This window comes from Xyrauchen texanus, chromosome 11 (assembly GCF_025860055.1).
Source record: "Xyrauchen texanus isolate HMW12.3.18 chromosome 11, RBS_HiC_50CHRs, whole genome shotgun sequence".
In the NCBI taxonomy this organism is placed as follows: Eukaryota; Metazoa; Chordata; class Actinopteri; order Cypriniformes; family Catostomidae; genus Xyrauchen; species Xyrauchen texanus.
In genome coordinates, this window is record NC_068286.1 from 31868438 (window position 1) to 31923079 (window position 54642).

The 54642-nt window shown below is 39.0% G+C and overlaps 1 protein-coding gene, 1 long non-coding RNA gene and 1 pseudogene across 2 annotated transcripts in view; 2 read left to right on the forward strand and 1 right to left on the reverse strand.

Annotated features, from left to right (window-relative positions):
• Positions 1-3543: 3543 nt before the first annotated feature.
• LOC127651219 (reticulophagy regulator 2-like) lies at positions 3544-20067 on the forward strand. The gene is made up of 9 exons (XM_052136953.1): positions 3544-3849; positions 5449-5552; positions 5641-5671; positions 7567-7696; positions 10450-10534; positions 14062-14199; positions 15263-15351; positions 15502-15637; positions 16599-20067. Exons 1-9 carry the CDS (start codon positions 3608-3610, stop codon positions 17330-17332), a joined length of 1689 nt encoding a protein of 562 aa, XP_051992913.1. The 5' UTR covers positions 3544-3607; the 3' UTR covers positions 17333-20067.
• A 4243-nt stretch (positions 20068-24310) lies between these two features.
• LOC127651347 (putative malate dehydrogenase 1B) lies at positions 24311-28438 on the reverse strand (annotated as a pseudogene).
• A 24518-nt stretch (positions 28439-52956) lies between these two features.
• The window catches only part of LOC127651221 (uncharacterized), a 5044-nt gene continuing 3358 nt past the window's right edge, over positions 52957-54642 (forward strand). The window contains exons 1-3 of the long non-coding RNA XR_007971538.1: positions 52957-53122; positions 53612-53713; positions 54398-54606. This is a non-coding gene — a long non-coding RNA (uncharacterized LOC127651221). The remainder of the gene's footprint in view (positions 53123-53611; positions 53714-54397; positions 54607-54642) is intronic.

Sequence of the window (54642 nt, forward strand, 5' to 3'; positions counted from 1 at the left end):
GGATGTGACCCTGTGTGCCTTTGTTATGGTTATTTAGCACTAGAAAACACAGAGCAATACTGGTACTTACTGTATTTCTTCGTATTTGTATTGTGTTTACACTGGTGAATCAAGGCTTGAGATGGGATTAAAAAGCTTTTATATCAGCTCAACACTGTGTCTAGTAATACTGTATGTGTAGGCATTTTTGTGTAATGTATATCCTTGTTAATCTTACAAAGCCATACTAGCTTTATAGCATTTTACAGTTGTGCTAACAGGTGGTAATTAAAACCCACATGGTTATTTATTAAAAGATCTTTTGGAGCAGTAAGTGTGCAAGCTCTCTTTCTTGGATTTGAGACATTGTTTAGACTCAGTACCTTACAAACATCACTCTTGTGTGTGTGTGTTTGATATAACAGGTAATACCATGGTAGTTTAATGTGTACAATAGCATAGAACAGTTTAGTATAATGTTGTAACTGGCTGAAGTTTGCAAAAACAAACATCAAGTCTCCCAAAAGCACGTTGGAAAATGTGGTCTGCTGAAACCAAGGTTTAACTTTTTGGCCATAATTCCAAAATGTATGTTTGGCGCAAAAACAACACTGCACATCACCCAAAGAACACCATACCCACAGTAAAGCATGGTGGTGGCAGCATCATGCTTTGGGGCTGTTTTTCTTCAGCTGGAACTGGGGCCTTAGTCAGGGTGGAGGGAATTATGAACAGTTCCAAATACCAGGCAATTTTGGCACAAAACCTTCAGGCGTCCATTAGAAAGCTGAAGATGAAGAGGAAGTTCACCTTTCAGCATGACAACGACCCAAAGCACATATCCAAATCCACAAAAGCATGGCTTCACCAGAAGAAGATTAATGTTTTGGAATGGCCCAGCCAGAGCCCAGACCTGAATCCAATTGAACATCTGTTGGTTGATATGAAGAGGGCTGTGCACAGGAGATGTCCTTGCAATCTGACAGATTTGGAGCGCTTTTGCAAAGAAGAGTGGGCAAATATTGCCACGCCAAGATGTGCCATGCTAATAGACTCCTACCCAAAAAGACTGAGTGCTGTTCTAAAATCAAAAGACGCTTCAACAAAGTATTAGTTTAAGGGTGTGCACACTTATGCAACCAGGTTATTGTGAGTTTTTTTATTTTTCCCCCTCAAAGATTTCAGTTTGTTTTTCAATTGAATTGTTCACATTATAGGTCACATTAAAGGTGGAATAAGTTCTGACATGATTTATCTTTGTCTCATTATTTTACATCACAAGAACCTGGCATTTTAACAAGGGTGTGTAGACTTTGTACACTCACCTAAAGGATTATTAGGAACACCTGTTCAATTTCTCATTAATGCAATTATCTAATCAACCAATCACATGGCAGTTGCTTCAATGCATTTAGGGGTGTGGTCCTGGTCAAGACAATCTCCTGAACTCCAAACTGAATGTCAGAATGGGAAAGAAAGGTGATTTAAGCACTTTTGAGCGTGGCATGGTTGTTGGTGCCAGACGGGCCGGTCTGAGTATTTCACAATCTCCTCAGATACTGGGATTTTCACGCACAACCATTTCTAGGGTTTACAAAGAATGGTGTGAAAAGGGAAAAACATCCAGTATGCGGCAGTCCTGTGGGCGAAAATGCCTTGTTGATGCTAGAGGTCAGAGGAGAATGGGCCGACTGATTCAAGCTGATAGAAGAGCAACTTTGCCTGAAATAACCACTCGTTACAACCGAGTTATGCAGCAAAGCATTTGTGAAGCCACAACACGCACAACCTTGAGGCGGATGGGCTACAACAGCAGAAGACCCCACCGGTACCACTCATCTCCACTACAAATAGGAAAAAGAGGCTACAATTTGCAAAAGCTCACCAAAATTGGACAGTTGAAGACTGGAAAAATGTTGCCTGGTCTGATGAGTCTCGATTTCTGTTGAGACATTCAGACGGTAGAGTCAGAATTTGGCATAAACAGAATGAGAACATGGATCCATCATGCCTTGTTACCACTGTGCAGGCTGCTGGTGGTGGTGTAATGGTGTGGGGGATGTTTTCTTGGCACACTTTAGGCCCCTTAGTGCCAATTGGGCATCGTTTAAATGCCACGGCCTACCTGAGCATTGTTTCTGACCATGTCCATCCCTTTATGGCCACCATGTACCCATCCTCTGATGGCTACTTCCAGCAGGATAATGCACCATGTCACAAAGCTCGAATCATTTCAAATTGGTTTCTTGAACATGACAATGAGTTCACTGTACTAAAATGGCCCCCACAGTCACCAGATCTCAACCCAATAGAGCATCTTTGGGATGTGGTGGAACGGGAGCTTCGTGCCCTGGATGTGCATCCCACAAATCTCCATCAACTGCAAGATGCTATCCTATCAATATGGGCCAACATTTCTAAAGAATGCTTTCAGCACCTTGTTGAATCAATGCCACATAGAATAAAGGCAGTTCTGAAGGCGAAAGGGGGTCAAACACAGTATTAGTATGGTGTTCCTAATAATCCTTTAGGTGAGTGTATATCCACTGTACATATAAATGATGCAATCCAAAGTACATTTGAACAGCAGTGAAACATTTTCTTATTGTACTGAGAGTTTTTATAGTCAAAACAATTGAAAACATCTAGCAGTGCTGAAGAAGTAATCCAACGTATTTAGAATACGTAACTGACCTTGAGTAATCTAATGGAATACGTTACAAATTACATTTTACAGCATGTATTCTGTAATCTGTATTGGAATCACTGATCTATATTTTGGAATACATTTTTAAAATAACCATCCCAACCCTGCATATATTATGTATTTCTATGCTAATTAAAATGCATTTATTACACATTTGTCTATTGTGTACAATTGTAAATAATACGTCATCTTTAATATAAAATAAAATTACACAATTTTATTAAATTTCTATGGATGTGTTGCAAGTCACGTTTCATACTAATTGTTATTCAATCTACTTATTCTAAATCTATGCAAATAAAAATAATTTAGAAAATTCAAATATATTATATTCCTAAACTAAATAACGAAGTACATTTCTGTTTCAATTCAAGTTAAATCATTTTAAAGAAATATTTTAATAAGAATATTTTTCTAATAAAACACAAAAGAACCAAATACATTAAAAAATATATATATAAATTTAAATGTCTATTTCTATGCATGTCATGCAGCCCATGTTTCAGGCTATATGCCGTTCAGTCTACTTATTCTATTTCTATGCAAAATTACTAAAAGAAAGAAAAAAAAATATATATATATATATATATATATATATATATATATATATATATATATATATATATTACTATTTATATATACTATTTTTATGCTATAATTTAACTTCAAGATAAATATTTTTAATATGTTTTAACAGTATTGTAATACTTTTCCTAATAAAACACAACAGAATAAAATAAATTTCATCAGCCAGCAGATGTCCCTCATGGGCGAAGTAAACACTGAACATGTGACACTGTTTGAGCCTGTAGGATAAACTCAGTGTTTCTGTTTTTTCTAATAATCCATGACGAGACTCTCCTAAAGCAAACACCGTGATCAACACAATCACGCACAACAAACAAAAGTGGATAAGTGAAAATGGCGAGCGGCGAGGAGGCTGGCAGACAGCCCTCTGCGTGCTCTTCATCTGTGGGTCTCGAGGCCTGGTTCCCCGCTCCCGTCAGCGGGGAGGATGAGCCCGAGCTGCGGCGGCTGCGGGAGCGTCTGCGTGGATGGCTGTCGCAGTACGAGCCCGCGGTGATCTCGGCGCAGCGTTTGCTGGTGTGGGAGAGGCCGCTGCACAGCATCATCGCGGCGCTCTTGCTCAACACGGTGTTCTGGTGAGAGTCGCCTCGGGTTCAGCGAGAGTAAAGCCTGTTCACCTTTAAGTGACACTCTTAATCCCGATGTATAGTTAGTAATTATGTTAATCTGACGGTAGATAGTTCAGGTCGAAGTTCTCCAGCGTTGGTTTATGCCAGCAACGCTACACTTATTAAAAAGTAGTATGATATTACTATGTTTTTGGCCACTACAACGATGTAATTAATACGTGGTAGTCTTTCAACTACTTTGGAGTACCTTATAAATACCATATGAATATGTTAATCATACAGTACCATGGTATATTGCAAAGGATTCTATTACCATGTTTCTTTTTTACTTGGTACTCTGATAATGCCACTATGTCTATAATACAATTGTATTATTTGAAGTACCTTGGATTACATATAATATTGTATATTATGAATATGACAGTCATGCAGTCAGAGCTGTTGCAGGGAATTCTGGGCCCCCCGACTATATATTGCTCTGGGCCCCTTTCCTATTAATATAATTCAGTTTTGAATTTGTTGTGGGGCCCCCTGTTCCTTTGCGACCCTATAATCTTTACCACCTTTCACCCCACAAGCTACAGCCCTGCATGCAGTACCATGGTAGATATCAAAATACTAGTGTATTACTATGCTTTTAGAGAATTCCACAGAGCATGAATATAGTATTCTTTTACTAGGCTACCATGGTAAACTGTTTATTAAAATACTTTTTGGTGGGCTAATTTATATCAGTTAAAAAATATTATTGTTTAGAACATGGGAATGTTTGTTATTATAAGACTGTAGCCTTTATCAGTTCAAAATTATCTTATGTTATAAATAATATAGTTTAAGTTATAAATAATTAGGGGGGGTCTGTTTCCATTAATTATTATTTAAAGTAAAGTATTTTAATGTGTTTAGGCTACTGTTTATCATAGTAAATAATATAGTTTTGTTTTATAGAAACCAAAGTTGCATTGCTTTAATGAAGAGTCACCCATACACAATTAAAGGAATAGTTCACCCATAAAATAAATCATTTACTCACCCTTGTGCCATCCCAGATGTGTATGACTTTCTTTTTTCTGCAGAACACATTTTAAGTTTTTTGTAGAATATCTCTGCTCTCTGGGTCCATTCAGTTCAAAAAGCACATAATGGCAGCATAAAAGTAATCCATATGGCTCCAGTGGTTAATCCATGTCTTTATTTTTTAACGTAAATCTCCACTTTCACTTTCACATCATTCTTCTTTTGTTTTTGTCGATTCACATTATTTGTGCATATCGCCACCTGCTTGTCAATGGTGGAGATTTAAGTAGAAAAGGACTTCAATATGAATCTTCTTCTCACCCACACCTATCATATTGCTTCTGAAGACATAGATTTAATCACTGGAGTCGTATGGATTAGTTTTATGCTGCCTTTAAGTCCTTTTTGGAGCTTAAAAGTTCATTTGCATTGTATGGATCAATAGAGCTGAAATATTCTTCTAAAAATCTTCATTTGTGTTCTGCAGAAGAAAGTAAGTCCTACATATCTGTGCTGGCATAAGTGTTAGTAAATTATGAGGGAATTAAAATTTTTGGGTGTACCATTCTTTTAATGGTTGTGTTTCAGGCTCCTGTCGTCCACGCCTTTAAGACCATTGTTCCTCCTAAGTGTGTCTCTCATTGGACTGACTCTGCTGGAGAGGTGGAAAGACAAATTGCCTCAGATCACTGGTAATGCATGGACACTCTACTTAAATGAATAGTTCACACAAAATTACTATTTTTGTATACTCAGCGTTTGCCCCTTTATTTTCTACAGTGTGGCATCCTGAGGCAGCTGTGATTGAACGGTATGTATTTATGTGAATTATATGTCCCAACAGCACTAGTCCATAATGTCTGTCTGTTCTTCTACTGTAGAATACAGTACATTCTTACAAATTAATATTTGTTTGGGATGTGTAAATGCTTTCCATTGCCTATGTTGACAGAAAACTGTCTCAACTGTTTTCATTCATGTTAGAAATATAATCTGTAGTAGTAATACAGCTTAATCCTCCTATTGTTTTAAGGAACTGCACCCTCCTTTTGTACTTTGGGTAATTTTTGACCCGTAATTTGAGAAAATGTGTAATATTTTTAGGTCAGATTTGATTCATAGATATACAAAACATATTTAAAGCTGTGTAACATACAAAAAGTCCAAAGGTGGAAGGTCATAACTGGTTCTTCCCATATGGGTCAAATTTGACCTATTAAGACCATGGAAAGAAATGTTTATTTTAAGTTGTTAATTTTCAATTATAGATGAATTTTAATTTTTTATTTTGTTTGTTTTGTTGGTCTTGACAAAGTCACAGCGTTTGGTTCTAGTACCAAGGACTATTTGGTATTTGTAATGTATTCTTTACCTGTCCTGGATCAAAAATGACCGTTAGACAATGCAAACAATAGCAAAGGAATTATAACACTACTGGCCTTGGAGCACTTTCGGTATCATTACCGGATCCTTTAAATAAGGCTCTGAGTTAACATGTTTTCTAAAGAATATCAAACGTCTGAGTGTCTACATGAGAGGCGATGAAATTGTATTGTAGTTTAGATGTTCACAATTATTTCCTTAGTGGAAAGATTATAAATATTGAATTGCTCCTATTATAATCAATGAAACCGTTCAATGAATCTTCGGACAAGGTACGGACAACTTGTTTTGGATAAATTATGTTGTTACTGGAAAAATCAAGTTGTCTTAATTAAACATTACTTGTAATTTCAACTTTTGGACTCATATCATTTCCTTGAACTTATTTTTCTTAAAAATTCATAAACTTAAGATTTTAAGTGTTAATTACTCAAATGATTGAGGCTATTGGGAATACCCACAATGACATGAGCTTGAATTACTTCTGTTTGCTTGGCCAAAGATTTGACCAAAGAAGGGAATTTTAATAGTTGTTATTAAGAATTCATAGAGATTTGAGCTCTTTTGCAGTGTTATTTATGCTGTTTTGTTGAAAATAGTTGTTTCGTGTGAAGCCACCATTTTGGGTGATCTGCATCCCCTTTGGTCAAGCTCCTTGCAGATTTGCAACTGAATTAAAGGTATATATGCATTTCTGTGGGGAAATAAGTTTAATTAATGAATGACCTAGAATCAGTTATAATCTTTATTTAAGCTGTGTTATTGTATGACCTTCATTTCATACCATTAAATATAAATTAATTTGAAGCAACAAGATCTGGCCTGAAAATCTGAGGCGGGCCTGGGTAGCTCAAAAAGCAAAGACGCTGACTACCACACCTGGAGTTGAAAGTTCGAATCCATATTCCAGGGCGTGCTGAGTGTGTCATAACTCTAACAAGTATCCACTTTGCACAAAAACACATAAAATAACACTTAATTTTAACATTTTCTCTCTATCAAGTCCCATGCAAAACATGCTGGTAACTAGAAATCACCTGCCCAGTTTTAGAAAACCAAACAAATAAATATTAATGTTGTCCCAACACAAATCGATTAAAATAAACTTTTTCATTGAAACAACTATGTTAAATTAAGTTTACTTGGCTATACACATTTTTTGAGTAATATGAACAAGGGAAGATTCAGAAAATAATGGGAACAACAATAGGAATTTTTTTTTTTTTTATTTTGTTTGGAAAAAAACCCAATCACAATAGGTTAACCATAATACACTTACTTCTTGGTGATCTAATTGTGAAAAGGAATGTTTATCCTTTACAGAGAAACCATAACAGAGCAGCCGCATCTGCTAAGCATCGATGAGCTCAGCCAACATCTTGCAGAAAGTTATCTCACCTTCATCCTCTGTATCCAGGAAATGATTCAATACAAACTGCAGAATCATGGAAAGGTATGAGATCTGTTCTCGAACCAAAACCATTTAAAATGGGATACATTTTTTAGAAATGTTGGCTGTACTTTGATTCGCCTACAAAAGAGTACTGAGGTGGTACCATGGTACTGTGATGTATCAGATGGTAATACCATTTTACTTTGATATATGCCATGGTACTGAATTAATACCATATTCATAATCACTTATAATTTTGCTAATAAGTTTGAAATATAATAAGTTCAAAGACATTAAAACAAACGTTTGTCAAACAAACTGTCACATCGATAGTCAGATAAACTCAGATAAAAAATCTGGTAGATAGAGCGAAAGAGAAAGAAAAAAAAATTAAGCATATCAAAGCCCTTACATGGTTTTGTTTACATTCAAATTTTGACAGTTGGAGTTTGAATTAATGAACATTCCGTTTTACTCTTTCAAAATTTCTTCAATGTACGTAAGTCTATGGTGATTATTGATTGTCCGCTGTGTGAAAATCTTAAGTCTGATCAGTTAGAAAAGACATTGCCCGCTATTCCAGAACAGTCTGAAGGTCTGTGCAAAGTCTGGTGGATGTAGTTTGTAGGGATGTGCAAAACTACCCATTTTCATAATTGACTCGGTCGGTTGTTTGAACGACAAGTTGACTAGTCAGTGTTAAGGATAATAATGCATAATTAGGCTCCATTATGTTCGTGTGACCCAGGGGCGCCTGTAGGATTTAATCTGAGGGTACACAGAAATCTCCCAAGTAAACCTTAGAGAGAGGGGTTCTGGTGGCATTCTCACCCATGAGATGTGTTGTTGTAGCAAAAAAACACACCAAAGCATTCAATTCTGGTGACTTTGAGATAAGCATTTGTGTTATTTTCTCGAGTATGAGTAGCATTCATATAACTGTTGGCTAAAGCATTTCTTCCAGTAACCGTTCAAACAGATGCGTTTTTGTTTTTGCTAAAAAAATCCTGGAGAGGAAATAAGCTATAACCATCTGTGGCCCCGGGCTGTGGACCACCTTAAATTTGAAGGGCTGAAGTGGCAAGTACCAACGAGTGATCCAAGCCTTTGTATCCGTCATGCGGTGGACCCACTGAAGCGGGGCGTGATCTGAGTGGAGGATGAAGGTCCACACCAGCAAGTAGTAGCGGAGGGTTAGGACCGCTTACTTGATGGCAAGACACTCTTTCTCGATGGTGCTGTACTTGGACTCTCTCAAAGAGAGCTTACGACTAATGTACAGCAGGGGGCACCCCACCCCCTCTACCTCCTGTGAGATCATGGCCTCTAGCCCCCTCTCTGATGCATCCATCTGTAAAATAAAGGGGAGAGAGAAGTTAGGAGCATGTAAAAGCAGCCCGCCACAGAGTGCAGATTTCACTCTCGTGAAAGCCTGTTGGCACGCCTCTGTCCACTTGACCAGATCTGGTGCCCCCTTTTTAGTGAGATCAGTCAAGGGGCTGGTGACATAAAAAAAAATTTGGTAAAAACCTTCGAACCACTAGAGGGAGTCTGCGAACCACTAGAGGGAGTCTGCACACCACTAGAGGGAGTCTGTGTACCACTAGAGGGAGTCTGTGTACCACTAGAGGGAGTCTGCACACCACTTGAGGGAGTCTGTGTACCACTAGAGGGAGTCTGCGTACCACTAGAGGGAGTCTGCGTACCACTAGAGGGAGTCTGCGTACCACTAGAGGGAGTCTGCGTACCACTAGAGGGAGTCTAATTTAATAATACCGGTGTCTAATTTCAGTAAGCATGGGGAGAGCGGCATAAAAAGGCAGCAGCCACAGAGCTGAGAAATTGACACACGTCAGTCTAGTGTTGGCGCATAGAAGAATTGAGAAACTTTATAAAATTGATTGTAAACATTGCTGTGGCCATTAAAAGCCTTACCTGGAACGTCAAGTGCCCTGCTGAAAACTGTCACACTGGTGCCCGTGTGACAGTTTTCCCAAGAAGGACACGTGAAGCAGGGCACTTGAAATTAGACACCGGTGTTAGACATAATTTAGCGCAGGTGTAAGCGCCCTTACAGCTTTTCTCTCCCGGACGGGCGCTTGACCACGCCCCCGCTGCCACACACAGCTTGTAATAAAACATTTGCAGTAAACAGTAGCCTACCAAGAAAGTCATTGGTCACTATCTTCCTCGTCCTGTGCACTGAAACCACTGAAGTCATCTCCTTCGGTGTCGGAGTTGAATAGCCTCAGATTTAGTTGTCTTTTTGCACTGAGTCAATTCCTCATGCTGCTGTTTCCAACGTCTTATCATCGACTCATTAAGACCAAGCTCCCGTGCAGCAGCTCTATTTCCTTTTCAACAGCCAGATCAATCGCCTTCAACTTGAAAGCAGCATCATATGCGTTTCTCCATGTCTTTGCCATGGTGAGGGTGACAAAATTACTACCGTAATCAGAATGATGGGAAGTTTGAGCGCTTCGATTTAATCTAAACAGTAAACAAAAAAGTTGTTTTGACCTTAACCCGTTCGGCAATTTCATTGGTCTAATGAAAGCTTCACGCCGGCAAAAAACTGAGCACGTCACAGAATGTTTTTTTTTTTTTTTTTTTTATAAAATTTGAAAGCGGGAAAAATCCATATATTAGCCGCGTCATTGTATAAGCCGCGAGGTTCAAAGCGTGGAAAAAAGTTGCGGCTTATAGTCCGGAAATTACGGTATATCTTTTTTTTTTTGGAAGAAAAGAAGCATTTGACAAAATATATGCCCAGAAATTCTTGTTAATAATCTTTCTCCCTTTCTCCTCTTCAGTTCTGCATTATGATGTGTTCAGGATGTTTCATTTTGGCTGTGGTTGGACATTACATTCCTGGGATTATGATCTCCTACATTATATGTGAGAAATATTAACATTTCCCTGCTTGTGTTTGTTTATTTTCATATATGCGCACACACTGCTTTTTAGAGTAGTTATTTGAATTATGCAGCACACAATTTATCATGTCTGCACTTACGCCAAACTTTGTTTATATTGCACTGCTATATTAAATAAGCAAAATGGCTTGATTCATTTTTCATATTAACTCTTGAGAGATGTTCTCAGCGTGGCTGTTCGGATGGGTTAAACATTTTTTTTTAGGTATATATAGAAATACACAAAAAGACTATATATATATATATATATATATATATATATATATATATATACAGGTGAAACTCGAAAAATTAGAATATCGTGCAAAAGTTCATTAATTTGTAACCCGCACAAGAAGAGACAGTCACAATTTAAGTCAAAAACTGCGTTTTATTGCAGGCAGGCAAAAGTACAGAAAAAGGGCAAATCCAGTGAAGAGTCGTCAAAGGGAGCGTGAGGTCGAAAGCCGGGGAATCAAGAGGAAAATGACGAGACTAGTGGGAGCAAAAGACAGGGGAACAAGGGGAGCTGGCAAGCTAAGAGGTGAACGAGAGGAGGTCAAAACTAGACGAGACTAGCGGGGGGCAAAGACACGGGAAACTAAATACAATAACCAACCGGTGTGAAATGAATGTGCTGTGATATAAATAGGGGAACTAACGAGCGGTGCAGGTGTAACGAATAAAGGGGTGATTGAGACGAGTGCAGGTGTACATAATGTTCTGGCGATTGGGAGCGGGCATGTGAGCCCGAGGGGGGAGATAGTGTACGAGCATGTGAGCTCGTAGGAGCAAAAACGAGTGTGCAAGCTCGAGCGAGCAAAACGGGCGTGGAAGCCCGAGGGAGCAAAACGAGCGAGGAAGCTCGAGGGGGCGGAGCGAGGGAGCGGGGTTCGTGACAGTACTCCCCCCTCTATAACGGACGGCTCCTGACGGCCGCTTCGGTTGCGAGGCGCGACCTCTGGGAAGTGGTGCTGGACGATCCCAACAAACAAAAAACCCTGAACAGACAACCCACAAAACACACAAACAAAATTGAGGGCAGTCCAAGGGGCACAGAGGGAAATGGGACAGTCCATGGGGTCAATGGCCAGTTTCAAGGCAAGGTCAGGGGGAACATAGCGGACAGGCGGGTGGTCGGGAGATCTAGGGGGCAGCCATAGGGCAGAGACTGGGTCAGGGGGTCTGGAAGGCGACTGGAGGACAGGGACTGGGTCCGGGGGTCTGGAAGGTGACCACCGGACAGGAATAGGGTCCGGAGGCCAGGGAAGAGGCCACAGGACAGGAAGAGGGTCAGGAGGCCAGGGAAAAGGCCACAGGGCAGGAAGAGGGTCAGGAGGCCACCGGACAGGGTCAGGAGGACAGGGAAGAGGCCACAGGACAGGGAGAGTGTCAGGAGGCCACCGGACGGGGTCAGGGGCCCAGGGAAGAGCCGTGATAGGCGGAGCCGTGGAGGACTTGGGAGACGGAGCCGTGAGAGATTCGGCAGGCGGGGCACTGAGAGGCTGAGGAGGTGGCGCCATAGGGAGCCCAAGAGACAGGGCAGAGGGAGGTGGTGCCATAGGAGGCTCTAGAGGCGGAGGCCTGGATGGCTCAGGAGGTGGAGCCAATGACGGTGGCGCCGTGGGAGGCTCTAGCGAGGTAGGCCTGGAAGGCTCTGGAGGTGGAGCCAAGGGAGGTGGCGCCGTGGGAGGTCCCCGAGGCGATGACCTGGCAGGCTCTGTAGTCTCGGGGGGTAGAGCCGTAGGAGGCCCGAGAGGCGGAGCCATAGAAAGCGCTGGAGTCTTTGGGAGCAGAGCCGTGAGGGGCTCGGGAGGTGGAGCCGTGGGAGGCTCTGGAGGGGGAGCCGTAGGAGGCTCGGGAGGCGGAGCCGTAGGAGGCTCGAGAGGCGGAGCCCTTGGAAGCTCTGGAGTCTCTGGGAGTAGAGCCGTGGGAGGCTCGGGGAAAAAGGTCGTGGAAGACTCGAGAGGCTCTAGAGGTGGGGCCTTGGAAGGCTCGAGAGGCTCGAGGGGGGGAGCCATGAAAGACTCGAGAGACGGAGCCCCGAGAGGCCGGAGGGGAGGAGGAGCCCTGAGAGACTCGAGGGACGGAGGAGCCCTGAAAGACTCGAGAGGAGAAGCCCTGAGAGGCTTGGAAGGAGGTGGAGCCCTGAAAGACTCGAGAGGAGAAGCCCTGAGAGGCTTGAGGGGAGGAGGAGCCCTGAGAGACTCGAGAGGGGAAGCCCTGAGAGGCTTGAGAGGGGGAGGAGCCCTGAGAGACTCGAGAGGGGAAGCCCTGAGAGGCTCGAGGGGAGGAGGAGCCCTGAAAGACTCGAGAGGGGAAGCCCTGAGAGGCTTGAGGGGGGGAGGAGCCCTGAGAGACTCGAGAGGCGAAGCCGTGAGAGGCTTGAGGGGTGGAGCCCTGAAAGACTCGAGAGGAGAAGCCCTGAGAGGCTTGGGAGGGGGAGCCCTGAAAGACTCGAGAGGAGAAGCCCTGAGAGGCTTGGAAGGAGGGGGAGCCCTGAGGGGCTCGAGGGGTAGAGCTCTGGGAGGCTCGAGAGACTTGAAAGGCAGAGCCCTGGGGGGCTTGGGAGGTAGAGCTCTGGGAGGCTCGAGAAACGGAGCCCTGGGAGGCTCGAGAGGAGGAGCCATAATAAATGGTATTACTGTGCTTGATTGGCCAGCAAACTCGCCTGACCTGAACCCCATAGAGAATCTATGGGGCATTGCCAAGAGAAAGATGAGAGACATGAGACCAAACAATGCAGAAGAGCTGAAGGCCGCTATTGAAGCATCTTGGTCTTCCATAACACCTCAGCAGTGCCACAGGCTGATAGCATCCATGCCACGCCGCATTGAGGCAGTAATTAATGCAAAAGGGGCCCGAACCAAGTACTGAGTACATATGCATGATTATACTTTTCAGAGGGCCGACATTTCTGTATTTAAAATCCTTTTTTTAATTGATTTCATGTAATATTCTAATTTTCTGAGATTCTGAATTTGGGGTTTTCATAAGCTGTAAGCCATAATCATCAAAATTATATCAAATAAAGGCTTGAAATATCTTACTTTGCTTGTAATGAGTCTATATAATATATTAGTTTCACCTTTTAAGTTGAATTACTGAAATTAATGAACTTTTGCACGATATTCTAATTTTTCGAGTTTCACCTGTATATATATATATATATATATATATATATATATATATATATATATATATATATGTCTATATATATATATGTGTATATCTATATATACCTATATTTTCTTTATTTATTTATTTTGTAATTTTTATTATCTTATTGCTGTATTGTTTGTGCATTGGAAGCTTCTGTCACCAAGAAATAAAGCTCATTCTGATTCTGAATGATACTCAGGTCTGCATACCACAACAACTCAAACAATTGTAGGAAAGTGTGAAAGTAGTAACCGTTTCTATTCACATCTTAATGTTTGGGGATCCTTGATGTAGTGATTCTCTTGGTGGCTAGAAGTGAATAGTGTTTTTCTCTGGTGCTGTGTTCAGTATTGAGTGTGTTGCTGTGGCCGTTGGTGGTTTATCATGAGCTGATCCAGAAAATGTACACCGGACTAGAGCCCATTCTGATGAAACTGGACTACAGCATGAAGGGAGACACACAGCGTCGAAAATATGACAAGAAAAGTGAGCGGGATTGATTTTATTTTATTACTGGTCGATCAAAGTTCAATAAATTAAGTGTAATCCTTTTCGGTCTTCTGATCTGTTAACCAATATAAAATTCAGTAGATTATTCAGTTTTCTTTGTTGTTTTTAAACAACTAAACTAGCTGTACTGTAAAATTTTCAGATAAAATGTCAGTTTATATGAAAACTAAGAAAAGCATCTACCCAAACATGGTTTAGCCAAAGAATTCACCTATATTGCCACCTACTGTATACAATTTTCACTCAGTTTTATTTAATGGCCAATAGGGGTGTGAGAATTCACTCTGACAACGATTAGATTCGATTACAGTTCTCTACCCAATGATTACAATTCATCGCGATGCATCGTGAAATTTGAAACCAGTAATTAGATATTGAATGTCATGTGCTGTCAGATACAATCCAGGTTTTATGATTCCAACTTATGTTGATCAAATGGATGTAAACAGTTTTGAATAATGACACAAGCCGAACTTGTGTCCATCCGTCCATCCGTCCGTCCATCCGATCCCATTTAGGTTCACGGGTCAAACTTTGCTGCATACAAATTTCAAAGTGCAGTTTAATTTCCTATAATCTTGCGTGCTCCGCTCCGTGTCTGCTGCAAGAAGGTTAGTGTAAAATGAGACGGACACATTGGGTATTAATATATAATGATAATTGATTCTTACATTTCGTAATTGATGCGTCAAAATGTCTTTGATAGATCAATGCAATACATTTTTCCACTACTAATGGCCAGTTACCAATATGATGGACAATGCTATCTATTATGTCCGATATGTTTTGCCAGTGTTACAAAAAATATCATCAAGCATTGAAATGATTTATTAAAATAATTATAATGCACAGGATAATATTCACATATGATCTGTTTCCAATAAATATTGGTTGATACCAAGAAGGTCACCAATACTGTATAATATATCCTGCTTCCCTACTGCTAGTGTCACAGTTATGGGGTCTTTGCACAGAAGTTTTTTACTCTGTCATTTCCTGTCAGACGATGCTCAGGAAAAGTGTGTGTGTGTGCATACAGAGCTGAAGAAGGAGCAGGAGGAGGGTGATGAGCTGAGAGCAGAGACGGAGAGTGAGAGTGAGGAGGAGTTGTCCTGTTTCGCCCCCACTGTGAGTAGTTTTTTAACGACATTAAATGCAATTGGGCTTTCTGTCATGGATGTTTCTGAATTATTAGCTTGCCTTAAAATACCATTCTTGGTCTGGTCTTTGGTTAATGACTGTAATTCTGGCCTCTGATTTGTTCTTTTCTTGGAGCAGGTTGATGTGAAGACTACGGCTCTGGCGATGGCCATCACAGACTCTGAGCTCTCTGATGAAGAGGCATCTATACTGGAGAGTGGAGGATTCTCAGTGTCTAGAGCCACCACACCACAGCTCACTGACGTTTTTGAAGGTACATCAAATCCTAAACCGCACTTTATTTGTTGTATGTTTTGAATACATTTTTATACTTTATATGTAAAATTTTCATTGTAAAATATAATTCAAACCACGCTTGCACAAATTCAGATTTCTGTGAAAATTGTTAGTTAAAAAAATTCGAATTTGTACAAATAATTCACCAAAAAATTAATTATGTAATTTTGAATTTCTGCCTAAATTATTCATCAAACCTCGCTTGCAAACATGAAACTTTCTGGGAAAATCATTACAAATATTCTTATGAATTCAAATAAGAGTAAATTATTCACAGATCCATTCTTATCTAAAATAAAATGTAATAAATTATTTGTTAAACATTCGTACAAATTCAAATTAGTGCTGTCATTTTCACGTAAATTTGAACGTTTGTAAAAAATTACTCATTAAACTATGCTTGCACAAATTCAAACTTCTGTGTAAAATTTCATACAAATTCATAGTTGTTCAAATCATTCACAGATCCATCTCACGTAAATGTAATTAATCAAACCATGCTTGTATAAATATTTACATTTTTGTAAATGGTTCTTAATAATTTCTTGCAAATTCAGATTAGTGCATTATTCACAGATCCATTCAAATATTTTTTGTAAATTATTCATCAAACCATGTTATCACAAATTCGAATTTGTATGTAATTCATTTGTAAGACATTTCTACAAATTCAAATGAATACAAATCAAAAACAAAACAATTCTTGTGTAAATTTGAATAACAGTGAAAATGATTCATCAAACCATGCTTACATAAATTCAAATTTATGTGTACATAGTTTAATTCACAAAACATTGTTGCATTTATTTCAGTGTGACAATTTGCGAGAGAATGGTTTGAATTTTTTTTTATGCTAATTTGTCATGATTGAGGCTCAATATAAATGAAATCTGTTCAAAAACACAGCTTAACTTTTTTTTACTCCCTTTCTTTAACAGACTTGGATCAGCAAAGTGTGCACAGCGAACCCGAGGAGTCATTCAGTAGGGACCTAGCTGAGTTTCCGTCGGTGGATGAGCTGCCGTCTATCGAACCGGGTCTGTTCCATTTCCCTCAGGGCATTCTAGGGTCTGACCAGACAGGTACACTGGAAGAACCCCAGTCCCCTGCCAGCCTCCTCATCCAACACTTAGCATCTCCACTCCACTTTGTCAACACACACTTCAATGGAAACGGACAAGCAACTAGGGCAGTCCAAAGTGTTCTCGGTTCTGAGAACAAAGGAAGGGGATTGGCTGAGGGCATCTCGAGACCTGCAAGGTCACTGGAAACACTTAGCGAGGAGATAGTGAGCACAGCCATCTCTACTGTAGTACAGAACACTCTCTCAGCCCTATTGCGGTCCACAGAAGCCAGCGAGGGGTCCTCCGTGGCTTCTTTTCTTCCCACCGAGATGCCTCCATGCCCAATGGAATTGACCCTTGAGTCGCCATCCACCCAGGAAGCCGGCTTAGAGGAAGAGGAAGTTGACATCACCAAAGCAAGCACAGAAGAGCAGCTCGATGTCACACTCGTACCTGCAGAAGAAGAGGACTTTGAACTTCTGGACCAAAGTGAACTGGAACAGATGGATGAAGGGCTGGGCCTTGGAGTTGATGGACAGGAAGTGGGTGGGACCTCAGCAGACACTCCCACAAGCAGTGAGCAGCATGCAAATCAACAGGATTCCTAGCTTCTCACCATTGAAATTGTTATTTTTATTTGTTGTCAATGTTGATACCATATACTGACACACATGCCGTGTGAAAGGGAACGTTTATGGTCAACTATGCCTTTATTTTGTTTTCAAGATTGAGATCACTGTGATTGGCAATACTCTAAAGAAACAATAAGATGTGCTGCAGCAGTCAAAGACGCCCGTTTAGAACATGATTACATCTGAAAACATTGGAAACACTGTGTAGATGTGCACAAAAACTCATTTGAACAGCCCCTGCAATTTCCTAATTTGAATAGTCAAATTAGCATATTGGCTTATGTGCTACCAGAACTCTATGATGAGTTTGATGTTAACACCAACTAAAATTAACAAGTTTTACAGCATTTATTAATCTTTGTCATCTTTCCTCCATTAATTAAAATAATAATGCATGTTAATATAAGGTGTATAAGTTGTAACATTAGTTAATGCATTAAAAACGAACAAAAAAACAATAATATTTATAAATGAACATTATCTTGGTAATTACTTAATACCGTCCTGTTCTACATCTGACTGCGCCACAGAATTCTGGTAGCTCCGTAATTGGCCAAAATGCTAAATTCGACTATTGTGATAACCTCTTTCACTGTGGAACAAGGAAGCTTGAACTTTGACCTGGTTTGCTCTAAGCCAAGATAGAACTATCTGAATTTGAGAGATTTACATTTCTGAATTTGTTCTTAATCTGACAATTTGAACCTGTAATTTTATAATCTGAATATTTACAGCTAAAAAAATTCCAAAACAAGACAAATCTGCCGTTCAAAAAAAAAAGATTTATTAATTACGAAATTTATACAAAAATCTTTTTTATTTTTTAAAAAAAATTTTTTTAAAAAATCGCAGAGGGTGGTTTGCTGGTCTTAACTTGCAGGTTGGTCTAGTTTGATGGTCTTAGAGGGGTTTTGGGCATTTCTCAGATGGTCAGATTGGGAAAACTAATACCAGCAAACCACTGTAGGCTGATTAAAGCTGTTTTTCAATATATTGTATAATATAAACAAATAAAAAGATGGCATTATTTATTAAAATAGGTAAGTGAAGAGTGAAAAATAATTTACTATGCAATACTTAATGCATAGATAATGAAGTTGCAAGACTTCTGTTATTGGATTTTGATGGCCAAACCTGGAGGAATTGGAAACAATATTTTAAAAGAGATTTAAAAAAAAGTTACTTTAAAAGCAATTAATTGTAAATCAATTTCTGAAAATAATTTTGACATAATGAATATTGGACTGTGCAATTTAGCTACCTAAATATATTGGCATTTGGGAAAATAATCTTTAAAGGTGCAGTATGTAAGATTCAGAAACCCTGTGTGTTATAAATCAGTGTTAGCAGGCAAGATTATTTTAGCTAAAATTACACAGATCAATCCTAATGGCACTAGATTTCACATGCTTTGCAGTTATGTAAGCTTACCTGTCCAATAAGAAGAACGCCAGTTCAGGGTCTGTTTTGATCCCCAAAACCAAACGAAGGTCCCTCCAGGAATCAAATGCCCTGCCGATGTTCACTCAAGTTTTCGCTCGACCACGATCATGTTCCTGCTTAGCCAGATGGGATTCAGTAGATAAATGTTCTTTGTTTAGTTTTTTTGGCTCACTCAGAGTTTGTGTAGGAGTCGGTGTTGTGCTGGGAGCCAGACATTTGCTGATTCCATCTCTAAGATAACGTTACAAAGTGTTACAGTTTGTTGTCGCTGTTGAATAGCAGAAGAGAAGCGATTACTCTCTGAGGCAAGGCTCTTGGGAGCGCACATAAATTTCACATCCTTTGGATTTTCCCGGCAAAAGCGACCCGCTCCCTTCGAATGAAAATCAGTCTACAGGCTTTAAAAGGCAACCTAGGAAGTCCGGGAAGGGCTCATTTTTAAGTTGCATTACAAGCCATTCACACATTGGCCAAAAGAAAATGGATATTACATGAAATTGTTACATATTGCACCTTTATGGTACTTGTTTAATTTCCGCTCAAAGTGAATATGTAATAGAAGCACACCTGTTAAGCCCAAAGAAAATGTTCCTGATTCATAGTGCTTGCATTTATATTTATTTATTTTTTTGTCACATGTCAATTAGAAGAATTAGCAATCTAACCCTAAACTTCATATGTTCAAATTCAGGTAAATGGATGCACTTTTGATCTAATGTTGTACGCACATGCTCAAAATTTGCAGGACCTTTGGTTTTTTATAGCCATGCTAAATAAAATCACATTATGTGGTCATAGATTGCCTGAAATAGTTTTAAATGATGAACTAAACGATCACTCTGCATCTACTGTAAGTTTGAGAGGATTTTGTGCATGGGCTTGACTGAATTATTTTCCCATTTTTAAATTGAAGTGAAGTGAGAACTTGTTAGAGGGATCCTTGCAATCCTATGTGATAGATTGAGCCTTATTTGTAAGATGTACACAATATGTAAACAACTTGAGGTGTTTCTAGAATTTATCATGTCATGTGAAAAGAGGACATATTTTGGATTGTAATATTTAATATTGATGTGTCATGTCAATTTCAAAGTTCTTCGTGACTACTTGTGTGGCACTGAATGAATATAATAGGATTTTATTATATTTAATATTTAATTTTATTTTAAAATAGAAGTTAGCAGGTGCACATTCCTTCAAAGTCAAAAGTTGAAATGAGCTCTTACGGTGTCCTAACCTAGCATGACACAATAAAGCAATAAAATATGTTCTTTGTTTATCTGGCTTTTCTGTTCTAACCAGCTCCGATAAGTGACGAGACATTTTTTTTTTAGCTCATTTGGTTTCTATTTCTGCTGCATGGTGCTCCACAAGTGTATATTCAACATAAAATATGTTCTGATTGGCTGTGATTGTGTTGCATTTTGTTGCGTTTTCAGTGTGGGCAAGTTGCTTGCCTTCACAAAACACCTGTTTAGGACACAGTTTCAAAGAATGTTTTTTTTATTTTTTCTACATTTGCATTTTGCCCCTTCTGTAGATATACCCACAAACTTAAACATCTGATCTAGATGGCAGAGAAGTGTGTTTTAAAATATTTACGGAGAGATTGTTTGTGTTATAGTGATTGTTTTTTGCGCATGATTTTACTGCTTTAAAATCTATAAAAAGCACTTCGAGCATTTAACTATGAAAATGTATTGTTGAATGTGGTTTTGTTTACTCTGATTTGTATCTCCATGCATCTCTAATATACACTTATATGCTGGTTTCCAAATGTTTTATGTTCATTCGAAAGTGGACCATTCTTGGTGGGCTGAAATGAATCGGTCCTAGGAATAGCAAGGCCTTTTGCACATACCCACAAGTTCATGAGACCATAGGTTTTCCCATTTGTCATTATATGATTAAAAAGTATGTGTACAAGTTTTGACCTTTTGTGAACTTGCATGGTTGTGGACTTTACTTCCGTCTACTGTACTTTTTAAGAGCATCTACACATGACTGAAAACTCCAATGGAGCATTTTGATGGATAGGAATGTGCAAGCAACATTTTGAGGGTCTGAAAATTGGTCAGTTGTAGCAGTTGAAATGTTCTCAATTTTTTGGTCCCAGTTACAGAGGGTCACTTTCTCAAATCATTTCCTTTCTAAAAGTTTTTCCTCTAAATCCTTCCAGTGCATTTTCCCAATTGACATCAAAGGATTTGCAGCATAATTGAATGCAGCGAAAACTCTGTGTAGGCTAGTGTTGGGTTATTTGAGTCCGGATTTAGACTTGAGTACGGCCTAGAGTCCAACTACTACCATAATGTATAGTTGCGCCCCTGAAAACAATAGTTGTGAAGGATAAAATAAGCTTAAAATATTGATATAACACCTTAGTGTTAAGTTTACAGTTGAAATTTGAATTCAGATTCATAAAAAGATTCACCTTCCGGTCTCAAACTCGGCTGTTACGGACTTGGTCTAAGACCAAATCGGCCCCCTTTGGACTCGGACTTGACTCAAACTTAATTGGTTGGACTGTAAGTGCATCTACACTAGTGTTGGGTTTGAGTTCAAATCAAGTTGTAAAAAACCCTTAGTTATACTTGTAAGTGTATTGTCACTAAATAATTTCTTGATTTGTTGGTCTTGATTTGAAGCCAACACAAGGGCAGCTGACAGTCCGTGCGACATTGACAATGTCCCAAGTATCGCAGTTGATATGTGTTATGTCCCCTTTTTTTTTTTTTTTTTTTTTGTGTATTTGTATTTTGTGTTGCAGATTGGTGGTGAATGGAGTAATTTGGCTTATCAATATTGATGGGATACACCTGGCCAGTGAATGCTGCATGGCATTTAAGCAGCTCTAACCCAGTCTTCACTCTCTCCTTGTCCCCGCTTAGACGTGTTATTTTTGGTTTCTGTTGTTTTTTGTTATAAACAACAGAATAACGTTCCTCTAATATCTGTGTTTTTTAACATTTAACCCACGTGAGGTCTCCCTCTTTGTCACGGCTCATGAGCCGGTCGTGACAAATGGGTGCTTGTCCAGGATTTGAACTTGGCAAAGTTGGCGAGTTTGCCAAGGCGACAGTAACTACCTTGGTAAGGTGGACAGGCAGGGCTGTGTGCATAGTATGTGTTAAGGTACAGTCCATTGATCGGTTTCCTTCTACAACAAAAAAAGGAGTTAATGCGTTTCCTTGGCCTAGTTGGTTACCATAATAACTTTTGTAAAAACTTCTCTACTGTTGTAGCCCCTTTGACTGTCTTGCTCAAGGCTAAGATGGAGTTCATTTGGACGTCTTATCTGACAGCAAGCTTTTGATGAGGTTGAATTACTTCTCAAACTATTCACTGGACATGCGTCACGTTAAGGGTGTTTTTTTTGTTTTTTCTCCCCTTTTCTCAATTCGGATTGCCCAATTCCCAATGTGCTATGAGTCCTCATGGTGGCAGAGGATGAATCCCATTTGCCTCCGCATCTGAGATCGTCAATCCACACATCATATTACGTGGCTTGTTGAGTATGTTACCGTGGAGACCTAGCACATGTGGAGGCTTCACGCGATTCTCTATAGCATCCATGCACAATTCACCACATGCCCCACCGACAGCGAGAACCACATTATAGCGACCACGAGGAGGTTATCCCTACGTGACTCTACCCAGCCCAGCAATCAGGCCAATTGCTTGCTTAGGAAGCCTGACTGGAGTCATTCAGCATGCCCTGGATTCGAACTTGTGACTCCAGGTATGGTAGTCAGTGTCTTTACTTGCTGAGCTACCCAAGCCCCCTGCTGCTGATTCATTCTATTCTCAACCCTACACTTTGGTTTTCTTAATTTGCTTCCACAGGGCCCGTGGTTGCTGAGGACTGGAGTCGTGGGGAGGACTGAGTGGTGGGATGATGCAGGGTGTTGTATATTTATTTTTCTTTTATTTATTGTTAGTTTTTTTTATAGGGGAGGGTGTCAGTGCCCCTTTTAGGCCGTATTGGTTTTTCTTTCTGTATTGAAGATTGATGGTGAATTAAGTCGTTTGGCTCATCACCCTTACAAAAATTGAGGGTTCGCTGCAAATTTGGTTTAAATTGGGTTTAGGGTTGGGGTTTAGGTTAGGGCATGAGTCAGCAACCTTTTTGACATGGGGTGCCATTTCTTATTTTCCTGGTCAATGGCTGTGCCAAAAACACACGCATGTAAGTGTGATTTTTCGATGTTCCACTTGTGAAAACTTTTCTATTTTGCATTTTTTCTAGTTTAATATTTTATTTTTCATTACAAATGATATTATCAGCATATATTTTGTGTGATTTTTTTTTTCAAAACCCGATGATTATGATATAATTCATGTGAATTTTCACTGGGCATCTTGTGAAAGTGCTTTTTATATTTTGTCATACATTTTTAAAAATCAGCAGAGGGGTAATCACTAGCATGCAAGCAACGGCGAGCTGGCAACAGAACCAAAGGCAGATGGTCATGCTGCTTCTAGTCAGAGGTGGCTGTAATCTCACTAAGGTGGGAAGAGGAGTCTCAGAGAATGGAAACATTACATTTTGTCTGGCATTAACTGAAAATCTTAAGTCTTCTACACTGGCCTTATAGCTGAGATGGTGATGTAAACCTGCTACGATACTTGATGCTTTTGGTGAAGGTGCTACAATTAATGTGATTAGCTTTTGTTAAAATGTATAGAGTTTATACCATAGTCAATATCGCAGTGTTCTCCTTCCTCACCAAACCCAAACAGAATTCTCCTATTCTAATCTATCTGTTGAGTGGCTTTTTGACAAGTACTTAATTTCATCACTATATAGTAGTCTTATATCTAGCATAAATACTTAGAGGTGCTTGCTTATGCATCTTATTTGTGCTAGGGACATGAATGATACCATTGTGCAGATTACTGAGGAGACAAGTGCTATTACTTTTACTGAATTAATCTCCGTTAATGCAGATAGGTCTTCAAATCCGAACCTCAATGAATACCATTAAAATATTTAATGAGGACAAGATTTTTCTACTCCTAATTTAAACGTTGTTTATTTAGTGACAAAATAAAAACTCTTCCATCTGAAATTACCACTTTCAGAATTTTCATAAAGAGTTTCTTAAATTTGTAATCCTAACAACAAATTATACATTAATATATGTCAATATAAAACACAGTGATAAACATGACCGTTTTATAGGCTAACTGCTAGTCATTGAACTTGTCATTTACAGGACACACTAAGATTGTGCTTAGGTAACCAAAATATAGTCATATTTTACATGGAAGAAAAAAAAACAATTTAAGTCCACAAAGCTGTAAAAATATAATTTGTATTAAAATAATTTTATGTAATTTTGATGGATTCATGTATCTTCATCTTCCTGCATTATTCTGGCTGCAGTGTATCTCTTCTGTTATGCAACTGATATATATATATATATATATATATATATATATATATATATATATATATATATATATATATATATATATATATAAAATGTCATGAGACAGACGGGACAATAATGCCATGGTCCATTCAGACAGAAACCCAACCTGACAAGTTGACAGGACCGTGTATTATCGTCCCCTGTCTGTTTTGTGTTTATTCTTTTGTGTGAGCGCACGGGTCCGGTTATTATTGACCGCCATGCACGAATTACCACGAGTTACCACCGTGTGCTCACTGGTGATGTCACGGTCCTGTCACCTTGTCTGGTTGGGTTTTGTCTGATGAGGACCGTGGCATCATCGTTCCCTATTTGTTTTGTTCCAAGCCTGTTGATGTTTTTGCCATCATGTGTTTCAGGTGCCGCTGACATGCGAAATCGGCGTTTCCAATGGAACTGTGATTGTTTCCATGGGAACGCTGATCATGCCAACTTTCAGCTGCGAGCAGTACCTGACCCTTATTTTTTCATGCATATATTAATCACCTTGTGTGTCTTGTCCTTTGTTGCATTGTTTAATGTTGAATGTAGTTTGTTGCAGTTTGTAATGTGTTTACATTATAGATGGCTGTTTCATTTTCAGGACACAATGATTTTGGAGATTTTTGGAGATTTTTGGCAAAATATGCATATGTTCCAATATCTCATTGGTATTATGCTGTAATGGAATGGAAAACCATTTTCATTACATAGACAAATGCTGTTCTTGTATACCATGCACTGATGAATCATGCATAACACCAGGAACATGTAATAACAATTGTACATTGCACTATTGTGCTGTAATGTTAAACCATTTGATTGTGATTTGAACTGTTGATCTTGCCTGTATTAAGTACACCCAATGAAAATACTTCCTCTGCAGACTCATTATTATTCTTTAAAACGGTGACTATTCCAATGGTTGTTGATATGGCTGTGACACTGTTGGTCTTGGATGAAATTATGGCACTGTGTTAATGTACTAAACCCATAAAATCAGACTCCAGCCATTTCTTAATAAGACAGCACATGTATTTAATTACACTAGTGACCAATAACTGATAATATACTGACCAATTACTGATAAAATCATAACCCTTATAATTACTCATAAAGCTCAAAGGGAATTTCGTGAAAGAGCATATTATGGCTACCCTGAGTCATGCACCACAATGATAATAAATCATATCCATGACCGGCTGAGAAAAGCTATCTGGTCCCCAAATAGCGCCATCATATTTTAAAAACCTTCACCAACTGTAGATCAATTTGGTAACTTCCACTTGCATTGCCTCACATAATGACATTAGTGATGTCTGTGAATTAAAAAAAAGTGAAAGATATAGACATAGACAACAAAGGACAAAAAAGTTAAATACATGATGAAGAAATGGAATCAGTGGATCAATTATGGAATTTAATAATTGTTTAGAATTATTGTTATCAGTGTTGGGTTTATTCTGAATACAAAGTAATTAGTTACTGTAATCTAATTAATTAACTAACATATAATAAATATGAATTTATATGTACACATCTACATTTGTTTGCATTGTTGTGACAGCTAAATGGTGTGCAACAATGAACAAGAAGGAAAAATAGACGTTATTTTGAATTTGTTGAGCGGAAAACAAAAACTTCAATGTGAAAATTGTTAGAAAGTAACAAAGTAATTAGTAATGTGTTTTTTCAATTAAATAAGTAGTCAAGTCATCTGATTACAGTTTTTGAGAAATAATTAGTAATTTGTAGTGGAATAAAAATGTATTATAACAGTGCCATTTACCACATGTATTATGCTTTCATATGTTATCCAAAATACAATTCTTGAGCCTTGGTTTGTAAAACCTGGTATATTGTTTTTGTCAGTATTCCACTGAACTTAATTGTGTAAAAATAATCAAATCATATTGACACAAATTGTGACTGAATCAAGCTTCATGTCATTTAGTTCAATCAAATCGAATCACATTCAGAGCAAATATTTACATACCAACAACGAAACTCAGAAACTATAATCGTTACCTGCTGTTCTCACTGACAATTGCCAGCTAAGTTCTTGCCTCATACTCCAGTTGCGCCGTCATGGACAAAAAGTTGTGCGGGTCAATGGAAGGTGCATTCTCAATAAGTAGCGAGCACTTCAGGTTAATAAAGGAGTCTCCTGGAACCATCACTCTTAGGCCTGTCTGTGCATTCGCCTCGATTAGTTGCCCGTAGCAATGAAAATCTTTTGTTACCCGGCTCACCATGTGTTCCTTGTCATCCTGCTTGTCACTACTTTTGTACTTTGGCATCAGATCATCCAGATGATGAGGTGGGCCTCCTGGAATGCCTGGGTCTATTCTGGATGTCTATTCTCCTTGTGGAGCTGAGGTAGGGTGAGGTCTTCTGTCTCCATTTTAAGCTCTTGTAACAGTTCTTCAGAGCCTCCAACGTCCAGGAGATGAAGGCTGATGGTGGGGAGATCTGGGAACAGCTCAGGTATGAGGCAGTAGCAGATGGGGTTCAAAGCACTGAAAGACAGGTTTCAACATGGGTTAGAAAGATAAAGATGATTTTGAACTTGAAGACTACAAAACGTATGAATAGGCTACTATCTGGCTCACAAACATTTCGATTTTACATTGATATACTCTAAAGGTTCAGTCTGATTTGTTTCATGAGAGAAGGCCTTTCGTTTGTATATTGTATGGTTTTAAAGTTATTTTGCTGTTAACAAAGTTGCACGCCAGTAATAAGCCAGTAACTCAATCCAATGCAGGAAAAGGTTACTTCTTGCTTGCTTACTGACGAAAAGATCCTCAAATATCTGTTTTCATTATGTTTAAACTTACATTGGACCCATTAAGCTTTATAGTTAAACAATGTTATAGGAAAAAAATCACCAGTTTTGTGAAAAACATATTGACATTTTCTTTTTACAGAAACTTGCTTGCTGAAGCTGTTATTAGATATTTCTGCACTGATCGTCAACCCCGTAACATTCAACCCCAAATATTGTTAATGTAACATGAATACTGAATATTGTGAGTTACAAAAATTTGTAATTTCACAGTGTCTTTTGTAGCACAATGGTGATTTCCACAAAAATGTATTTTGATTTATATAAAGCAAACATCACGGTTTTAGTGAGGCACTTACAATGGAAGTGAATGGGATCAACTCGTAAATGTTAAAATACTCACTGTTTCATAAGTATAGCCACAAGATGGAAATAATATGTGTGTTAACATGGTTTTAGTGTAATAAAATCACTACCTTTTCTGTGTAAAGTTGTAGCAAATTTTACAACTTTGTTGCCATGGTGACATACCGCCGTAAACTCTAAAACCCCAAAACGACTGTAATAAATTATGATTTAAACAACTTTACAGCTCAAATAACACTTGAGTTTAACAGAAGAATTAATGTTCAATAAGTGCTTTTATAAAATTATAATCTTCACATTTCTGCATTTATACCCTCCAAAAATGTAACCCATTCACTTCCATTGTAAGTGCCTCACTGTAACCCAGATGGACAAGATTGACAAAAACAGGATGGACAAGATTGACCATCTTTCTCACAGTGTGGAAATGAGAATTAGGGGTTTAAATGTGCATAACTGTGATGGAAATGTCACAATGTAAAAAATCTTTAGAAATAGGCCTCATTTTCTATTTGGAGTGAAATAGGACCAGGCCATGTTCTTGTCAGGTTTTTTTGAGAATTGGTACTGAGTATGCCCTTGGCATACTAGTTTGGATTGGGTAAATAGTTTAAGAATTGGACATTAAAAAACACATTTGTTGAGCATCAATATGAATATTGGGGAGAACACATTCCCCTATGATGGTCCCTCATGTTTATGGTAGCTATGGCCCTAGTACTTCGGGCCTGATGTTGGAAAATATGATTTGTTTAATGTTCAGTAATAACATTTTCAAATGAATTGTTAAAGTAAAAACATTTCTGAAATGTTCTTAAACAAATGGCACTATTTCCTGAGAATGACCCACTATTAAAGTTTTCCAAGTTACTCAAAAAGTCTTGATGTCCACCTGCTGATCCAGATGTGCAGAGGTCTGAATGAGTTGCATTGGTTAACCTCCTCCTGCACACACAGCTCTTTGGTCTGCATATTCTCTTCTGCAATTTTTAGCATCAGATCAGGGGTCATATCTGACCTGGTACCATAGTAAGCCCGCAGGAAGAAACAAAAGGATGTGATCTTCATATCTAAATTGAGTCTGATATGATTAAACATATAATGCATACCTCGGGTCTTTAATGACCCAGGACCTCATTCCACCCCCTGTATCTCATCCATTTTGTTTTTGTACAATAAATTCTCCTACCTGCCAAGTAGGTGGCGATATGCACGAAGAATGTGAATCACCAAAAAACACGAGAAGAAAGTGAAAGTGGAGATTTATAGTAAAAAATGACTGGATATTTCAGTTATTTTTCATTTGATACTTGCATTGGGATGTAACGCATCTCCACAAGCGTTTAACATGCTCAGGGTTGCCAGATAAGAGACGAAACACCCCCAGTTTGAGATTTATACTTGCACAAATTGGAAATATTCCGGCTAATGTTATACTTATTTTGTGCATTCTGGTAAACATACATGGGAGTGAGCTATTTCTATCAAACTTAACGATCTGTAGTGCAATATTCTGCTCAAGGAAAAGTGTTATATGGCTATTCTGTGTCCATTCTTGAGGCTGCTTGTGATGTTTGGTGCTATTTTGCAGGTAAACCTTCTCAGTGATTAAATTAAATATAGAAGTAGATCTCAGCATCATTGACATGCGAGCAAAAGCAAGCCAGAGACGAATATGTACAGGTGCTGGTCATATAATTAGAATATCATCAAAAAGTTGATTTATTTCAGTAATTCCATTCAAAAAGTGAAACTTGGATAATGTATACATTCATTCCACACAGACTGATATATTTCAAGTGTTCATTCCTTTTAATTGATGATTATAACTGACAACTAATGAAAAACCCCAAAATCAGTATCTCAGAAAATTAGAATATTGTGAAAAGGTTCAATATTGAAGACACCGGGTGCCACACTCTAATCAGCTAATTAACTCAAAACACCTAGAATCCACGTTGCTTGAAGTCCAGTGTAAAGTTTCCACAGTCAGTGATGGTTTGGATTGGCATGTCATCTGCTGGTGTTGGTCCACTGTGGTTTTCTGAGGTCCAAGGTCAACGCAGCCGTCTACCAGGAAGTTTTAGAGCACTTCATGCTTCCTGCTGCTGACCAACTTTATGGAGATGCAGATTTAATTTTCCAACAGGACTTGGCACCTGCACACAGTGCCAAAGCTACCAATACCTGGTTTAAGGACCATGGTATCCCTGTTCTTAATTGGCCAGCAAACTCGCCTGACCTTAACCCTATAGAAAATCTATGGGGTATTGTGAAGAGGAAGACGCGATACGCCAGACCCAACAATGCAGAAGAGCTGAAGGCCACTATCAGAGCAACCTGGGCTCTCATAACACCCGAGCAGTGCCACAGACTGATCGACGCCATGCCACAACGCATTGCTGCAGTAATTCAGGCAAAAGGAGCCCCAACTAAGTATTGAGTGCTGTACATGCTCATAATTTTCATGTTCATACTTGTCAGTTGGACAACATTTCTAAAAATCCTTTTTTTGTATTGGTCTTAAGTAATATAACATTTTTTGGAGATACTGAATTTGGGATTTTCATTAGTTGTCAGTTTTAATCATCACAATTAAATGAAATAAACATTTGAAATATATCAGTCTGTGTGTAATGAATGAATATATCCAAGTTTCACTTTTTGAATGGAGTTACTGAAATAAATCAACTTTTTGATGATTTCTAATTATATCACCAGCAAATGTATACGTATTTTTTATTTGTGCAATTGAGTCCATTCGCTCCTGTATGTTAATCTAACTCTTGCAGTAATCATTTATCATAGTCATGCAGCCTGTGTTATTCAGTTTTTTAATGCCTGACAGAAAAGTATCTATCTTGTAGAGCAATACAATACTTTAGGCAATTGCAGAATAGTCCCATTAGTCACAGGTACACTTCAGAAAATTGAGTACACAACTATTTCTGGGCTTAAAAGATACACAAACCAAATCAATGCAGAACATTGTACCTCAAAAGTAATACAATGTGGCCCCCCATGCACTACTTAAAGCCCGATGTGGCCCCTTTACCAAAATAGTTACAAAATATTAATAATTACACACATCACCTTTACCAATTTGTTTCAGGATTTTACATGAGTAATGTGACATCTCCAGAAGGGGTCACTGAACTAATCAGTTCAATTGAACAAATTTGTGAAACAGGAGCAAGCCTCACCAAAAGACTCTTTATTTTGCAGCTAATTCTGCACAATTGTAAACTTTGATAAACTTGAGTCACTAAAATAGATGGAATTGGTGCTTTTAGCTTATTCTTTAAAAAAACAATATCCCCAGAAAACATTTTCATGGACCAGTGATTGTCTTACCTTTTTCGCCCCACATGAGTTTGCATCCCTGTAATTTGTTGTGTCATTGCAAGAACAAATCAAAAAATTAGAAAAGAAACAAATTTATTGTTTTTTCGTTATCCATTTAGTGCTCTTGCCACCTGTGACCACACAGTGTAGCCTACCTATGTGACTTGTTTTTGGGGGTTTTTCATAGCCAAATTTCAAACCTTACAAGTAAACACGCTATTAAGACGGACAGAAAACATGGACTTGAAAAGAAAATATATTGGCGATGTGGGATAGTTTGTGCCGTAGAATTTTTTCATAAATAATTTCTCAGCCTCAGCAGGAAAAAGATTGGGAATCACTGCTTTACAGCATGCAAATTATCAAATAGTTCTCAAAGCAACACACTGACCCAAACTGCAGGACAGGTTTACCTTCCGGTCATTCAAAGATCTTATGAATGTGAAAATCAGGTAGATTTCTTTGCAGCATATCAGAAAGAAGCTCAACCTTTGCATAATAAGACAGTAAGCTTTGCCTGAACAGATGAAAGCTCAGAATTTAATTAAGAAAATAATAATGAATGCTTTTATTTGTGTTATTTTTGACAGTTTGCTTTTTTATCCACAAGACCAAACAACCTGCTGGAACAAACTTTGCCATGTTTATGTCCCCATCCACGAAGCGGATGCCAGAGATGGTTCAATATACTGCTATCTGGTGGTCAAAAAAGAAATAAATATGCTGTACCTGCAGGTTTAAATCTACCTTCATTTAAAGTCTATTTTCAGTACTATTACAGTTAATATAGAATGACAAGGGTTCAACCCAGTAGAGAAGACTTGTTTTTGATAAAATGGGCAAAATTTGTGTGCTTTTTCAAAAATGAATTGAGATTAAGGTTTTACTTTTCACTTTTCACTGTAATATATTCAAATGATCTATTAGAGTTATAGATGTAAGCCTTAGTACAATCGTTGTACCTTACGTTAAAACTTAAAGTGTACTATATTTTTATTTTATTTACCTATTTTTATTTTGGAAGAAAAACATTTGTATGGATAGTCGTCTAAGAATCATGATTATGTGACTTATAACTGTGTAATTTATTTAATTAGGTCTGTGTGTATGTTATTGTAATTGGTCTTATTGTTTGTATATATACTGTATATATTCAGTATATACAGTATTTGTATTATTTAAATTTTTTGATATGGGGAGTATATATAATTTTGTTAGTATATATCACAAAATTACAATATATATATATATATATATATATATATATATATATATATATATATATTATACAGTATATATATTGTTGTATACGTTATGTGATCTAATTATACTAATAAAAAATGTTTATTTTGTATTGCACTAAATTAAGTGTTTATAAATTAACAAAGTCAAATTAGCAAGTCTCAGATGCTTCATTTATGATTTACGAATGTACTGTAATTTATAAGCCTATATACAAAATACAATAAAATAAATCGATTTTTTATAGGTAAGTGGTTGCACTGATTTATGTACATTTGAGTATAATCATATTTTAAAATAAAATCTCCAACCATTGCATATTTTCCAACAGGACTCTTCTGCGCATGTCTTGGAAGGTATTTCATGTTTCTCAGATTTCCTTATATAATTTGATCTTCTTTACTGTACTGTACTGTACACACGTCCAATATATTAAATTGACTTGATGAGAACATTAACTTCAAACAAAACACCATTATTGCACAAAGAACAGCATGGGTAACACTTAACAGAACTGTAAACACAATTACAACCCTTATTGATTAACAACTATTTTTGCTCCACATAAGGCCCTAGACCTTGCCTGGGCCTACATAATAAATATTTGGGTGTAAGAGCCTATGGCCACTCCCCTAAACACTCTCAGCTTAAACAACGTGAAATAATTGACATGTTCATTCAGAACACAGAAAGTATATCGATATTTTATTGAGTGAATGTAAAAGTAATCAAAAGAATTACATTTGATCATGTAGACTATGGGCCAAATTAACTTTTAACAGGTGGCAGATGTAACTGATTATTAGAATGTTTAGATTGGAAAATACATGTACTTGTTGACTGGGCAGTACATTTTATAAATAGAGGAGTGAACATGCTTGTTTCTGTTTTGTGTTACAGAATAAAACCTACACTGGAATTTGCATATCTTTAGAAGCAGGTACAAAAGCAGCCACATGTTTTTCAGCTGAATGAATGTTTGGACATCACAGACCAGGTGTTAGCAAATTAATCATGCTCATGAACAGCTTTGAAGCTTCAGTGTTGCATCACTACAATAATGAATGGTTAATGTTAAAATACAAAGTACCTTGAAGTCTTGGATTACTTTGATTTAAAGGACTGTAAACATGAATGCAAACCCTTCCCATAAAACCTCCATTCACTCATAGCGCCTAGTACAGTAGCTTAATGAGAGATGTGGGGAAAACATGCAAAATAATTGCTTTTTAAAGTAATCAAATTACAAAATATGCAGTTTAGTGGGACAGTGTTTCATAGTTCAGTCATGTACATACCGATTCATTATTAATCCACCTTTTAATTCAAAACACATGTGTGGCAGGGCGGAGGGCGGGGCCGGGTCGGGATTCTACACACCCGGTCCCTTTTCAGGCTAATCAAGCCTCCGAGAGGGATAAAGGCCGACTGCGGATGATTGTGCTAGAGAGAGATCGTTTACTGACATGTCCGTCGTGTGTGTGTTTGTCTTTTGTTTAAGTTCTCATTAAAATATTATTTTTATTGTCAAGCCGGTTCTCGCCTCCTCCTTTCCATTGAACTGCGTTACAAAGCGTACACACTTTAGAAACAGTGAGTTATTACTGTCAAGGCAATGATTCTGAAGAACTTCCTGTTGCCTTGCAATCCACTACCAAAGCCACTGAACTACACCTGACAGAGTTTTGTATAGTACCCCCAGATGAACCAGAGCGGGCTGCCCCTTTCTACACACATTTACAGGACTGTGTTTCCCCCACCGATGTGCTAGACAGGTTGAAACAATTCCCAGTGCCACAGCAGCACATCAGCAGTGCGTATGCACGCATGTGGGAAAGTATGAAGAAAATGACAGATGAACAGCGGTGCTATGAGCTGCAGTTGATGTTTGTACACCCAACGTTTGAGGAGCTCGAGGAGTGAATATTTGGCCTACAGTCTGCTTGCAGTCTTCAAGCTGGGGTTTTCACAAAACGCACGAGTAGTGCAGATGCTGCTGTGTGTTATACAGGTGAGAGATCTTTTAGGGGTCCAGGGGTCTTTTTGGCTTTTTAGATGCATTGAGAGAAATGAAATGAAGTGTTATTACTTACATTTACATTACATTTACATGTATTCATTTGGCAGATGCTTTTATATACAGCGACTTACAAAAAAGGAAAACATAAGCGAATTATCTTAAGGATCCTGACAGTGGTACAAAAGTGACATATTACAAAGTTTCACTAGCATCAGAATAGTATTAAAAACATATAGAAGTGCAATTTTTTTTTGTTTGTTTGTGACTAGTTAAGTGCTCTTGGAAAAGATGCGTTTTAAGTTTTTTTTTGAAGACAGACAGTCTGCTTCTCGGATGGAATGCGTTATGATGAAGCTGAAAGTCAGAGAAAGTGTTTTGGTGCCTCTTTGTGTTTGGTACAACAAGGCGACATTCCTTAGCCGACTGCAGGCTTCTAGTGGGCGTGTAGCTCTGCAGAAATGATTTTAGGTATGTTGGAGCAGACCCAGTGACTGTTCTGTATACCAGCATCAGAGCCTTGAATTTGATACGTGCATTAACCAGTAGCCAGTGAAGAGAGAATAGGAGTGGTGTAACATGTGCTCTCTTTGGTTCATTAAAGACCAAATGAATGCAGACGTGTTGCTGCATTCTGGATAATTTGCAGAGGTCTAATTGCACATGCAGGGAGGCCTGCAATGAGGGCGTTACAGTAGTCCAGTCTAGTTATGACAAGTGACTGAACAAGCAGTTGTGTGGCATGTTCAGATAGGAAGGGTCTTATCTTCTTGATGTTGTAGGGTGTAAATCTACATGGTCTTGCGGTCTTTGAGATGTGGTCCGTGAAATTTAATTTGTTATCAATGGTTACCCTAGATTTCTGACCGTTTTTGAAGGCGTTACTGTAGTTGAACCCAGCTGTACGGTGATGTTGTGATCGATAGCAGGGTTGGCTGGAAAGACAAGGAGTTCGGTTTTGGCTGGATTGAGTTGCAGGTGGTGTTCCTTCATCCAGGCCGAGATGTCTGCCAGGCAGGCAGAGAATCGAGCAGTCTCAGTGGTGTTGTTGGGCTGGAAAGACAAGTAGAGTTGTGAATCATCGGCATAGCAGTGGTATGAGAAACCATGTGCCTGAATGATGGTTCCCAGAGATGTTGTGTATATAGAGAAGAGAAGTGGCCCAAGCACTGATCCCTGAGGTACCCCAGTAAGTAATTGATGTGGCTTGGATACCTCACCTCTCCCCTCCAGGCTACCTTGAAGGACCTGCCTGAAAGATAGGAGTTAAACCAGTCAAGCACAGTTCCTGTAATACCCAGCGAGGAGAGGGTGGAGAGCAGAATCTGATGGTTGACTGTGTCAAAGGCTGCAGAAAGGTCCAGCAGAATCAGGACGGATGGTCTCAGAGACTCCATGACAGACAGCAGGGCAGTCTCAGTGGAGTGTCCACTTTTGAAGCCTGACTGATTGTCATCCAGCTGTTTGTTCTGTGAGAGATAGGTAGAGATTTAATTGAAAACTGCCCTTTCAAATATTTTTGCCATGAATGGGATGAGAGAGACTGGTCTGTAGTGTTCTATTTGTGTGGGGTTAAGTGCGGGTTTCTTCAGCAGTGGGGTTACTCGAGCTTGCTTAAATGTAATGGGAAAAGTGCCAGTAAGTAGAGACGTGTTGATTATGTGTGTGAGTGCAGGTAGGATGGACGGAGAGATGGCCTGAAGAACGTTAGAAGGAATGGGGTCAAGGAAACAGGTGGTGGGGTGGTTGGAGAAGAGGAGTTTAGAGATCTCAGTGTCAGTCAGAGGAGAGAATGTAGGACAGAAGAGTTGCATACTGGCGATAGCTGTTTGATGGGGTGTGGTGCTCTGAATGATTTGCTGATGGTTGTAACCTTATTAGTAAAAAATGTGGCGAAGACATCTGCTGTCAGTGATGTGTCAGGTGGTGGCGGGGAGGGCAAAGCAGTGTGTTGAATGTTCTAAACAAGCTGCGAGTGTCTGTGGTGTTGTTGATCCTGTTCTGGTAACATTAGGTTTTTGCAGATTTAACATTATTATTATTATTATATATAAAATAATTCATTCATTTTTCTTAACCATGTTAATTCATTCATTTTTTAATTAATTCCAATCATTAGTATTCGTTCATGGGTCAATAATTGCACTTTTTTTTCAGATTAATTGACTTCAAAATCAATAGAATTTTATTTTTAAATATTATTGATGTTTAAAACATTTCTCCACTTCACTTTAATTTCTACGAACTTTACACATTTTAAACTAGATTTAAAAAAATATTATCATTTTTATAATCATGGATAACCATATTAGGCAGTGACCCAGATTCATTAATGAATTGATTAATTCATTAATTAATCAAATCATATAATAATTCAATCATTCATCACAATCAAATATTAATTAATTCATCACAACCATATTATCATTCAACACTCATTCATTCATTCATTCATTGCATTTAAAATGTTTTTTTATTAATCTGAAGTTGACATGTTTTGAACTAGATTTCTAAAAGATTTAGTATTTTTATAATCTCAACCTTATTTCTCAAAGACTCATAATCATCACTGGCATTCATTCATTCATTCATCCACCACCACCATAAAATATTTATCAAATCATAACAACCATATAATGTTATTTCATCCACTGCAAGTATATGATCATTCACCATTCATTCATTCATTAAACATTGAAATTTATTTATTAATTTGAAGGTAACATGTTTTTACAGTTCCCCTTCTGTCGCTCTCTCCACGTTGTGTCAGAGAAGGGACACTAGGGGTCTCTCTTGAGCGCCGATATTCACCTCTGATCTATGAAAAAAGGCCAATGAGAAGTTGGCAGCCGGTATTTGCATATCCCGCCCCCGGACATACGGGTATTTAAACGGGGCAAATACGGGAGTTCATTCAGAAAATTTCTTCAGGGCCGATGGTCGTGCATGCAGTCTGCTGCGAGTTACACACCAAGTTCCTGTTTAATTCCTCTGACGCTCTGCATGCTGTTGGACTTTACGGCGCACAACAGCGGCTTTCTCCTTCGTGCACGGCTGTGCATTCTTGCCCAGGCACCTCAGCCGTTTGGGGCTTCAGGTCAACTGGGAAAAGATCAAGCTCACCCCGGTCCAGAGCATCTCTTTTCTCGGTTTGGAGTTAATGCCTCGCTTCCTTCAATCCAGGTGCCGTGGTCCCTCTAAAACGATTCCAACAGCTCCTGGGGCATATGGCATCCTCCGCAGCGGCCACGCCGCTGGGGTTGATGCATATGAGACCACTTCAGCACTGGCTCCAGACTCGAGTCCCGAGACGAGCATGGCGCCGCGGCACGCACAACGTGAAAGTTACCACTGCCTGCCACCAAACCTTCAAACCCTGGACATACCTCTGCTTTCTACGGGCAGGAGTACCCTTGCAGCAGGTGTCCCAATGCGTTCTGGTTACAACCGACGCCTCCAAATTGGGTTGGGGCTCCGTGTGCAACGGGCACTCAGCCGCAGGCCGGTGGAACCGAGGCCCGCTGCGTTGGCACATCAACTGCCTGGAGCTGCTGGCTGTTTTCCTTGCCCTGAGGAAGTTTCTCCCGTTAATTTGGGGCAAGCACGTCCTAGTGAGGACAGACAGCACCACGGTGGTAGCCTACATAAATCGGCAAGACAGAGTACGCTCCCTCCACATGTCACAGCTCGCCCGTCGTCTCCTCCTCTGGAGTCAGCAGCGACTCAAGTCACTGCACGCCACTCACATCCCCGGCAACCTCAATGTGATTGCGGACGCGCTCAAGACGAAGCTTGTGGAGGCTCCACCCCTAGTCGGTCCAGCTGATTTGGTGCTATGCAAGGTCAGGGAGCAGGTCATTCTGGTGGCCCCCTACTGGCCCATCCAGACTTGGTTCTCGGACCTCACACTCCTCACGACAGCCCCTCCCTGGCGAATTCCCCTGAGGAAGGACCTTCTTTCTCAGGGACGGGGCATGCTCTGGCACCTGCACCCAGACCTCTGGAACCTCCACGTCTGGCCCTTGGACAGGATGCGGAAGATCTAGCCGGCACCCAGACCTCTGGAACCTCCATGACTGGCCCCTGGACGGGATGCGGAAAAATCTAGCCGGCCTACCATCGACCGTCATAGATACTATCAACCAAGCCAGAGCCCCCTCTTCCAGGCATCTTTATGCCCTAAAGTGGCGTCTGTTCGCAGACTGGTGTTCTTCCCAAGCTGAAGACCCACAGAAGTGCGCGATTAGGTCAGTGCTCGTGTTTCTACAGGAGAGGCTGGAGAGGAGGCTGTCCCCCTCCACCCTCAAGGTGTATGTCGCCGCCATCGCGGCTCACCACGACAAGGTGGACGGCAAGTCTCTTGGTAAGCACGACTTAATTGTCAGGTTCCTAAAAGGTGCCCGGAGGCTGACTCCCTCCCGGCCTAACCTGTTTCCCTCCTGGGATCTCTCGATCGTCCTCACGGGCCTCCAGAGACCCCCCTTCAAGCTGCTAGATTCAGCTGGACTCTCTCTCAAAACTGCCCTGCTGATCGCGCTCGCCTTCATCAAGAGGGTCGGGGACCTGCAAGCGTTCTCTGTTAGCGACACTTGCCTGGAGTTCGGTCCGGCAGACACATACGTGATCCTAAGACCGCGACCGGGCTATGTGCCCAAGGTTCCTACCACACCCTTCAGAGATCAGGTAGTGAACCTGCAAGCGCTGCCCCGGGAGGAGGCAGACCCAGCCCTTTCGTTGCTGTGTCCAGTACGTGCTTTGCGTATCTATCTGGACCGCACACAGAGCACTAGATGCTCTGAGCAGCTCTTTGTCTGCTTCGGGGACAGCGGAAAGGGAACGCTGTCTCCAAACAGAGGCTTGCCCACTGGGTCGTCGACGCCATTTCATTGGCTTATCACACCCAGGCCATGAGCTCCCCCCTTGCGGGTCCGAGCTTACTCCACCAGGGGTGTTGCGTCCTCGTGGGCACTGGCCAGGGGCACCTCCCTAGCAGACATCTGCCGAGCAGCGGGCTGGGCAACACCTAACACTTTTTCGAGATTCTACAATCTCCGAGTTGAGTCAGTATCGTCCCGTGTTTTCTCAGGTCCGAGCCCATAGAACTCGGTAACACGCTGACGATCTGACCGGGTGAATCGCTTGCGCCTAGCGCCCTTTCCCTCAACCGAGGTAAAATAGTGCGCCTCCGTTCCCAGGAGATCCAATCTTCGGGTCGCTGGTTGACTCCTCCCTAGCCCTTTTGGGTCTGCAGTTCAGCGGAGGAACTCGCCAACCCAAGCCACTACGGGTACCCAATCTATCCTGTACTGGAATAGGTGCTCCACAGGTAAGGCCTCCTGTTCGGACTCCCCCTGTGTGTAATTCCGTGGTACTGTCCCCTCACGAGCAGACTCCCTTGTCTCCCTTAGGCAGTTACAGCTGCCTCGGTCGCCGTGCTGTACGCTATCCCCCCTCTGCGAGGTTGGATCTACCACCGCACCAACTTTTCCACATAGGTCCTGACAGGCCATGTGAGGTATCTGCCACCCTTTGCCTCCCCTGCGGGGTAGGTGTGGCCTCCGCAGGGTCTTCTCCCCCAGAAAGAAGGGCTAAGACCCCCTTCCCTCAATGCATGTAAGCGCCCCAGCCGTAGTTGCTCTATGCGAGAAACATAGAGAGAAAAGAGGCCCCCCTCCAGGGTAACGAGAAGGATTCTGATGGCTTGAATGGGGCATTGGGGAAGGGTACGTGCAGTCTGATACAGTTGGTCGTCCTGCACGTAAGAATACCTGCTCGCTCCTGTATCAGCAGTTCACGTACACAGCTCAGCGCATGGCACTTTTATAAGTGGACCCCTAGTGTCGCTTCTCTGACACAACGTGGAGAGAGCGATAGAAGGGGAACGTCCAGGTTACATATGTAACCTCCGTTCCCCGATGGAGGGAACGAGACGTTGTGTCTTCCCCGCCACGTCGCTGAGCCGAGCCACTGTTGTGGCCGGACCATTTCCGGCTCTTCAGAAAAATCCTGAATGAACTCCCGTATTTGCCCCGCTTAAATACCCGTATGTCCGGGGGCGGGATATGCAAATACTGGCTGCCAACTTCTCATTGGCCTTTTTTCATAGATCAGAGGTGAATATCGGCGCTCAAGAGAGACCCCTAGTGTCGCTTCTCTGACACAACGTCTCATTCCCTCCATCGGGGAAGACGTTTTTCTCAATTGCTTTGGCTCATTTTTTGAAACAGTATTAACGTCTCTAAACTGTAAGTGCAATTGTCACAACTGTTTTATGGGACATCACAACTGTATTGCATGTTTGCAAAATGTAGTCAAATGCAAGAAATGTTTCTTATATACAGATTTCATTTTTGTTCTACTTTTTTGTTAACACTGACTGCTTACACTTCTATACAAGAATGTCAGTTTTGTCTAGCTGAATGCTATTGTGTATAACACTGAGCTTTTTAGATACTGATTTCAAAAGTAGCAATGTGTTACATGTAAACAGGAAATTCACATTTGCATGTCCATTTTTACACATTTCTTACATGTAAAGTCATATAAACAGAATATGAAAAGAAAATTGCCACAAAATGACATCCATGCAAAAAATAAATAACTGCAACAATTAAAAAAACTGTTCTGTAAAAACAATAAATTGTACCTCCTCACAGTACATAACAACACTACAAGTTCCCATCTTCTTGGTGGACATCCTTTCACTCTTGTTGGTCTGGCCAGAGATTTAGCTGACATCACAAACATTCCATGGCATAGATATTTATGGAATATACAGTACATGTATGTCTGACAGATTTTGATAATTGAATGGATCATTTTGCATGTGATGAAAGAATGTTTAGAAGTTGTGAAGAGTATGGCAATTTCACCGAGAATCAACTCATCAGTTTTGATTAGTATGTGCATATAGTTCACATACTATAGCGCAAATTGTAGACAATTGTACTTACTCATTTGCACACTTGTGCCAAAAAAAGTGCAATTTGCTTAAATGAATAAGACATTCAAGTCTGGTGTGAACAAGAATCTAATTGTTCAGAGAATTTAATGTTTTGAAAAAAATTATTCTCATTTGAGAATTGAGCCAAAGCAATTGAGAAAAAATGTATTTAGATTTTTAAAAGATTTCTCATATTTATCATCTCAGACAACATTATTTGTTAGTGAACTAGATTCATCCAAGTCATATACAGTAATTCATTCATTCATCAAATCATATAATCATTTATTCCATCATCACAATCAAATATTCTTTTATTCATCACAACCATATAATCATTCATTCATCCATCCATCACAAGAATATAATAATTTACAACTCATTCATTAATTGTATTTTTTTTAATCATTTATTAATTTGAAGTTGACATGTTTTAAACTAGGTTTTTAAAAGTTTTTCATTTTTTGATGTTGTACAACCTTATTTGTCAAAGACCCAGATTCATCGCTGTCTTTTAATTAATTAATTAATTAATTAATTCATCATAATCAAATATTCATTAATGCTTCACAACTGTATAATCGTACATTCATCCATGCCAAGGATGCTATGATTCACCACTCATTCATTACATTTTTTATAATGTATTAATATAAAGTACTCTCCCCCAAGTTGTGCTTTTTTCAGCATGTTTACATTTTATATTTTTATGTCTGTCTGTCTGTCTGTCTGTCTATCTATCTATCTGTCTATCTATCTGGCTAGCTAGCTAGCTCGCTTTCTAATTTAGCTATATACTTCAATCTCCCATTTCACCTCATTCATCCTTCTATACAAATATATGGTATGTGTAAAAATCATGAATCTGACATGGTTTTCTAACAACAGTAAGAATGTTCATGCACTGAGAAAGGCTTTAAGGTATGAAGATATAAATGAATTTACATTAAAATATGAGATGTTCTACAAGACAATGTGACGTGTGACAATATACGTGTTTGTGTGTTTTGATTCTGAAGGTTGTTGCTAAAGGATCATATTCCTGAGATCCAGAGTGTAGTAGTCCTTTAGAGCATGATGCAAGCAGTGGGCAAAGACTCGTCCATACCCCTGAAGAAAAAACTGGCAGCAAGTTATCAGTTATCAAACATTTTAACCTTTTTTTCAAGATTTACGCATTTCAATTTCATTAAAAAATTCCATTAAATTCAATCATGTAATGTTTAACAAAATAAATAAAGCTTAAAATATTTAGTTTTTAAAATGAATTATATCATCTCATTCAGAAATGAATTAAAGGAATATTCCAGGTCCAATACAAGTTATGCTCAATCGACAGCTTTTGTGGCATAATGTTGATTACTACAAAAATTTATTTCGACTCATCCCTACTTTTCTTTAAAAAAAAATCACAGACTGAGGTTTCAAGAGTCACGTAGCACCATGCAGGTGTTGGACATGTAAACGGCGAGCTCTGCGCACTTTTCTAGTTTTTAATTATTTTTATGTCATAAACCTGTAAGATTCAATACACCCTGCTACATAACTGTTCTATAAAGTCAACATGGCAAAGAATTCAAAATTCTAAAGAATCCCATCAAGCTGAGAATAGATACTAAGGATGGCTGCAAAGTATTGTCTTTCATAGAGACAATGGGGTGAGTGAGCCATTTTGGTGATTTTCATGTGGCCCCCAAGTGAGCTCATCTCGCTAAACATACACTTGACTGTCTGAGGAAGCTCAGATCCTTTTTTGTCTCTTTTTGTGTTGGTTCCGCCTGGTGGCTGGGTTTGTTTTGTGCAGTAACACTCTTTCAAGAAACCTTTGCATTGATGAAGGATAACTTTTGCACTGATGTTCCTGGCCAAATTGAGAATGGATACTAAGAATGGCTGCAGGGTATTTGCATGCCCACAGCAAGCGATGTCTTCATAAAATTGATGGACTGAGGAAGTCATGGTGTGTTTCTCATGTGGCCCCGAAGTGAGACAGTTCTGTGAAAGAATCTACACATTCTTTGTTCATTCTGCCTATTGGCTGGAGTTTATTTTACGGAGTATTTTCTGTTATGTAATTATGCCTCAGAGAAGCACCAGACTTCAGCAATCCGATGGCCTGTTTGAGTTTAGAGGGATGGGCGCAAGTTGGCTCTGTCATACGTGGGGTTAATGCACATGTTTTTTCTTTTTTTTGTTTGTTTGGTTTGGGGGAGTTCTGGGTTTTATTGTTGCACTAATGAGGAAAGTGGTCTTTATAATCTTGTTTTTGACATACAATCAATTTAGTCTAATATGTCAAAATGACAAATGTTAATATGACTGGATTGTCTTTCTCCACATGAAATGTGAATGGGTTGGGGCACCCATAAAAAGAAGGAAGGGTATTTCTTTTCTTAAGCATAAGAAATATGATATAGTGTTTCTTCAAGAAATGCATCTATCCCTGCAGGAAGATGAACAATTTGGGAAGATATGGGGTGGACATGTTTTTTAGTGCTGGCTCAAGTAAGAGCTGGGGAGTCATTACATTGATAAGTAAATATCTACAATTCAAATGTCTCAAACAGTGTAAAGATAAATTAGGAAGAGACAATATTTTTTTAGCTGAAATTCAGGGCCAAAGGTTGATTTTGGAAAATATTTTTATAGATCTTGAAGGGATGTTGCAAGCTGCTGGCACACCTCATGATATAATATTGGGAGGAGACTTTAATGTATTGATGGACTCAAATCATGTTGAAGCAAAAGTGTGTAATCCCCTAGAGCAACTCTGATGCTTCACAGGATGTGTAAAAATCTTGGTCTTGCAGATATTTGGTGACATTTTAACCCATCTTGTAGGGACTATCATTTTTTTTTATTCTAGAATAGATTTTTTCATCTGTTGTTGACTGCTCAATTGGACACATCTTAGTCTCAGATGACGCCCTGTTGAGTTTAGAGGTGTTGCCACATATTGAGAAAAAGAAAAAATATAATTGCCACTTTAATCCTTTTACAAAATCCTGATTTCCAACAAATGTTAAAGGCTGAAATCAATGGCTATAAGGAGACAAACTGGTATCTTCTGTGGCCATAGCTTGAGAGGCACGGCTCAGGGGCCAGAAGGCTTTGCTGCTGATTTTTTTTAGATCTTATGCTACAGAACTGGCTCCACTTTTGATAGAAGTTTATACAGAATCATTAAAGAATGGAAAGCTTCTGCCAACCATGACACCAGATCAGTCTGATTTGTAAAAAGTCTCCTTTTTAAAAAGATTTAAAACTCTCCCTGGTTTTGTATTGAACAGGAAGTTCTTGCCCCTGTAATTGCCATTGCAAAGCCTTTCTATCAAACTAATCGGAGAAGTTAAATTACACCCCGTTATTTCGCATTTGCACTCGGTATGGACAAAAGTGTCCAGAGTGTTTAATTCAGATATTTATCTAAATGTTGCCTCGAGCTTATGGCTGAACACCAAACTATGTATTAATAAGTCCCCTTTCTGCTGGTCAAGAGTGGGTTGTGATGGGGATTACTATACTCAGTGACATATATGAGATTAGTGTCTTGAGCTCCTTTGAAAATTTGGTTCAACATTTTGGGATCCCCAGATCTCAGTTTTTTAGGAATCTACAGCTGTGCCACTTGCACTACTATTTTTGTGAATAGAATACACACCCCTAAAGAAGCAGATACTCTGAAAGTGGGGATTACTGCTTTTGGAAAAGGTCATGAGGCATCAGTGAATTACTCCGTTAATTCAAAGTCTGGGGGACGGATCCTCAACCATTTTCAAAAGATTATGGAAGAAAGATTTAAACTTGGAATTGGAGGAGGGAGAGTGGGCTAGGATTTAAAAAAAAGACAAGTCTGCATCTAGAGACGCAAGGGTGCGCCTTATGCAATTCAAGAATTTACATCTGTTCTATTGGACTCTATTGTATAGACTTGGTCTTAAAGAAACACCTACCTGCTGGTGATGCTAATTAGCAGACGGAGCTATAACCCATGTCTTTTGGGGTGTGTTGAGATCCAGGAGTTTTGGTTAAAGGTTCAGAGTCAAGTGTGTAGTGTATTAGGCACTAGGGTATCATTTTGCCCCAGACTCTGTATTTTGGGCGATGGGGCAGTCATCGACATTGAAAATAGACACATAAATAGTTGGGTCTTAACCAGTGTCATGATCACCAGGCAGATAATTTTAAGGGGCTGGAGCTCCCTCTTTTCAGGAGTGGTGCTCGGAAATGGGAAGGGTGGCGGCCTTTGTGGAGGGATCATTTAGAAGAATTGGGAAGTACATCGTGTTCGTGGAGAAATGGGGCGGGTATATGTCATTTATGGATGGATGATCATTATTATTATATTTTATTTGTTTATTTTTTGTGCGTGTGTGTGTCTATATAATTTGCGACCACTTTGATGATGTTGGGGCCAGGATGGGATTGGGGATTGAGATTGGGAGGGGTAATAGTGGGGGTTAAGTTCGATTCTATGTATATATGTTTCGTTTTTCTGTGTTCATTTATGTGAATCAATAAAAAATTGTTAATCTGAAAAATCGAGGTTACAGAGAGGCACTTGCAATGGAAGTGAATGGGGCCAATTTTTGGAGGGTTTAAAGGCAGAAATCGGAATCTTATAATTTTATGATCAATATTATGCAACAAATGCTGTCGATTGAGCTTAACTTGTATTAAACCTGGAATATTCTATAGTCTATAGGTGAAAACATGAAAACATGTCTGGGACACATTTGACCCCAAAATCAAAAGAAAAATGTGAAATTATATTTTTCATGATGAAAATAAAGCTTGTTACAACAATTTTTTTACAACAATTATGAGCAAATTTTCACACAAAATTATCATCACCAAAATATATCTGAATGTCTTATTTGAGTTATTATTATTATTTTTTAATTGTAAAGTACTTTAATATCATGTTAATTATTTTATTAAAAAAATATATAATAGTTTTTACATTACAGCAATGAGAGTTACATTTCTATAATTTATTATAAATTTGGGGAGGTGGTGTACTTAACTGTCATGAAAATAATGTCACAGTTCAGTGAAAAAAGCTTTATTTTCTTCATGTAAAATGTAGTTTCTTGTGGAGTTTTTTTTTTTCAGGGAAGAAATGAGACCTGTTCTTGACAGTTTGACCCTTCAGGGCATTATTGCCAGTCCTAAAGTAATCCTCATGATATAGCATTTCTGAATGTACAACACGTCAAATATTGAGGCAGATGGGGCTACAGTAGCAGAAGACCACTCTGGGTACCACTACTTTCAGCTTGGAACAGAAAACATCGCCTGGTCTGACGAATCTGGATTTCTGCTGAGGTACACAAATGGTAGGCCCACTGAAGCCTCAGTTTTCTGTTCTTGGCTGACAGAAGTGGAACCCAACATGGTTCACAAGGTTCGACATGCTGTGCATTCTGGGATGCTATTCTGCTCTCTACAATTGTACAGAGTGTTTATCTGAGTTACCTTAGCCTTTCAGTCAGCTCGAACCTGTCTGGCCATTCTCCGTTGACCTCTCTCATCAACAAAGTGTTTTAGTCCACAGAACTGCCACTCATTGGTTGTTTTTTGTTTTTCGCACCATTCTCTATACACTCTATGCGTTGTGCGTGAAAATCCCAGGAGATCTGTAGTTACAGAAATACTCAAATCAGCTGGTCTGCCACCAACAATCATGCAATGATCTCAATGATTCCCCATTCTGTTGGTTGATGTGAACATTAACTGAAGCGCCTGACCCGTATCTGCATGATTATATGCGTTGCACTGCTGACACAAGATTGGCTGATTAGATAATCGGATGAATAAGTAGGTGTACAGGTGTACCTAATAAAGTGGTCGGTGAGTGTATATCAACGGGCTGTACATTTAGAGATGCACAAAATAAGATTACTATTTCACCTTAAGCATGGGATTTCACTTAATTAGACCTGTACTATATGTTTTAAAACATGACAGATTTATTGAATTAACCATCATATTGGTTTTCTGCCATGGAAAACTTAAAAGTATTATGTTTTGTAGGTGATTCTGTTTCTAGTAACATTTCTAGACCCTTAGAGACATCCTGAGCATTTTAAAAGTCTTTTCACTGCTCAATCATGACCTGAAAGAGAATAAACAACAGTAAGCTGCTGTTTTGACTCTTCATATTAAGGGTATAGTTCACCCAAAAATTTAAATTCTCTCATTATTTATTCACCCTCATGTTATCCCAGATGTGTATGACTTTCTTCTTCTGCGAAACACAAATTAAGATTTTTTGAAACATATCTCTGCTCTTTTGGTCCATACAATGCAAGTGAATGTGTGCCAAAATTTTGATGCTCCAAAAAGCACATAAAGGCAGTATAAAATTAATCCATAAGACTCCATGTGTTTTAATCCATATCTTTAGAAGTGATATGATAGATATGAGTGAGATCAATATTTAGGGTAATACTATGGTAAAATGTAGTGAGGATAACTGTGAGGTTTCTTTTTTGTAATTGATAGTTTTTCACAAAGCACTTCCAAGAATACCATGGTGTATGTTTTAAAAAAACATGGTAGTGCTTTTTGGTAATAAGTATGGTCACCCAAAGCATAATTAACGTCTCCAAATGCAGTACATTTTTAGAATGCTTCTGTGATTTTAATCAGGTTTTTGGCCTGCATAACAAAGGTCTTAGAGTCGTACCTCCCAAAGATCTCTCTCATTGAGCTGCTTAAAGTCGTTTACTATCTTGGATTACTGGATCACTTCCAGGGGCGTGTCTAGGGGGAGGCTGGGGGAGGCAGTGCCTCCCCTAGGATAAGCTCTGCCTCCCCTGAGAATTTGAGAAATAATCTGTCCATCTGTTGTTTTGAGTGTAGCCCCGAATGTATTTTGAATAGTTGACTGACAAATATGAAACCGGCCAAAAGCCTATGTAAACCCCCGAAATCATAAGTTGCCTTATTTCATTGTGCTTTGGCTTTGCACATACTGCATACAGCCTGTAAAAATAGACATAGGCATAATATAGCCTATAGAATAAGTTCCTTTGCTGTCGGTAGCCTATGGGCGACCCCGTTTCTTCCTCTCTGTTGAATATGCAGCAGGTAGAGGAGGAGCTTGCACAGTCGTTGACATCAACTAACGTTACTTAGTGGCGAGTTAACGGCAATTAGCAGGAAAGACAGCAAAAATTAAGCAAATTAGGCTTTGGGGATTTTTCCGAAAGAAGTCAGTGGGTAAGAATTCACATTTGTTTTTGTCCTTAAAGTCTTAAGATCATCATCTAGCTGGCTTTCACCCACAGTAGGCTAAACCTCAAGAGTTGTAGCCTCTAACCTCCTTACGTTGATTGACACAGCTTGGTAGCTCCGAGTTAACGCAGTCGCCACTCATGCCGGAGATCGCAGTTCGAGTCCCGTTTGCAGTGTACTTTTCTTGTTTATCAGGTGTTGTTTTCGCTAAGGATGACCGATAAGCATTAGCATAAAATGTATGTGTGACTTGTTTTGTGAAATTAGTTTGTAGGAAATATACACTTTGATTTGATTAAATGGTTTTGTAGAGTGTAGCAAATATGAGCAACAGACTGAGGAGCAGCAGCAGCTGTGCCAGAATCAGGCATGGAAACTGGTAACAATTAATAAGTCACTTTACTATAGAGAAATTTAAAAGTGAAACATTGTTTATCTCAATGATCTTAATGAAAGGATTTTGACAGATGAATTATTCTCATAGAGATGATGAGAAATATATACAGTTCGATGCCATGGTGTGTCAATGAACTTAGACTAAAATCATTCATGTATTCCTTTAACTTAGGATCTTATACATCATTTTGACTATTTATGTCAAAAAATATAAATTATTTATATTCAATATTTTTTTTTACCTCACTTTACTCACTATAATATAACTCATTTGTGATGACTTTATGTTAATGTACATGAAAATTCAAGAATCATGATAGATATTAGGGCAATCCCACTGATCTGCTCTTCCCAATACATTTTCTTCAATGGTATTGGTCTACAATTTGACATATGTAGCACTTGATGAATTAGTTGTTTGAAGCTGATTTGCAATAAGTTATGTGCTGTATCTGTTCTTTTGCATCACAGATGATTCAGGGAGGAGAGAGGATGTTGAGGATAGTACTAGAATGGAAGATTTAGGAACTGTAGAAACAGGCCCAGCCAGAGCAAAACTCAAAAAATACCCTCTCACCAGCTTTGGACTACAGGGAAGTGGTTGCTAGTGTGAAAATAAAATTGTCTGGGCTAAGCCCCGGATGTCCTTCAATGCTGAAAACGCCTCTGAATCTGATGATAAATTACAATTTAAAAGTGGATTGTTTTGTGCATATTTTTCCATCGCTAGCAGATGAGTGAGGTCTGACACAACAAAAATCCAGTTTAAGCCTTATAGTCTAATAGGGGCCCTGTGCCTATCTCTGGGTTCCTGGCTTAGCAAAAGATATGCACTAAAACAGACTGTGTGTAGTATAGCTTAATTTTGCGCCGATTTTTTCAATTGTTTATGTTGCCCCCCCAAACAAGCCAAATGCCCCCCTAAACATGATATCCTGGTAACCCCTCTGATCACTTCACTCAAACTCCACTGGAGAAACTGCTCAACCACAACACCCTGGAGCAGCTACTGCAGAGAGGTTAATATCTTTCATCGTCCTCTCTCTTCTCATTCAAATTAAGCCTAATTTCAGCAACAGTCTCTTCTTGTGTCATCATAGGCAGTCAGTCGAATAAGGTGGCAAGATGGCTGCAGACTTTATATCTGTGCCTGTGATTGGACAGACACCAACTGCCCTCCACTCTTATGTCCATCCTAGACCTCCACAACATAGTTCCTGTTCATGAACTCTCGGTCAACCAGCAAGTGCTCAGTACAGTCAGGGGCATCATGGGAAGTGATGCAGTTCAAGACAGTGTGCTGGAACAGGTAACCTAACAAGTTAACTTCATGGTTCAGTAGAGTATTCGATTGATTGTATGTTCAAGCTAAGTGTTTTTATTAATCAACTAGACTAGCACATATGGGAAATTAGATATTAAAAACATGAAATAAAAATTCACACTATTAACTAGGGCTGGCCCATACAATCATATATATTTTTCTCACAAAATTCTATAAACCTGTGTTTTTATTCGGAATACATCGGTTTGTTCTTGTAATCTTTCATTAAAATGTTATAACATTTAGTATTAACCAAATCCACATGGGTGGTGGGAAATCATGTAAATGTAACCAACCTATATTATCATAGACTACTTTTCACAATCCAATAAAATCCTGATGGATAAAGTCAGGTCCCACCCACACCCTTTCCTGCTTAGTTTTCTGTTTTATTCAGAAATGTTACATTGTGTAATTTAAATGTGTTGTAAATGCTGTGTCATGTTGTCTTTAAAAAATGTTGATTACCACAAATACTTTGACTTCGTTTGCTAAAAGGGACTATAAATGTTGTTACAGCGAGGCACATACAATGGGAGTCAATGGGGCCAATACATAAACATTAAAATACAAACTGTTTAAAAAGTATAGCCAAAAGATATAAACAATATGGTTGTTAATATGATTTTTTTTACTATCAAACAAATCATCACACCAGCTGCAACCAGGCTCTGTGCCAATGCGTGTGCTTATACACTACAGATGTGACGAGGCAGGCAAAGAATGAGAATCTAAGTGCAGCTTTACTAAAATAAACAAGAAAACTCAGAATAAAGAAAAACACAGGGAACCTCGCACAGAGCATAACAAAACATGCAAGAACTGACAAATTAACTGGGGAAACAAGGTCTTAAATACACAAGGGAAAACAAGGAACACCTGGGGAAACAATCAGGGAATGAGACACAATCAGGGGAAAACCAATCATAAAATGAAACTACAAAGAACTACAAAAACCTAACAGGAAACAGGAACTAAACAAGAACTTCAACATAAAAGCACAAAAACAAAAGACAACAGGGAATATGTGACAGAGCCCCACCACCTTTAAGGAGCGGATTCCAGACGCTCCAAAAAAAAAAGTAAAAAAATTATTATTGTTCATGGAGTGTAGGAGAAAACATGTGGTTCAGGGGGGCACAATGGAAGCAGAGGAACAAGGCAAGGTCAGGGAATAGATCAGGCGGGCGGCCAGGAGACCAAGGGGACCAGAACAGATCAGGCGGGCGGCCAGGAGACCAAGGGGACCAGAACAGATCAGGCGGGCGGCCAGGAGCCTCAAGTTGGGGACCGGGTCTGGAGGCCTGGGAGGTGGCCATAGGACAGGGACTGGGTTAGGAGACCTGGGACAGGGACAGCCATCCCAGATGTGTATGACTTCCTTTCTTCTGCTGAATACAAATTACGATTTTTAGAAGAATATCTCAGCTCTGTCTTTACTCACAATGCATGTGAATGGGTACCAAAATTTGAAGTTCCAAAATGCACTTAAACACAGCATAAAAGTAAACCATAAGATTCCAGTGGTTAAATTCCTATCTTCTAAAGTGAAATGATATGGCGTGGGTGAAAAACGGTTCCTTTTTCTTTTGATTTATGTTATTTGCATTCTTCAAGCCTATTGCCCCCTACTGGGCAGGGAGGAGAATTGATGGTATAAACTGACTTAAATATTGATCTGTTTCTCACCCACACCTATCATATCACTTCAGAATATATCAATTTAACCACTACTTTATAGATTACTTTAATGCTGCCATTATGTGCTTTTTTGAGCTTCAAAGTTCTGGCTACCATTCACTTACATTGTATGAAGAGATATTCTTCTAAAAATCTGTTTGTGTTCAGCAGAAGAAAAGTCATACAGATCTGGGATGCCATGAGGGTGAGTAAATGATGAGACAGTTTAAATTTTGGTTGAACTACCATTTAAGTGTGGATTTAAGGTCTGGTTATTAATTTTGTTCTCTCTGTACTCTTCTTCACTTTTTCCACTCTGTTATAGGTTCCAGTCCATGAGCTCAGCTCTCTGATTGAGGAAGAAAAGATTATGATGCTGCAGAATCTCATTTGACCAGGACAGGAGTCCTCTGAAATTCTGACAACACAGTGAACTGTATCTACAGAACCAATTCTGACAGACATTGATTTGTAATATCAGTATTGTACAGGTATTTATTTTTTTCCTCCAACATCAAGAGAAAAACAAACTCTGTGAAAGATTGAATAAATATGCATTGGATTTTGTTAATCATAATAAACACACTTTTACAGTTTTTGCCAATGCTTCCATGTATTTGTTTTGACTTGAGTAAAGTAAGAATATTAAACCTATTAAACGGCAACTCAATTCTGAGCACAAACCTGAAAAGGACGTAGACAAAATACAGTAAAATGGTTGCAATTCATTAACCTATTGTACTGCAGACATAAGCCTGGTCTCTCATGAGTTTTCTTTAAAAAAAAAAAATTAATTAAAGCATGAATTAAAATCATTAGCAATTAAAATTGAATTTAATGAAATACAATTAAATAAAGAAAGACCTACTCGCAAAGGCCTAAAACCACAATGGAGTCAAAGCCACAAGTTTTACAATATTCTCTTTCAAACTGGATTACACTTTACGATAAGGTTCAATATCAGTTAATGCATTGGAAATAATGATCTAATGATTAAAAAAAAATTAACAGCATTTAGCCTATTAATCTTGTTTAATGTTCATTCATAAATGTATACCAGTTCATGTTAGTTATAAACGTATTATCTCTTGTTAACTTATACAACTTTTAATAGTAATATAGACCATGTTGACTTGCATTGCATGGGCGTACAGAGCTGAGATATGCTTCTAAAAATCATAATTTCTGTTCTGCAGATGAAAGAAAGTCATATACATCTGGGATGGCATGAGGGCGAGTAACTGACGAGAGAATTTCCATTTTTGGTTGAACGATTACCTGAACCAGAGACAAAATAATTTTGCACTATTCTCCTTTGCCATTATGCGGCGCAGTTAGTCACATGTATTCACTCCGCATGTGTATGTTTGGTTTCACTCACCGTCGAAGAAGAATTTTAGGGCTCTGGTTGGCTGTCAGGCTGTAACAGGAAACATGTACATCAGGGTGAACATAAATCATATATAAAACATTTTATCCGCCTCACAATGTCGATTATTTAGAGGGCAAGATTACTTTCGAGGTGTTTGAGTGGCGGAGAGAGGAAAGAGATGAAAAGAAAAGGTACAATCGTCACTGCCTGCGTTAAAGTGTAAAATTGGTCCATTCAACATCTAACCATCTTATATAATCTGTTATAAACTATACATGTAGTCAAGCACAGTGTCCATTTCCATCAACAAAAATACTATGGCACTATCTTGCTTTTGGACATTTATTATGATAAATATGGTATATTTCAAAGCACCATATTATTACCATCAGATAGCATTACTATACCATCAGTATTTTTGGAGGGTCGTCCTACTTTGTTATATGCTATATATATATATATATATATATATATATATATATATATATATATATATATATATATATATATATATACTTTTATTATCTATAATTAAAATACTGGTACCTACACAGCTCAAACCCAAATAGACTGTAGTTTCATAGATAATGCCTAAAGGTGCTGTCTAGGTAGATAAGATATATAAGATCAAAGACTCCAGTATGTTGCTGCATTGTAAAACATTGTTTTTATGTGTTCAGAAGGAGAAGGGAAATGTTTCAAATGAAAATGAGACTGCAGATCAAGAGGATGCAGTCCGGTCCACCTCTAAACAATGTGCTAAATGGGCACGGAAATGACAGGTCGGTTTATGGACCAAGTTCACCCAATGAACTGTGTGGCAGTACCATTGTGCCACCCAAAGTTTCCCCCTAAAACAATTAGAAATTAAGTTAATAATTTAAGAGGCATTAATTTTGCTTGCGCCCTGAACCATAAATACTGCCTTTTTTTACTGCAAACATTTTCTGATGAAACCTTTTATTTCATAAATTTCTAAATTCTATGCATAGGTTGGAGACATGTATGCCCATGTTTACATACACATTAATGCATCCAATCAGGAAGTGTCTAACATCTTTTATAACATAGTTGAGAATATTTGTGCAGAGATTGATCCATGTATTTTGAGTGGAATTAGTGGCATGCTAAAAAACTCTTTTGCATATGTGTAAAATATACTCTGTGTGTTGCCTACAAGAATACAAAATGTATTTTTCCTACCAATTGGGCTTTTTAAATTATTATTTAATTCTTCCAGTGTTAAAGCCTATTTTATAGAATAAAAGTAGGCCAAAACCTGAAAATGTCTTGCTTTAAAAGCTAACCTCTTCATAATAACAACAAATATTTATCACATCAAATGGGTTTCATTGTCATTCAAATGGGAAAAGAATCAAGACAGCTTGAATGAGCCATGTGGGAATCAATAATTCAGTGTCACCCAATGTCACATTACAAGTTTCCGTTTGTGTGATCATTATCAGAAAAGACTGATGAGGGGGTCAGCCCATCTGTCCAGAAAGCTTTTGCCTCCATGATCGGAGAAGGACTAGAGGAGACAGTGGAGCAAGTTGAAGATTTGAAGATGGAGTGGAGAGACATCAGAGAGGAGGACGGAGATGATGAGGATGACAAAGAGGAAAATGACGGCAATGAAATGGAGCTGAACCGTGAGAATAAGGAAATGATGAAGGTCAATAAAACAACAGCAATTATCTACCACATTTGA

Coding starts and splice junctions, on each gene's coding strand:
- LOC127651219 (XM_052136953.1), top strand. CDS start 3,608: ATGGCGAGCGGCGAGGAGGCTGGCAGACAGCCCTCTGCGTGCTCTTCA. Junction 7,697..10,449: donor AACTGCAGAATCATGGAAAG/GTATGAGATCTG, acceptor TCTCCTCTTCAG/TTCTGCATTATGATGTGTTC. Junction 15,638..16,598: donor GCTCACTGACGTTTTTGAAG/GTACATCAAATC, acceptor TTTCTTTAACAG/ACTTGGATCAGCAAAGTGTG.